The sequence below is a fragment of the Bidens hawaiensis genome, unplaced genomic scaffold (assembly GCF_021521415.1).
Source record: "Bidens hawaiensis isolate Kalapana, Puna unplaced genomic scaffold, B.hawaiensis_p1.1 tig00005467_1, whole genome shotgun sequence".
NCBI classification, from domain to species: domain Eukaryota; kingdom Viridiplantae; phylum Streptophyta; class Magnoliopsida; order Asterales; family Asteraceae; genus Bidens; species Bidens hawaiensis.
In genome coordinates, this window is record NW_027491349.1 from 654,828 (window position 1) to 726,916 (window position 72,089).

The following is a 72,089-nucleotide window of genomic DNA, read 5'->3' on the forward strand; positions in this document are numbered from 1 at the left end:
ATAAATAAGCAAATGCAATTTAAATAACATGGATATGATTTAGTATGAGATTGCTTGTTCGGCGTATTTTAGTTTTGTCGAGATTGGCGGGTGGTCGATTGTTAGCATACAGCAGCACTCCTTGGTGATTCTAGTAGTCGAACAACAATCACGAGAAGTAGGTGAACGGTGTTGATTACGATAATTTCCTAGGGAAGACATTTTACGTGAACCAAAAATAGAGATTTATAAGATAAAGGATGAGTTGAGGAAATTATTAGGATAATAAAATGTCTAAGTATGTAGGTAAGTTATAATAACATTGCCTTGAGAAATAAAGGGAATTGCGTCATGAGAATCAAAAGTAAAAGTTTATAAGATGAGTGGGGTACATTGCGTAAATATTTATTAAATGATGTAGTCAATAAGATTAATGTGTGATGACTACCTAAGGAGTTAAGTCAGTTTAAAATTAGATTTGATTAAGTCTACAATAAACTAACGAAATATAAATTGTGGATGTTGGCCTCCCATGAGCTTTTCATGGCAATTTGAATGGCCCAACGAACTAACGAAAAACAGTTGAGTTGGACAGCCCATGAGCGTTACATGGCAATTTGATTGTCCCAACTAATTAACGAATTAACAACGCAATGAAATTTGTCGGCCCAATGAGCGTTACCGGCTCCTCGTTGTCGTGCCGTTTGGCGGGCATGGGGTCGGGTTTTATCCGGTGAATCCCTCAACAGGTGGACCGCTAGGAAACCTTTATTTATTAATTAGTATAGATTTCTTTATAATAAATAAAATTAAACTCCAAAAAAGTATATAAATATTAAAAACGAATAATGTAAAACAGCCCCTGTAACTCATCAAACCATTATTATATTATTAACTTTCATAAATATTATTTATAATTAAAAAAACAGTTTTGTAGTAAAAAAAATAAACGGGTCTTAGGTCTTATCAAAACCATATAGCTTTTAAAACGGGTTATAACATTTCATTTATTTGTGAAACAATTTATTATCAAACCATAAGTTTATTATTAACTTTTATACAATAAAAAAATATAAATTCAAAAAATAAATAAATATTAGATCAAATAGTATAAAACAACCCTGTAATATGGGGATAAAAACTAGTATATATATATATATATATTAATCCACCATTTTTTCCCACCTACTTCTTCACCCACCATTTTTTCTTCACCGCCGCAGCTGACACAAATCGGAAAAGCGACCTCGCCACCACCATTAAGTTCTTTTCACCCTCGCATCACCAAATCTCCACCCATCATTTTTCAATCACGACCATTATGTGCAATTTTCCGAACGTACCAACACCACTTCCATGAAAAACAAGACCTCCTTCCCCACTCATCTCCGGCTACCGAATACCGTCGCAACAAACTTCATTTTCTCTCAATTTTATAGTTGCAAAATTGATTAAATGCAGTGCTCTATAGAAAGCCCTAAATTGATCGGGTTCGGTTATAGGAAAAAAAATTAAAAAAGGGTGGTGCTCGTTTTCAGATCTGGCAGTTCCGATAGCTGGGTTCGGCTATAGGTTAAAAAATTAAAAAAGGGTGGTGCTCGTTTTCAGATCTGGAGATGGTAGTAAGAGATAAAACTGGTTTTCCTTCATCCACGATTTCAGATCTACCATGGTGAACGATGAGGTAGCGGTGGTGGTCGGAAATGCAGAGGCAGCGGTTGATGGTGTTGGGTGGCGATGGGGATGGCGTACGAGAGAAAGATCTGGTTTAAGTTTATGGTAGAAATTTGATGTTTGTTGTGTTAAATATGATAATATAAGCATAGCACCACCAATATTAAAAAGATAGCAGGGACTGAAACAATTGTTGAAATGAATTAGAGTTAAGACAATTAAGTTCAAGAAGATGGGTGTTAGTAGTGGGTCCCACTATCTTATTTAACATATACATTTTCTAATAAATTTATTTTTAGTCTTACAGTTTTAATTATTTGCATAAATGGCCCTTCAATGATTAAAAGACTAAAATGCCCTCATGTGCATAGCACATGAGGTGATTTAACTGGAAAACCTAACATTCGTTAGTGTAAATGACTAAAAACGAACCAAAAATCTATATAAAGGACAAAGAGTGAAACCCATTCCATAATTTAGCTAATTCAAAATGACAAAATTTGTAATTTTTTCATATATATATGTTTGTTATTTGTGTGAATAATAACTATCTTTCGCAATTATATTCAATTCGTTAAATACATCTGTGTCAACCAAACATCTATGGTTCTGAATTCAATTCTCTTTGCCCGCTTCAATGCCATATAATTCCCTCATTTCGGATAGTGTAGTGATCCTACAGTTTATGACTTTAACTTATTCAAAGCAAATATATTTCGAAACAACTCATTCAAAGGGAGACCTCCTGCCCATCTATCAATCCAAAAAAGTGTCTTGTTCCCACGACCACACGAGATTCCCGCCCATCTATACTTCCAAACCTTCTAAATACCCCCATACTTTAACCGGGATAAATGATTACATATTAATTCGAAATTAAAATAAGCATAAGTTCACATAAAACTAATAAGAATAATAGTAAACAGTTACATATTAATTCGAAAACATACGAGAGCTGTAAAACAAATAAATTAAAATATTAATACACGAACTTAACCGGCCACACGTAAACGAGCGTAACCAGACGAATGTACATGAACACATTACCGAAAGGTTCACAAACACTATTGAACGAACCCTGCCTATGTTTGTATTCGCCCGTTAATCTTACCGAACGAAATTTCTTTGTTGATGTTTGTTCATTTATTAAATAAGCGAAGATAAATGAATTATTTCCCATCTAAAGGTTCGTCGGACGTTCGATTCTTTTACAACCATATGGTATTCTGTCAAACAAGTCTCCACACACAACCCAATTGACCATATTGATTTCGCTAATATGGCATTATATGATAAAAGTATGTAAAAAAATATTAAAAAAATCCTCTCAAAGTTGTATTAACTAACGATTGGTGAATAACATTAACGGGTTGATCTAAAATTGATAGTTAATTAAATGAAAGTATAGTACCATAAAGGATTAATATAAACTACATAAACCACATGGACCAAAACTAAAGCTTTTGTTTTCTTTTTCCTTTTTTTTAACAATAAATTTTTCCACCTAAAATTCTTTTAATTTTGCAAAGATTTGAACCATCACCTCATTTTTGAATGAGAAAACATCATATCACTAAACCACTAAGGCGCGTTCGTTTCATGAAATGGAATGGAATTGGAATTGGAATTTGCATAGGAATTAAAATTTAAAGGAATTGGAATTAGAATTTAAACATTTCCATAGGAATGGAATTTGCTGGAATTGGAATCCCAATTCCATTTAACGTGTTTGATGGCCAATGAGTCGGAGGCAATCACTTTGACCCACTCTACCGAGGACCCGCAACGTTTTTGGATGATCCGAACCGCTTCCACCCGACCCGACCCGGCCCGCTTTCGTTTTTTTTATTCGTTATTTTTTTCTAGTTTCATTTCGGTTCGTTTTTTTGCTTCAGCTGGTTAGTTTATTAGGTTTTGTTCTGGCTCGGTTTCGATTTTTTTGGTTCGTTTAGGTTGGTTTTTCGTTTTCTGTTTCTTCGAGTTCGTTTTTTTCTTTTTTTTTTTTCAGTTTTTTGGGTTTCGGCCCGTTTCGGTTTTTTTGGTTCGTTTAAGCCGTTTTTTCTATTTATGTTTGGTTCAAGTTCTTTTTTTTGCTTATTTTGTTCAGTTTTTTCGTTTTGTGTTTGGTTCAATTCGTTTTTTTTTGCTTATCCTGTTCAGTTCTTGGGTTTTGGCTCGTTTCGGTTTTTTTGGTTCGTTTATGTTGTTTTTTTGGTTCGTTGATATACATCTATTTATACATCTTGAATCCCTTGTAAAGTTGTGTTTATTTAATGTTTCAAGTTCGGTTTAGTTCGTGTTTAGTTAGTCTTTTATTATTTAAGGTTTTGAGTCAAGTTATTTATAGTTATTATGTTTTATATCGTTTGGTGTGTTGAACGTTAAATCTAATTCTTTCTATCATCTCATAAGAAGTTTAAGTTCGTTTTACTCGTTAATGATTACATGATTATTCCACTTAGTGTTTTGATTTGTTTGCATGTAGCTGGTGGTTTGAAAGTCAAGGAAAAGAAGATCTAGAAGGTTCTAAGCGTTACTTGGAGTTCAAGGAAGAAGATTTATCAAGATTTTACAAGATATTTAATAAAATAAAATAAAAAGAAAAATCTACTCCTGGAGGGCGCCGCACCGCACGACGGGGAAGGCTAGGCCGGTCGCCGGGCGCCTAGGCATCCTGGTCAGCCATATTTTGCAATTTAAGGCCCAACTCGTTTATATATAAAGAGGGTTATAAACCTAAATGAAAATACAACCATTGACAGCCGATTTTGAGAGAGAAACAAAGGTTTTGAAGGAGTTTTGAAGCGAGGAATCAAGGAGGATCGAGAGTTCTTTCATACGGGTGTTCAACGATCAATTGTAAAGGGTTTTATCGCTCTAAATTTCGTTCCTTGTTCATTATTTGTCATGTCTTTCCTCTTTGTTTTTAATACTTGTTTAGGATTGTTTTTAATAATGATTCTAGGCTAGACTTCATGTCTACCTAGGTTTGATGAACATGTATTGACTTGATTCTTGCTTTGGACAATTGATTTGATTATGGTTTTGTTATTTTAATAGTAAAAGACTTGATTTTGCTTTCATGATGCATATGAGTATTTATTATCTTGATTGATTGTTAACTATTGCTTCACATAGATCTTTTATCTTTTGATTGTGTTCTTTAGATTTAGGGTTTATGTTTAATCATTACTTGGTGTTTTGATTATTATGGTTGAAAGATCATAGAAGCTAGTTGATAGTTGGTTAGGGTTTTAAATGTACTGCTAAATTCCAATAGCTATAAGGTGAGGAGTTGTTCATGTGTCTTGGTCAATCGCATGCTATGATAGATTAGTGACAATATTCTTGCTTATTGTGTTGATCCTTGTTCATGATGTCGTGTTTAGCTTATCAAGTTATCTAGGGTTTAGTGTTTCGTGAGATTACTTGCTTTAGATACTATTAATTAACCCTATTTGATAACCGTGAGGAAATCAATATTACTGATTGCTTAATAATCTAATAATTATTCTTTGGGATGTCGTTTGATTCGGTCAAGGGTCCTTTAGGGTTTGTTAGATGAATATATTTAGAAATCTGTTTCCATATCATGTTATTGGTCCATTGCTTGATGATTGTTGATGCATGGGATTCTTACTTAGGTAGATTCCTTCTCTGATTGGTTTCGATCTTGTGATTAGTTGTTTGTTTTCTAGTTTACTTGTTTATTTGCTTTCTTAGTTTAAAAACCCCCTTTAAACATTAATAATAAATAGTCGTGTCGTAAGTCGAGTCTAATTAGTTAATTAACGTAATTTATAGAGTCCTGTGGGTTCGATATTTCGGACTTAATTAGCTTTAGTACAATTGATCGGTTCACTTGCCGGTGTTTTGTGTAGTTGAGTCTTAAGTCTAGTTTTTATTTATTGTTTAGTTTAGTTAATATTTAATTGACTGTTTCTAGCACATCATTCGTTTATGTCGTTTTTTTTGTTTCGTTTCCGTTCGGGTTTAATTTTTTGTTTCGTTTTGTTCGTTTACCTTTTTTTGTTTCATTTTTGTCGGTTTACTCGGTTTAGTTTAACTTTTATTTTGGTTAGTTTTTTTTGGTTCGGTTAATGCTTTTTATCTGTTTCGTTTCATTTCGGTTTCTATTATTTGTTTCGTTTTGGTCCATGAAATGGCCAGGGCGTCGGCGGACCGGGTCGGGTTGAGCCGAGCTGACCCTGGCATCAAACCGAACACAAACTGACGCGGGACGCCGAACCGAATGCGAGCTGACCCGGGGCGTTGACCCAAACGTGACCCGAGCCGGAGCACTGAGCTGAAAGCGCTAAGACTCGGAGCGTTGACCTGAATGTGAACACACCCCAAATGTCGACTCGAACGCGACCATGTTAGTCGCCCAATTGAAGATTCCATCAAATTTACTTGAATTCCTTCACGTGATGGAAGGATTCAGAATCCCTTTGTTTAAAGGAATTTGAAGGAATTGAATTCCAATTCCAATTCCAATTCCAATTCCAATTCCAATTCCTTGTCAACCGAACACACCAAAATGAAATTAAGATTCCAATTCCAACGAAACGAACATGCCATGTCATGGGATTTTAATTCCAATTCCTTTGAATTCCCACGAATTCTGTGAAACGAACGCGCCCTAAGTGATAAGTAATTAGTGAATAAATTACACAAACTTTGTGTTATGGGATAACGTCGCAACGTTTCAAGTACCACCACCGATCATGATTGAAAATGTGTTTGTTCTTCACAAATTTGTTCGTCACGAATTCTATAATATAGTACATTCTTATCAATTGTTGTTAATCAGGCCGCGGTACTTTGTGCGACCAAGTTCCAATTATAAGGGCGTATAGGATTCTAAATTTAAAATGTTAAAGCATATAAACAAATCATATAAGAACATAGTGAAAGCCATGATGAACCTTTGGCAGTTTGGCTTTATATGAAAAAGACACAAGATATGTAACTTCAACTACTGATGGCCCTTTGGCTTTATAAGAGCTTCCTCCTGCAATCTGCATGTTTCCTTCTATCCCTTGATGTGGGGTCAACGATTCACAATATCAGAAGTACATTACCCTTTCCCCTTATAATTACTTCTTGCTTAACTTTTAGTTCATTGTATTGGGTCAGCAAAGAAAACGAATTAATCTGTATAAAAAATCAAAGTAATTAATCATTTATGCTTTTATAGTTATACTAAGTTCTTTACACTTACTGTAATTTTAAGGTAATTAAGTTGTTATTAACTTTTTGAGACGAGCTCAACTGGTGTAACCGATTAAACCATAGCCGATGGTGGGGTTTGATTCATTGTCATATCTTGGACTTTTTAATTTAGTCATCATTTTCCACTATAAAATATTAAAAATTGGGGAAAATAAGCACAAAACAATAGAAAAAGGTAACTAGTTGTGATTTATATATGATACATGTTATGACGTACAATATTTGATTTTATGCATGCATTAAGTCTAATGTTTGACTTTGTATTCCATTTTTTTATGAGTTTTTTTTTCTTTTTAAGTGTTAGTGGAAAAAATATTTATTAAATTAGGGTTATTTGAAAACTATTAAAATAATGTTTTTGATAATATTTTTGTTTTCTCACTCGTCCTATTTGATAAAATCAAGCGGATCATGTATGTCTTCTTATCTTTTTGTATTATAAAGCAATAATGTTAATATGAATTTGAAATAAATAAGATGTTTATATAAATTATCCACTTGTTTTTTAAACTTGATACAGTCTTTTTAAATAAAACCTAAATAGTACCACAGCGTATTATGGAATACCAAATTCTTTATTAGTTATATGTTGGCAATATATTATTTTGTAAAGCTTTTTTTAAATGTTTTTAAATTTTCTTATAATCTTCAACTTTAAAAGTACAAGTACACTATTTGATATATTATTTTTCTTTGAAGAGCGTTATTTTTTTATATTTAAAATAGCTTTAAAGATTTTTCTGTGTCAATAAATTTTTTTTTCTATTTAAACTAGAAAAACATTTTGTACTTCAAGAAAAATATTAAAAAATAGTTTTTTATAATATAGAAAAAAAAATTAATGGAAATTGTATATTTTATGATATATGTTTTTAAATTAAAATAGTTTTGTATCTGTCGCGTGACGGTACATTAACGTGTATTCGGTTGATATGTTTGTACGGTAACTCCGGTTGCTAAAGTACCATAACCAAAATAAAATATTACATATGTACTTAAAGCAAAAATGTTGTAGCCCAGTTGTTGCGGAGGAGATGGGTCAACGCGAATTTCTTCGGTGTTGGTTATGTTTGTTACGGTACTCCGATGCTAAACGCGAGCATTTTGACGGTGAGTGACACAAAGTCGTTTGATGTTGGTTACGTTCGTTATAATACCAAACTAAAACTAAAAAAAATAAATAAAAGACATTAAAATATTAAAAAAAATATGTTTGCAACGCCGTGCTCCAGTATTTCCCTTATGTTTTATAACTTTTAAAAATGTATTTTAAAGAATTTATTTTTAACAAAGAAAAAACTTTATTATTTGATAATATTCAAAAAAAAATTATTAATTACAGAATATAAATGCATTTAAAAATATTATAAAGAATGTTCACAAAAAGCTCTCAATTTTTTTTTGTTTTAACCTTTTCTAAAGAATATTTTTAAAAATAAAATTTATTTTTTTATTCAATAAGAGTATGAGTGAAAAACCAAAAAAAAACTTGTCAAAAACATGTACTAGTTTGTTAATATTTTTCAAGCAACATTAATTTAGTAAATATTTTTTCCACTGCCCTTTTAAGAAAAACTCAAAAAATGATACCAAGTCTTAAAAAGACGCATTTAATTCTATTTACATAACTAGTTTTAAATGTATAATTTCATTGACTATAAACACCGGTATTTTTATATCAAATTTTTATTAATTAATTCTTGTTGTTATACGACTTGAACCCATGTGTTTAAAAGTTGTCTTTAAACAATGAACACTACAAATACCTTTTAATCGACTAACTAGATATAAGTATTAAAACGTTCAAAAAAAAAAGATATAAGTATTAAAGACACTTTTATTCCACGCGGAAATTAAAAGAACAAAACAAACTAGATAGATAAGTCATAAGTGCATGCAACTTATTACAATCAACACATATACAAACTTAACCGCCCCGGTGAACTTGCACGGTGATCATTCCCAAATAGCAACCTCCATGAACCCATCTTCAGTAGCACACCCTCTAAACATACCAACACAATTAAACCCACAAGCCACTTCACCCGTTTTCGACACCGCGATTAGCCCCGCTTTCCCATCATCCAGCCTCTCTTTTATCACAAAATCCACCGCTTCCTGTAAACCAAACCCTTTGTACTCCATCACCGCGGCCACTTCTCGCGCAAGTGTTCCGCGGATAATGGCTTCACCTTCACCCGTACACGACACGCCACAAACGTCACAAGCGTATGTTCCGGCTCCAATTAATGGAGAGTCACCAATTCTCCCGGTTTTCTTGTTCATTAGCCCTCCGGTGGATGTTGCCGCTGCGCAACGCCCTTGGGTGTCGACCGCCACACACCCCACGGTCTCGGGTGAGTAGAAATTGATTGGAAGACCGTTCATGCGTAATGGGCTCTCCGCACCGAGGCCGCATGATTCGTAGCCGATGGTTGGGATTCTATAATCAAACTGTTGTTGCAAATATAAAAGAACCTTGTTTAGATAATACTTATTGATCAAATATAAGTACATAACATGTTTAGTCATATAGTTATTCTCGTACCACAATGGAGTTGGCTTCTTGGGCTATTTTGAGCATTCCTAGGTTGTCTTCGGTGATGAAATAGTCGTTTTCTTCTCTTTCCACACCCTTCAAACACAAACCCAAGTCATTAGTAGTATCAACAAACTAGTGGAATAAAAGTAAATGAAAGGGTTATGATACATCACTCATTTTAATGTGACACAGATGTTTTGTAAAATTCAAATCATGATTTTCATTCAAGTGTAACGTTTTGTTCTTGAGTTTTTAATTAATGAAAGAAAAGAAAATGAGAGGGAAGGATAAGAAAGTGAAAGGAATGGATGGAAATTTTTTTTAATTAGGTATGTTCTTGAATTGGAATGAAATTAGAGGAAAGGAAAGGATAACTATGTTCTTAAGTTGGATCGAAAAAAAAGAAAAATAACACTTTTATAAAATGGGTGTTCTTGACCTAATGAAGTAATGAAGAAGATGAAAAGATTAGTAGATAATATTGTAATTTGGTTTTTTATCCTTAGTAATCAACCCATTTTTTAGAGGATAATTTATTAAGAAAAAACATCAATTTATCCTTCGTAACTCCCCGTACTCCTTTCCTTTTCATCATAAAAAAACTCAAGAACACTCATTTTTTAACTATCCTTAGTTTTCCTTTCCTTTATCTCTTTTAAAAAAACTCAAAAACAGGACGTAAAAGTGATTACAAACTATCATTTATAGGCAAACATATACGGCTAAACACTAGACAAGCGTATATGTTACATAAACGCTAATTATATCACCACATATAATTATTGTTCAGAACCAACGTTTCCAGTTTTGGAAAAGACGCTCTAAACATAGAAGGACAAACTTTGAAAAAAACTTTTTTGTCAAAATTTTCATCCGGTCTAAATGGTTGATTGAAATAGTGTGAGATTAGATGTTAGACGATGTGTTTATAACTAACATTAAATGAAATGCGGGTACCATTTGTTTAGCGAAATCTTCGGCACCGGAAAACGCCAGATACGAGTGTGGCGATTTGTCCATGACAAGGCGAGCAAGCGAAACCGGGTTCTTAACGGTGGTCAATCCCGACACCGCCCCGCATCTCCGCCCTAGACCGTCCATGATACTCGCTTCCATCTCAACTTTTCCCTTCTCCGTCAGTGCAGATCCACGCCCCGAATTAAATATCGGGTCCGTTTCCAATTCACGAACCTGCACCGTAATTTGTTAATATATATATTAACCACAAATCTGAATACAAATCCAAATTTGTGTTATAAACATGGAGTATTAAAAGATGAAGATTCATACGACTAGTTCCACAACATCTATGGCTGAAAGGTTGGATCGAAGAGCCGAAATACCGAGTTTGAGACAACGAGTGAGGAGTTGTTTAGCCTGGTCTTGACGTTGGGTTGGGAGGTTAGGGTCAACACCGGCACCACCATGCACAGCTATAGCCCACCCAACCATATTGGCGATTAACACAAACAAACACTGACTCGATCGGTGAGATTAATTTGTGTTGTGATGAATGAAGGTGGCAAAACGGTGGTATTTATAATAGGATGGATATTGAACTGTTACTGCTTACCTGTAAATGTGTATATGTTTTTATTTTTTTAATTAATGGGTGGTTTGTTACATGTGTATGTTAGCTCGGGCACACGAGGTGTTTTCCATTTTGAGGTTGTGTTCCTTTGTCTGAGGACTGAGGTCCCAACACCAGACTGACTCTTGAGTGTAAGTCTGTAGTTTGCAAATGCTAATTTGAACACGTAATGTATGTTACATAACTTGTATATACTTGTATTTTGTGAATTGATGAGTATTATTAATGGTACTAAGGCCATGTGTAGTGAAGGGGCTACAATGGGGGGCGAATTGTGACACGTGGCGCTCAGTCAGTATAGAGTGTCATGGTGTAGGGGCTACAAGTTGGGCCCACAGTGTCTTTTTTTATTATTTTCTTTTTATAATTAAACTAATTAAATAAAAACCAATTTATTTAAAAATAAAAATGTATTAAAGTTAAAAAATAAATACAAAAAATACATAAAACTAAAAAAAACACACGAATAATAAAAATAAATTATAATAAAAAAACAAACCACAACAAAATACATATACAAATACAAATAAAAAAACTAATCTATTCGTCTTCATCTTCGTCTTCGTCCCCGTCCTCGTCTTCGTCTTCCTCCTCCTCTCCGTCCTCATCTTCGTCCTCAACGGGACGATTATCCCACAAGTATTAGAACCAAATCCGCCTTCAGTTGGTTATGTATATCACTTGATGTGAGCTGGTGAATGTTATACGTTCGTTGGTCTTGGGTTGGTTCAGGGAACTGTTCTGGAACGCTTCCTGATATATAGTGTTGACATATTGCTTTTCCCTCGTCTTCTAAAATCATATTATGCAATATGATACACGTATACATGGCATCGTTCATTTATGCTAACGTCCATACACGACAAGGGTTTTTCACATAATGTCAACGTTTATTTAGAACCCCGAAACACCTCTCGATATCCTTTCTCATGGACTCTTGCTTCTTCTTAAAATAATCTCTTTTTTCTTCGATATGGTCTTGAAACGTCTTGACGATGATCGAGTACTCTGGATATATCCCATCTCCCAAATAGTATCCGTGACGATACAAGGTATCGTTGGCATAAAACGGTAAGATCGGTATGCTACGGCTGATGTAATACTCTAACACGGTTGACGCGTTGAGAACGTTTATGTCGTTGTTGGACCCGACTGAGCCGAAGTAGGATGACCAAATCTAGAGGTCGTGTGAATAAATGGCTTGAAGACTAACCGTTGGCACTCCATGGTCACCACGAGTGTATTGACCTCGCCATGCGGTTGGACAGTTGGTCCACTCCCAATGCATGCAATCTATACTCCCGATCATGCATGGAAAAGAATGTTTGCTTTCGTGTACATCATATATGCGAGTCAGGTCGTTTGAAGTAGGAATCCTCAGATAACGACAAGAGTATAATTGTATTATCCCTATACAAATAAATTATTAAACAATATTTATATTAAAAACAATAGTTAATACAAACAATTTAAATATTACCGATGCAAAAAATTCTCCAACGCGTCTCTTGTTGTTTTCTCAGCCATCTTTAAATACTCGTCATTAATATCGGTCGTGTTGCCGTATGCGGGGATGCGTAGAGCCGAAGTACACTTTTGGATGGCGGAGAATCCTAAATATCCTCTTGCGTCGGGTTTCTGTTGAAAATACTCATACTCCCGCTCCATATCTCCAACGATGCGCAAAAATAAACGCTTGGACATCCGAAAACGACGTCGAAACATAGTGTCGTTAAATTAGGTGTGTCGTTGAAGTAGTCCTTCATTAAACGAGCGTTCGCTTGCGTACAATCTCGAAGGATATATGACCGTCTACGTGGTGCCGTAGATGGAGCAGAGCCGGACACCATGTTATTGGCGACGGCCCGAACCGCGTTCGTGACCTCTAAATGCTCTTCCGCCACTTGTCGATGAATCTGATGAATTCTTCGACTTTCGTTGATTAATTGATCCCAAATCTCGACAGAGTTCGTGGAATCCGGGGAACTCATTGAGTTTGAAGAAGTATGAAAATAATAAAAATGATTGGTATTTTTATGTTTGGGTTTGTGTATGATAGGGTGAAAATGGTTTAATTGGTTTGATATTTATATTAAGTTTTTAAATTAATTTTTTTTATATATAGCCGTTACCAAGTTCAACGGTAACATTATTATTATCATGGTTGTAAAAATCGCGCCTAGGCGCCGAGTACTCAACGAGTAATCCCCGCCTAGGCCGAGTTCTCGGTGAGCCATCCCCGAGTACTCTCCGACTAAGGCCGAGTACTCACCGACTAAGGCCAAGTACTCCCAACTCCCCAGTCGACCGCCTAGGGTCCGCCTAGTGACTTTTGCAACCTTGATTATTATTATATTATTATTAATCAATCTCGCCGGCGACAAACTAATCCCGCCCCCACTCCAAATCGCTCAAATATCGCCCAGGGGGCGGTGTTTGCGCCCTTAGTCGCCCAAAATCGCCCCTAACCGACGCCCACTACACATAGCCTAATAGCATGAAAAAATATTAATGAATATATGTATATATGTTGTAAAGGAGCCAGACCATCACAACTTTAGTTAAGGAAGAAGAACATTTACAACAACAAACCTCTACAAACCGTCACATCAGTAAAACATCAGATTTCAAACTTTTCTTAAAAAGTTCACTTTATTCTACAACAATAAAGCTCCAAAAATCAATCACATAATATTAAAATTATATATATATATATATATATATATGATCAGGATCATGAGAGAACTTTTTTGAAATTGAGAACTATAAAAACCATTTTGGACTACAAAAAACACAAAAATAAAAAAAAACATAAAATTAAAAAAGCACAAAAATTAAAAAAGTAAAAAAAACCAAAATTCTTATTTTATCATCCCGGTTTCATAAAAAAAACTCAGTTTAGCTAAATTATATACACATATGTATAATATATACATATATGTATATTTACATGTTTTTTTGTACACGTGTGTATAATTTAAGATAAATGATACTGTACATATGTGTATATTACGTAACTAAAGATTATATAAAATTATACATATGTGTATAATACGACGTTTTTTTTTGTTTTTTTTAATGAAAACGGAATGAAATATAAGAATTTTGGTTTTTTTACTTTTTTAAAATTTTTATTATTTTTTGTTTTATGATTTTTTTAAATGTGCATTTAGTGGTCCAAAATAATTCTCAGAATTCTCAATTTGTAAAGGGTTCTCTTAGGATCCTTACCCTATATATATATATACATGGTTGTAAAAATCACGCCTAGGTGCCGAGTACTCAACGAGTAATCCCCGAGTAATCCCCACCTAGGCCGAGTTCTCGGTGAGCCATCGCCGAGTACTCTCCGACTAAGGCCGAGTACTCACCGACTAAGGCCGAGTACTTCCAACTCCCCAGTCGGCCGCCTAGGGTCCGCCTAGCGAATTTTGCAACCTTGCATATATATATATATATAAATGTTGGATTAGGTTCATTTCAGAAGTGTTTCTTAGTGCGAGAAGTGATTCTAACCAATCAAATGATTTCTTTTTTATTTTATAATTATTTAAATAAAAGGGTATATTAGTAAAAAAAATAAAGTCTTTTGTTTAGTAACCAATAGTCATTAATAGTTGAATTAATGATAAGTTATTAACTAATTTAAGTTACAAGCTATTTTTTTTTATTATTTCATCTAAAATTTGAACAACTAAAATCCATTTGATCAAACTTCATTTTATTTTAAACATGGGTAATTATTATTTTATTATTTCATCTCAAATGTAAAAATATAAAGTGTGTTAAAATTTATTTTCAATAAAGTAATATATTGTTGGCTTATCTTATGTAATGTAGATATAGCTACGTAATGTTGTGTAGGTACACTTTCAGATGTTACGTACTCGTAACTAATGTAGTGTAGGAAAAACTAGTGTAATGTAGACACATTTTTAAATGTTGCAGTCATAATTAATGTAGTGTAGAAAAAACTAGTGTAGTGTAGGCGCACTGTTAAATGTTACGTAGGCACACTTTTAAATGTTGCGTAATCATAACTAATGTAGTGTAGGAAAACCTAACATAGTGTAGGAAAACCTAACGTAGTGTAGGCACACTTTTAAAATTTACGTTGTCATTACTAATGTAGTGTAGGCAAAACTAGTGTAGTGTAGACACACTTTTAGATGTTATGTAGACATAACTAATGTGATGTAGGCAAAACTAATATAGTATAGATACACTTTTAAATGTTTAAATGTTGCTGTCATTAACTAATAATGTAATGTAAACCAAATGTATATACTATGATGGCATATAATCCAAGAAATACTAAAAAAATTTCTCAAATTATTATTTAAAGAACGTTGACAAAGAACAAATATAATATCCATTTCAAAAAAGAACAAATGCTAAATGTAGCTAATATAAATCGTTTTATGTTTTTGATAATTATAAATGTTTTTAGCTTAATTATAAGAGTAAAAGGTGGGAATTTCATTATTGAGTGTTATATATATATATATATGTGTGTGTGGTTGAGAGAGTGGTCCCCCACTTTTTGCCATCTTTTTTGTAGTCACAAACTTTGTGAAGCAAACTTGTAGCCCACAACAAGAAAAGTTGGTATCTCTCTTGTTTGTGATGTCCCGTAGGGTGTCAGACCTAGCAAGAGGTCGATGCCCCCCTTGAGACTACGTGGTAAGGTTTCACCTTTTGAACCATCCGTTTCTAAGGTGACAAAAACAGAAATACTCTGTTATATGTGTTTGCTTTATGCTTCTTATTTTGAACTAATGTTTATTTATATTTATATTCCGTCTTTGGTGTTTAGGTCAATTCCAGTTATACTAAAATGATCATGTTGACAACAAAATTAAATATTATAATACTATAATGGAAAACTAATTTTCAGTGGTAAAGGAATACCTCTTCAAACATAAAAATGTTAGAAATTTGATTAATGTTGTGAAACAATGCCTACTAAGAGCATTTTCAACTCGTTCCTTAAAATAATGTGAGAGAGATTTGTAAATTATATGGTATGGTTATGAGTGGTTGTGAGTAGTGAATAGAGAAAATGTTATATGGAAAAGTTAAAGTTGGAGATTCACTGTACATATGGTATAATTTTTTAATATGTTTTAAAAGTCGTAGTGAGTATACGAAAGAGAAAATATAATGATAAAGGTACAAAATATATTATTTAATTAAACAGAAAAGAGAAAGTGCAATGAATTTTAGTTTAATTATATATATATATATATATATAGTTTGAAATGGACTGGGAATGCTCTAACAATAACTAATATACAAAGTATATAAGATTAAATGTTAAGAATACAGATTTTATGATTATAGAGAGGAAGAGAATATTAATTTTTTTTTATTAATTTCATTTGCTGTATTAATTTGTTGATATAACAAAACTTATAGGATTTTTAACAGTGAATACAATAAATACAAGTTATGAAGAAATAAAAAACAATCGAGAGTCTAAATAACCACAATAAATAATAAATATTTAATAGTGGGACTGTGTGTTCATAATTAGGAAACAACAAAAAGTTGGGAACCGAAAAACATCAGTTGTACATGTAACAAAAATTCATTAATTAAAAAAGAAAATAATAATCAGTTTTATTATATAATTTTTATAAAAAAAACTTATAAAAGTTATTTGATTTTTTATAAATCGATGGAATTAGATATTAATGACAAAAACAAAGGTCAACAAAAGAGGAAAATCACTCTATTACCTCCTTTTCAACGATAACTAACAAACTTCCACTCAACGACATGGATTAGTGCAAACTTTCTTACTATCGTCACTACACACTTTCGTACATCGACATGTGAGTTGTAAGATAATTTTTATATTGATGGGTTGTTAATTATGTTAGGTATAACACTTTTATCAGATTAGCTAGAGTTTACACGTTATTAGAACATGAAATTGTAATTGTTATATACTATTTATAGGTCACCAGTCTTTTCTCTCTTGTAAAGTTTGTTTAACACACATGTCACTTTAGGCATATGTAGGTAGGTAACTATGCTTATTGCCTACCATATAAGGTTATGGAGTGTAGATCATTTCCCCTCATACCATACTCTATGGGCGGCATAGTGGGTGGCACAGGGCGGCATAAGGGGGCGTAAGGGTGGGGGTGGTGAAGACGTGCGGTGAAGGGGGAAAGTGGTGAGGCCATGTGTTTCTCTCTCTCTCTCTCTCTCTCTCTCATACACACGCACACATGCATACATGCGTTTGTGTGTGTATGTAAGACCCTAACCCATTCATAACAATTTTAGGCGTAAACATACGCTCGTTAGGACTTAAAAACCAGGTCTAATTAAAACTTTTGCGGATGCCGTGATAACATGACACGACATACATAACTGGTAATTAAAAATTTACAAGCTTTACATTTATATGATACAAAGACTATATTAGACTTTGTCTTCTAAAATGAATCATTATAGCGGAAGCTTGTTCGGTTCGGTTGTGTTCAGTTCTTCAACAGCTTGACCATCAATCCAAGTCCTTCAATTAAGTTATAACATGTCATGGAAAATTCGCCATAACAATTAGTCATACATACTTTGCATCTACTTGTAATAAACACAAGTATACTTAACCCATTCATTAATACTTTCACTATCATTGTCTTTATACAAATTTTCTTTTAAAACATTAAGAGGGTCTAAGTGTTCTCACTTAGTATAATCCCCCTTTTGTCCTTCTTTTATATTTGCAATCAAGAATTAGGATTTGCACGTTCATGCACAAAACCTTAGCCTCTACGACCCCATAAGTCGTTTATACAACAATTTACTTATTCGGATTAATTGTACGAGTTAAACGATTTTAAAATTACAGATTAAACCAACGAGTACGAACCCATTTCCCGTTTCCCTGTTAACCTGTTACCCTTTTTACACTACAACCATATTGTAGCCGGTAACTTCATGGTTTGTAAATCTAATCTTCACGACCCCGTTATTCATTTAGGTCAATGTCTACACTAACCTTATCGTTTGACTCTTTATGTTTTGGACGAACCGTTAATATCAAATGCACCCATATACCATTGCCTCGAGGGTGTTTTGGTCTTTTTTTTAACATTAACCGACATCATGATTTAATTCACGTACCTGGCGGGGTCAAGGTTGTGATCCGTTACCAATACCTTGTAACTTCTTTTAGAGAACTCGACAATGCATTCTATTACCATCATGCTTACCTGTAGGATAATACTCAACAGGACAAGCATTGTATATCAACTTCAAATGGTGATAGTTTCACCATTTGACATATATGACCCGTTCACGCATATACCCATTCCGGTCACTCCTTTTTATGTCTTATTCTAACAACGGGTTATTACCAAAATAGTGATTTAACACCAATTTACCCATAATACCCCTTTATGACTTGGTCTATAAACCACACCCGATAACCTTTAAAATCCTTGTCCCATATACTAGGATTATTAGTTTTTAATTCTCATTTGACCCTTTTGGGGCAATTTGAACCAAGTCTCTAACATTAAAGATTATAACCCAATCCCGGGTTGTACCTTAATACCCCCAAATTACCCTTCTTGAGTTTTCTTAACATTTCATTCTTTTGTTAGTCATTTAAGCAATATCACAATTTGACAAGGAACTTTAGATTATAATTTGAAATGAACAAAATCACTTACCTTTCTTTGCTGACTAGAACTCCCATGCACTCCATTAGCTTGTTTGACCCGTTTCATCCAAGCCTCCACCTAGCTTGACAAGATCAAACTTTGTCCAATTTCCACAAGATTGTCGGGTTAGTCATTATATAACATGACCACATAATCCTATGGACTCATACATACCAATTTATTAAAACACTAGTTTTTGGGTCAGTTTCACTTTTAAAAGTCAAACTGCTCATGGGTATGTATATTTTCCTATCATTATATGCAATGGTGTAAATACTCATACTAACCATTTGCAAGTCCTTTAGACACTTTAAGTATGTCACATGAAGTTTTATTAGTTCTATACAATTAATACATCATGCCTAATGCAAGTATATATAATCTTAGGTGTTTACACAATTACTAATATCTTTATTAAAGTGCAACGATTTCATATATCTCTGTTGTAATCAGCCATTTTGACCCATGAAACATCTGAACTGGTTCAACATGTTCAAAGATGGATCGTAGGGGACTCAAATATCTTTTCAAGAATATAAAGAACACCCTTTAACTATTTTTCTATGATTTTATATGATTTTTACAAATTCAGGACAGAAGCATAAATATTCCCAGTCAGCATGTAATATATCCTGACCAGTCACTTTGGTCTACTGTTTTGGACAACTTCCGATCCTATTTAGACTTTCATGATCAAATATGAATTTAAATATACATATAGACCTTTCCAACGATATAAGGTCCGTCCTCTAACTCTTAACGACGAGTGAGATACGCGCTCTGCAAATTAACTATTTAAATATGTCAAAAGTGACGGATTTCATACTATATTGCACAATTCATGTTTCATGTGTGCATTTCATCAAACACTTGGTGTGCGGTCAATAACATAGCCTTAAACATAAGTGTTCTAAACATATATTACCATGTTCCTCATCCAAATTCTATTATTCAATATTAATAAGTTCAAACCAAACAATTTCATTTAGTCTAGCAATAATCTTAACATTTAAAACTAGACTAATCATAAGTCTTACAAGTTATATATGGTGATTCTAACACATATACATGCTTAATTTCAGATTATTCAACATAACTAGTTTTCTCTCAATCTTGAAATTATTCATAATTGAAGATATTTGAACATACCTTATGTTCACCAAGTTGAGTTGAGCACAACCTTGCTCACATTCACGGTTTTATTATTCAATTTGTCTTCCAATTTGAAGAATTTGAAGAACTAGGGCTCTCCCTCCCCACACACACACACCAAGTGTGTGTGTTTTAATTTATTTTCCCTTTTAATGTTTATTCTTTCCCACTTGACAACTTCAACCCCTCATGATTAATAATTTATCTAGTGTAAGAATTTTTGAAATATATAAATATTTCACCATTATTAACTTAAGTACTAACTATGTTGATATTATCCTAGTTTCGTGTTTCAAACTTTTCATGTTTCATACTCGACACGATTAATATAATATTTTGGGGTGTTACAATGTAATGAGACGAGAAAAGGGGCTTTAAATCACAACGCAGTGTTATTGAGAGGGCCGGGCTTCAAAGCTCATTTCCTACGTAACGATGATGTGAAGAGGCTTTAAAGCCCCCCTCCATAATAAACAGTCTCACGAAATAATCCTGCGTGGCCACGCCATCATGCATGATCTCATTGAAACACAACCACCCTCTCCTTCACTTCATGCAAGACGTGAGGGGAACGACCACCCTCACGCACATCACGATGCCTTCCTTTTCCTTCCCAACCAAATTTCCAACAGTAACTTTTAAAAAATTTGTTTTATTTATATATATTATATCATTTCCAATTTTCAAATCCATTTCCATTTTTCAAATCCATTTTCAATTTAACATCATATTCATTTTCATTATTTACCATATTCATCTTCATCATTCTCTATCCATAAATGGATCCCAACTTTAACCTGAACCGATATCGATGTCGAAAATAATGAAGAAAAAAAATTGTCCAAAAATACGGCACAACGGATTAGGTTTTTTTAGTTTATGATTTGTATTATTTTAAAATTAAATGTGATTGTTTCCAATCGTATTAGTTCATTTCTGGTTGTATTAAATATTATATTGACAAAATATTAAATATAAATCAAATTAAAAAAAGTAGAAATAGAGAATGACCCGTACCCCATAGAAAAATAGGTTGAGTGATGTGGCGTTAATATTATGAATATAATAAGAGTACTGAGTAGTAGACTATAACGTATAGCCTAATATTCATTAAAAAGTAAAACTTCATCGTATAATGGTCAAGTTTTCGTATATGTTTTATGGTTTTATCAAAGTCATTAAAAAAGTTTTAGTCCCTTTAAAGTTACTAAATTCTTATCAGTTCTACTTCTACATGAGTTTTCCATAATAATATTTTTTCTAAAGTAAAGTGAAACGAATAGAAAACATATACATAAATTTTGAATGCTAATAATGTTAACTGTTTTCCAATTAACTAGTAGCAAAGAATAGAAGATGACAGTAATTAGTGAATAAAGAAAACTTATTAAATATTAAACAACCAAGTTTTATAACTTTTAAGTTTAAGGAATTAAATTAGAAAAGAAAATCATTAAACAGTAACCAATTCACATATGTTTCATTTTCCTTAACTAAAAAATTTAAACACTTAATATAAGTTGGCTGGCTTTAGAGGGGGAAAACGTGATAATCTACAGGTATGTTTGGTTAGAAGACAGAAGTAATAGAATGAAAAGGGAATGAATGGAATGAATAAGGGCTTGTTTGGTTAACCTATGGAAATAGAATGAATAATTATGTTGTTTGGTATCCAATAAAATATTGTAGGAATGATATAGAAATAATAAAAGTATTCTTATCCCAATAATAAAAGTACTTTCTTCACTACGAACGTTACTGATTCTCACGTCGGAGGGTGGTTACAGGAAGACCCCCCACCTTGTCCTTCCTGTAACGAGACTCACGGTATCTGTTTTGCAGGTTCCGGTCATTGGACTTTGGGAAGTTGTGCTCATACTGTGTTAGTAGTTATCGTATTTTACCCCGTGGACTCATTGGATCCAGGACCCATAACTGGGGAATGGATCCGTATTTCTTCATTGACGTCATCCGTTTTGGTGTTAGAACTGCACAATTTTTTCTTCATTGGTTTTTTCGGTTCGTGTAAAGTATGAGTAAACTTCCTGAAGAGCCGACGGGAACTCCTGTACAAACACCACGTGTCGATAATACTGAAGCATCCGAAGGATTTGCTTCCAATATTTTTGCATGTGGTTTGGCTTCGGCTTCACGTGCCACCGGTGTAACGGCGGAAGGTCGTACCCTTGAGCGTGTTGTTGCACCAGCCGGACCAACTCCCACCGATTTGGGACGTATTGCGGCTCCGGAGAGTTCCAACTTGGCAGGTCAAAGACGAATTACGAGAGAGACTTGCCGTACTAGATCAGTTCTGGATCTAGAAGACGATTCCGGAGATTCTGAACTAGCGAGATCTCATCGTCAGGAGTCCAGATCTCCAGGACTGTTGTCTACGGACGAATGGCTCCGCGTGCAACAGGAAAGTTTGGCGGCTGAATATGAACGTAGGGTACGTAACGAACGTTATCATGCCCGTACTTTGACTTACGAAGAGTCTCCTCAGAGGTCTCTTTCTCCTCCTCCAACGGTGAGAGGAAGCCAAATTCGTTATAGCCAACAAACTGATCAAGAATTCATTGAGCCACGAAGGTTACGCCCTCGTCCTCGTATAGACATGCGGATCCCTTCCTATTTGGACGAATATGACAGTTATGACTCAACCTATCACCTTGAAGATAACTTCTATACGGGTAATAGCAGGATGAGTTCAGGGCAAGAAGCAGTCGTCCGCGTGATGTTGTCCGCCATACCGAATATCACAGCGATTCTGAGGAAGATTTCACCAAGCCATACCGTCCGACAACCTTTGCCGAAAAGTTGAAATTTATAGCTAGCACTGCGACAACACCCTTTCCTGTCAATGCTAAGATACCTACAACGGTGGGTAGATACAATGGCATGACTGATCCTAGCGATCATCTGCAGAACTTCGTGGCGGTAGGTGGTGTGAGCGGATGGACGCTCCCCTATTGTTGTCATATGTTCGCATTGACACTAACAGGGGCAACAAGGGAATGGTTCGAAAAACTCCCTGATGGTCAAATTTCTAGTTGGGATGATCTGGTGAAGAAATTCTCACAACAGTTCAGCCAACAGAAGAAGCACACGCGTGACCAATCAGAAATTCTGGATGTTGTCCGCCGAGATAATGAATCCATCGAAGATTTTATTACCAGGTTTAATGACGAAAGTCTAAACATTGGTGGGATAAGCAAGGACATGCTTCGCGGTGCCTTCCGCAAGAATGTCAAGTGTGACGAATTGATCCGCACACTCACTGGTCGTGATGGGATGCCAAAGGAGTGGGATGATCTTATGACCGCAGCAAAGCTATTTGCCAATACTGAAAAAACATTGGGAAACAACAGTTCAAGACAAAAATTCAAAGTCGAGTTTCAAACTCCACGACCCAATAAACAGGCAAAGGGACCAATCTGGTCAAGACTTCAGCCAAATATAGAGGCATCAAAACCATTTGATGCAAGATCCCTCATCGGTAATAAGAACAAAGCAGGACCAGTAAGTCGAGGTCCTAACAAATGGACTCCTCTCTCAAGAACTCCCGCCGAGATTCTCACCACTGAGAATGTAAATTTTCGAAAACCACAACCGCTCACAAGGAGATCGTTCCTTGATAATAAAAAGCATTGTTCGTTTCATAATAACATCAATACGAATGAATGCAATGCTCTAAAAAGCGAAATTGAAGCGGCTATGAAGTCCGGTAAGCTAGGACACCTGGTGAAAGATGGAAAGTCGGGGACTGGTAAAGCTCCTATGTGGGACAACCAGGGCCCATCCAAAAAACAAGTCAAGGACTTGAACGTCCATATGATCCAAGGCGGACGAAAGACGGGAGGAAAGAGAGGAGAATGTGATGAGGAAGAATGGAAAAATGAACCAGCGATTTTTCCGCGAGTCAAAGGCGGTCCCAGTAACAAAAATCCCTTAATTATCACTGCTGTTTTTGGTCATTATCGTTCCCAATATGTTTTATTTGACACTGGAAGTACATAGGACATCATGTACGAACAGTGCTTTGAGTAATTGGATGACGAAGATAAAGAAAGGTTGAAACCTATTCATGCTCCAGTATCAGGATTCAGAGGAGAAATAATGCATCCGCGAGGGGTGATTTCTTTCCCGGTTACCTTGAGTGATGGGGTTCGCTCAAGGACTGAAGAAGTTGAATTTTTAGTTCTGCCAGCAACATCGAAACATGATAACATCCTTGGGCGAGAAGCCATTGGTGACTTCAATGCTCATCCGTCAACTGCTCACGGCGCGGTGGGAGTTCCAACACCCACCTGTGTGGCAATAATTCATGTCAATCGACATTGCTTTGCAACTGAGAGTTCAAAACCCAGCAAGATTCCAAAACAGGCTCAACGAACTGAGCCTGAAAAGTAGGTTTTGAACAAGAAGTTTCCTGATCAAACTGTAACAATCAGACCTGCTATCTCCGAGATAGTAAGAACTTTTCTGAAGCAGCTGTTGTCAAAAAATATTGATGTCTTCGCATGGCAGCCCGCGGACATGTCTGGTGTCCCGCGGAGCATTGCGGAACACAAACTGAGGGTAAACCCTATGTTTATATTGATTGTTCAAAAACAGCGTAAGATGGGTCCGGAACAAACAAAAGCAATGAATGAGCAAGTTCAGGACCTCTTGCAGGATGGAATCATCCGACCAATTCAGTATCAAACCTGTGTCGCCAATCCGGTTATAGTTCCCAAAAGCAATGGGACGTGGCGGATGTGCATAGATTTCAAGGATCTTAACAAGGAGTGTCCCAAGGATTGTTATCCTTTGCCCGAAATAGATCTCAAATTCGACGCTGTGGCACCATTCGAGTTCAAATGTTTCCTGGATGCCTACAAAGTCTATCATCAGATCCGCATGGCTACGGGCGATGAAGACAAAACAGCGTTTCGCACCGATCAAGGCACTTTTCGCTACAAAATGATGCCCTTCCGATTGAAGAATGCAGGCGCCACATACCAACGGATGATGGATGTAGCGTTTAAATGACAAATTGGCCGAAGGCCATGAGTTCACATATGCCATAAAGTTAGGCCTCAGGCTAATCAATCCCGAAGGCCATGAGTTCACATATGCCATAAAGTTAGACTTCAAGAGTACTAACAACGAGGCAGAATATGAAGCTTTTTTGGCAGGCTTACGGATAGCCAAAAAGCTTGGGGTTAAACATTTGGAAGCTCGTGTGGATTCCATGTTAATTTCGGGACAGATTAACGGCACATACGAAGCAAAGAATGACATAATGGCTTCATATGTTTCACAAGCGAAAGATTTGATAATTCAGTTCTCCACGTGCAAGGTCATTCACATAAAAAGAAGCGAGAACAAATCAGCAGATGCTCTTAGCAAATTGGCTTCAATAAACTTCGAACATTTTGCCAAGGATATCCGCATTGAAATATTGGACCGCCCGTCTATCCTGCAAAATCAAGTTTTAGTGATCCAAACAGGAGTAGAGTCCTGGATGACACCCATTATAGCATACTTGTCATCCGGAGCTCTCCCAGAAGGAAAATTCGCGGCCCGGAAGATAAAACACAAAGCCTTTAACTATTAGTTGCACGATGGTGTTCTATACCGACGTTCTTTCCTCGGACCACTACTTCGTTGTGTGGACGCCAGGGACGTAAATTATCTAATTAAAGAAGTTCATGAAGGCATATGTGGTCTTCACGCTGGCCCGCGCATGGTCGTAGAAAAGATAATGAACGCTGGATATTATTGGCCAGGAATGCATGTGGATGCGGTGCAAGAAATCAGAAAGTGTGATTCATGCCAGCGTCATACTCCTAACACGCTACGACCAAAGAACGAGTTAGTTCCAGTCACTTAGGCTTGGCCGTTCCAAAAATGGGCAATTGATATAATGGGACCTTTCCCCGAAGCCCCCGGACGTGTCAAATTCTTGATAGTAGCCATTGACTACTTCACAAAATGGGTGGAAGCTAAACCGGTTGCTTCCATAACAGCAGCAAGTGTTAAAATATTCCTGTGGGAATTCATAATATGCCGGTTTGGTCTTCCTCTGGAACTCGTTAGCGATAACGGAACTCAGTTCGCGGATAGTGGGTTACAAGAATGGTTAAAAGAGTTACACATTTCTCAAATCTTCACCTCTGTAGCCCACCCGCAAGCGAATGGTCAGGTTGAGAGAACCAACCGGACGATCAAGGAAGGAATCAAAGTAAGGTTAGGGACTAAACGGACGGGCTCGGTTGAAGAATTGCCCCATGTACTATGGGCCTTTCGCACCCAAAAGAATTCCAGCAATTCTGAAACCCCCTTCAGTATAACTTACGGCACAGAGGCCATGATTCCAGCCGAGATTGGAATCCCATCCGCTCGAGTTTTACTGATTGAGGACAATGATCATGAACTCCAGATGAACCTTGAACTCCTCGAAGAGAGGAGAGAACTAGCATCAATCCGCGAGCACAATTACAAACAACAGTTGCAAAAGTATTATAACTCGCGGGTCCAAAGATGTGAGTTTGATGCGGGAGACTATGTCTTCCGCAATAATGAAGCCTCCGGGCAAGTTGGCCCCAACTTGGGAAGGACCCTATAAAATTCAGAAAGTTTTATCTAAAGGAGCATACAAGTTAGAAAATTTGGATGGGACTGAGATCCCTATAACTTGGAATGGTGCCCAACTGAAGAAATGCTACATATAGTTTGTTTTTCTTTTGGCCCGCGTGCCTAATTAGATACTCACAATCTGTGTAATTTCACTTCTTGTAATTCGGCTTATGCCTCATTTATAGAAAGTTTCATTTCAGTCGTTTAAGACTTGTATTGTTATGTAATCCTCTATTGGCCTATAAAGAAGATCCTCCAAACACTTATATTATAAAACATAAACAAAGTGTACCGGATATAAAAATTCGCATTCTTTATTCATACAAAGGGATTACAAAAGATATGGAAAGTTTAATTACAGAGAAAAAGAAAAATCTATCTATGGTGCGACATCATTATGCCCCGCACCTTCGCCTTTCGCAGCATCTTATTCATCTTCTTCATCTTCTTCATCAAGTTCAAGAAGAGATTTTAGCTGCTTGATGCTGTCCTCCTTATACGCAAGTTCGGATATCTGCTCCGTCAAAGAAAATTTCAAAGAATCAAAATTCTTTGACTTTTGTTTAAGGATGGCAGTAGTATCCTGGCCAGCCAAAATATATTCCTCAGGAATCCTGGAAGTTGAACCAAACTGGTAACCCTCCTCGAAACCCAGTTTGCGGCCAGCTTGCTTGGATGCTTTCAGGAGAACATCAACACAGTTCCAACCTCATCACTTGCCCGAACATCGGCAATGACCTGTTGGAACAATCATGTATAAGTAACTCTAAACACTTGGATTATTTATAATAAAAACAAGGTACATACCTTGGGGATAGCTTCCGCTAGTAGCCATTTTTGATCCGCCTTGGCCGGACGAGATCCATCTTGTGGCCGGCACACTCTAAGGCCTGTTCTCGGTTCTTGGCATTAAGGTCAGCCAAACGCCTGTCCTTGGCCGCCGATTCAACTCGCAGAGCCTCCACCAAATTGGCTTGCTCATCCATTGTTTTGGCTTGCTCATCCAACTGTTTCTGGAGAGCAATCCTGGCAGCCTCGGCAGAAGATCGAGCAATCTTCTCATCCTCCAGAGCCTAGCGGGCCTCTCGGGCCTCATTCATAGCTATAAGACCTTCTTCTTTGGTCTCAGATGCAGAGGCCGCCAGCTCGTCCTATTGCTCATTCATCGCCAACCAGTACCTGGTTATTTCCTGGTTAGTAGAAATAGTATTCGCCAGATAATAAGAATTGGAGTTTAATAATTCTTGGCGAATACTACGGCGACGTTGCTCCCTCTCATTGGGAGGAAGACTCTCCCGCAAATATTCGAAACATAGGTCCACGTCACAGAACGTTGAATCCCGACGTAATGACCAACGCGGTTGGTGCGGGGTAGGATCTTCCTCATGAGGAGCCGGAGAAGTCTGAGGAGCATGATGAAACATGCTCACACCTCCCTGGTCCCTGAAGTGATGAACATTATAGGAAGGCGACATACTGACATGATCAGTATTGTCAACCTCCTTATCCTTCAAAGGAGAATCATCCGCCACCTCAATCGGATCCTTAGCACTATTATGTGGTGGTGGCGGAAGAGGAGTAGAACTTTTCAGACCTGAAACACCTTCAGCAAGGTCATCCAGATTCCCTGAACACCATTTAAAGTTGGTTAGAAACATTCTAGTCCATAACAGTTAACGAAATTTTTTTTATTAACTTACCCAATGAAGGGTCTTCCGCGTTGAGCTGGTCCAAGCGCGCCTCCAAGGCAGCAGGCTTGGCTTTCTTAGATTTCTTCTTAGGGGCGGCTTTGGCGGGGTTAACCTTGCGCTTGCCAGCCACCTTCGAAACATCCACATCAGTAACCGGATGTTCACCTTCAGTAGTGATATCGTCGGGTTGGGGATGGTCTTTCCCCGCAGCAGTATCAACATCGTCTTGACCCGCTGCCTGGCTAGTAGCGGCTCTCTGGCGGGTAAGACCTGCAGTGGAGTCCACAACTCTGTTAGCATCAGCTGAAAAACTTCCTTCACAGAGTGACGACTCTTCGCTGGAGGAAAAGAGTACAACCACTCCGCTGGAAGTAATAGCAGTCACAGGTCGAGGTTTTAGAATGCCCTCACCTTTTTGGATGCAATTTTTAACGTATGCCTCACCTTTGGCGTACATCGCCTCGGAAACTACGGGTTCCGGGCGAAACGCGGTGGGATATACAAAATTGGAACAGGTGCGCTCAAGAAAAGGCACATCTCGTTCATCGATGAGGCGGCGTACCATCATCCCTCCCTCTTGGTCTAACAAAGTGCTGAAGGCGGAACCCTCACCTGCACAAATAATGATAACAGTAAGAAATCTGAGGAATATTAAAACATGAGAAGTAATACTCCCAAAACTTACTCTTGTCAGTCTGCTCGTAGTAGGGTTCCAATAAGGGAAAGGGCCATAGACGGCTCATCTTCGCACTCACCATTGCCCCTTCATGGATTGGGCGCATGGGAGTTGGAGTAGTAGTCAAGGCTGTAAACCAGGTAAGCCCCTCATGGGCAGAAGCCGGAACCACCGGCATGGCTTCCTCCACCTTCCGACGGGTCATCGGGAACGGGATAACCTCCTTCCGGATCCAGAAAAATTTAGGCTTCCAGCCATGAAGGTTGCGAATCCATTCCATGCCTATAACGTTCTTCCCGGTGGAAGCAAAACTGTAGCATCCGTCATGTCATTTTGTAGAATATGGCAAACATGCCGACAGACGGTTCGAAATTTCAAACTTGACAACAAAATTCGAAGTGCCGAATTCGTAACATCTCGAAAGGATGGACCTGGGAGATATGAATCCCATAAGTTGTCAAGACCGACTAGACATAGTTCTTCACTGGAATTCGGAAGTTTTCGGTCGTGAAATGATCCACATACAAAGCTATCTTCTTCGGTGGTGGACTGGTGGCAACAGAACCCTCTGCCGGATGTTCTTGTTCCCATTCTGAGGTCAGACCGTACACATTAACGACATCGTTAAAGTCTTTATCCTTAAGATTTACGACAACGTCATGAATAGTGGGGGTACCTTTCTTTTCTCCAGCCATTTGATAAGAAGAAGGAGGAAATCTCAAGAAAGCTCTTATGCTTCGAATATTTGAAAGAAGAAGAGTTTTGAGAGTAATAAGAGTGGAATGAAATCACAACTGCTATATTTATACTCATCGCAATTAATACGACTGATGGTGTGCCAGAGGAAAGAGAAATCGAGGACCACCAGATGATTGAAACGTCAGGCGGGAGACTCAAGAAACTGTAGACAGACTGTCAAAGACGTTATACACGTCTTATCAGTTGTCCCCAGAAATTTCTCTCTCTGCCACGTCATACAAGTTATCCGACTTTCAAAATTCAAAAATATCTTCTAAAGATATTTTTTTAAAATAGTTGGATATTTACAAAAAGCTCTTTCTCATTAAATATTCAAAAGAAATATTACAATACATGGAAAGAAAAATTACAAGTCACACCTAAACCTATCCTAAGGATTGGAAGTCGTTTCGCCTTCCGGAGCTTTCGGCAATGTATCTTCCGAGGAATCATCTTTAGAGTCATCGCCTAAGTAACTCCTCAGCTGCTGCACGCCCTCTTCGGCGGACGCAAACTCCGGAAGCATATTTTGCAAAGGAAAGATCAAGGCATCGTGCTCTTGTACACGTATAACACGTTCTTGCTTGACGTCAAGGCCATGGAGCGGATGATCTTTAAAGGTACGGTTACTTTAAGCATAATTCATCCCTTCACGAAAGCCTATCACACGTCCAAGAGAAGAAGAGGCAACCATTACATTGGAAAAGCTGTCAGTAAGCTCCTTACTTCCCTTGATATGGCGGACGATCTGCCAGGGTAAAAATATAAATTTTCATTATTGAAAATGAGAAGTAAGCAATGAGCATAAAAAAAAATAAAAAAAACTTACAGCATCAGCTCCTCGAGCGAGGAACCACTGACGGTCCTACTCTGCGCGTTCAGCTCGCGCCTGAAGCACTTAAGACCTTGCGACCGCTTCCTCATAAGCTTGCAGGAGGGAGTCATAAGTAACTTGAACTTCAATAGCACTTTTGTTTTTAAGCTCAGTTTGCTCCCTCTGCAGATTTAGCTCCGCCTCAAGCTCTTGGATTCGAGTGCCTTGAAGGGTCACTTGATTTTCCAAGGCCGAGTTTGCTTCCTGAACCCGGGCCAAGTCATCCCTTTCCTTTTGAGCCTTTTCCCGAGCAGCCTCAAGAATGGAATTTTGCTTTTCACAAGCTTCCTTCCATCGGCGAGCAGATTCAGCATTGCGATCTTGCTCACTTTTGAGGGCGTTCTCCACGTCGGCCTGCTTCAATCTAGCAGTATGGGCCGCAACGCAATGCTCCTCAGCCTCCTTCTTTGCAACCTCAGCGGCTCGACGAGCTTCTCCCACATTCCCGCCTAGAGTGCGCCACTCACATAAAATCTCCTGGCTACCGGCTAAGGCATTAGCCAGGTGATAAGCTACATTCGTAGGAAGATCGTGGCGGGAGAGGTCACGTTGATACGCCATCTCAGCAGGCGGCGCACAATGCTTCATAAAACTCATACAGACCCCAGGGTCAACAAACCGGGATCCGTTAGTAATGTCCCATGGAGGGACAAACATATCATGTTTATCACCCAGGTTCGCATCCCCATAATAGCGGGAACCTGATGGCTCGAGACGAACCGAGAAAGAAGACGACAGTTGTGGAGGAGGAGTCTCATAGCCCCTAAAACCTCCCGCATCCACAGGCGGGTCATCACTCTGAAAACCTGTACCACCCCCAGCCTGGAAAAGGTAGTCAAAACGATTATCAGTCCCAGACTGGTTGTTCGGGTCTTCCGCCGAAGTATCAACTGGGGGAGTCGGCACCCTTGTTGGTACATGTGTCAGTAGTTCATAGTCTAGCAATTTGTAATCGAGTCTGTAATGTAATTATGTTTTGTTTATGTTTAGTTATGTAAAACGCGAAGTTGTCAACAAGTTCGCTATGGCGAACTTGTTGAATCAGCGAAGTTATTGACAACTTCGCCTGTGGCGAAGTTGTCGTGTTTATATACTGTTCAGCGAACAGTTTACAAGTAGAAAGTTTTAGGGTTTGTTTCAGTTGTTCAGTGAACGTGTTCGTGTCATAGTCTGTAACAGTGACCTCGGGTCACGTGGTTGTTATTAATATAACGTGGTTGGTTTATTGCTTTCGTGTTCGATCTCTACATACTCTACACTCGTATCTACCCACGCAGGGATTCCGCACCTGCGTTGTTAGCGACATCCCGTGTACGATCCGTCCAGGAACCTACAATTGTCAAGAATGGGCTTGTGATGAGCGTTCCCTTAAAAAGTTTTAACTTTGAAGACAAATGTATAGCATGCAAGAAGGGAAAGCAACACAAGAAATCCCATCTCACCAAGAAGATTAACTCAATTGCCGGTACTCTAGAACTACTTCATATGGATCTCTTCGGTCCCGTGAATGTACAAAGTCTAGGAGGTACCTCTTACTGCTTGGTGATCACTGATGACTACTCGCGATACTCGTGGGTATATTTTCTGAAAACGAAAGACGAGACGGCTCAAATGAAAGACGAAAGAGCTGTGACGAAGATAATACTTGATGAGGAAGAGAATATATTGCAACATCAGATTTTTGAGAAATCTCAACCTTCCACATCAAACACGATCGATACCCCTGCGGCCTCAACTGAAGATGAATTTATTAATCCTTTTCACTCTCAGCCAGAAACAACCATAGATGAGATCTCTTCGAACTTGGAAGACAATTTACATGTCGGTGCTGTTCCGACCACGAGAATTCACAAAGATCACCCATTGGAGAACGTTATAGGTGATGTGTCCTCGAGTGTACAAACCAGAAGTAGCTTGAATGAGCACACCTGTGTGTATACAAGCATAAAAGAAACGGGTATAATGAATGAATGTTTGTACTCCTGCTTTATAAGCCAAATTGAACCAAAGAATTATCAAATGACTTTAAAGGACAGCTCGTGGGTCGAAGCCATGCAAGAAGAGTTGGCTCAGTTCGAGAAAATGGAAGTTTGGACCTTGGTTGAAAAACCAAGAAATGTGCATGCTATAGGCACAAAATGGGTGTTCAAATGTAAGAGAGATGATAAGGGAATTATCGTGAGAAATAAGGCGAGGCTGGTTGTTAAAGGTTTTAATCAGCAAGAGGGTATTGATTACAATGAGGTGTTCGCTCCTGTTGCCCGGTTAGAAGCGATTCGATTGTTTTTGGCGTATGCCGCATTTAAAAAGATGAAGGTATTTCAGTTGGATGTGAAGAGCGCGTTTCTAAACGGGAAAGTTGATGAGGTTGTGTATGTTGAGCAACCTCCGGGTTTTCCTGACCCAGACTTTCCTGATCATGTATACAGGTTGAGCAAGGCGTTATATGGGTTACATCAGGCACCTCGTGCCTGGTATTCAACGTTATCGGACTACTTGCTGGAAAATGGTTTTGAAAGGGGATTGATTGACAGTACGTTGTTTGTGAAGAGAGAAGGATGTGACTTCCTACTGGTTCAAGTCTACGTGGATGATATCATTTTTGCTGCATCAAGAGTATCCATGTGTCAGGATTTTGAAGCTGTCATGAAGAAACGATTCGAGATGAGTGCTATGGGTGAACTAACTTTCTTTCTAGGATTGCAGGTTGATCAGAAGAAGGACGGGATGTTCATTCATCAAACGAAGTACGTTCATGATGTGCTGAAAAGATTCAAGATAGAGGACAGCTCTCCATATGATACTCCCATCTGCGTCAATCACAAATTGGGTGCTGAATCAGATGGTGACGCAGATGTGGACCCAACTCTGTATCGGGCGATAATAGGTTCATTAATGTATTTAACTGCTTCTAGGCCTGATATAATGTTTGCTGTTTGTCTTTGTGCACGTTTTCAGGCAAATCCGAAAGAATCTCATTTGAAAGGTGCAAAGAGGATACTACGGTATCTCAAGGGCAAGCCGAAGCTAGGGTTGTGGTACCCAAAGGGAGGAGACGTTGAACTGGTGGCTTATACAGATTCTGATTATGGGGGTTGCAATCAGAGTCGGAAGTCAACAACAGGAGGCTGTCAGTTTCTTGGAGGAAGATTAGTTTCCTGGCAGTGCAAGAAACAGACATCAGTTGCAATTTCAACATGCGAAGCTGAATACATGGCAGCATCCAACTGCTGCTCTCAGGTTTTGTGGATTCAGCAACAATTGCGCGACTATGGTCTGAATTTCTTACTCACTCCTATTTTAATTGATAACACTGCCGCCATCTCAGTAATTAACAATCCCGTGAAGCACAGTAAAACTAAGCATATTGACATTCGTCATCACTTCATACGGGATTGTGCTGAGAAGAAACTGATCAAGATCGAAAAAGTTGATACACTTGAAAATTTTGCTGACTTGTTTACAAAAGCGTTTGATAAATCCAGATTTCAAAACCTAATTGAGCTAAACGGGATGATCAATCCCGAGTAACCATGCCTTTGTGTTTATTTAAAAAAAAAAAATAAAAGAAAAAAAAATAAAATAAAATAAAAAAATTTGTCATTATTGCTTAAAATTAGTCGGTTATCTCAGTTTGATGGACATATCCTCGGATATGTTTTGGTCCTCGTTTCGACTTAGAGAATGAGGATAGCCATTAACCGGAAGACTGAAAGTGATCGGGGCAGTTATGACGTGTGTTTTCTTTCTGTTGCTGAAAATTAGTCGGTCATACATAGTAAGAAGGACACATACTTGTATGTGGTCGGTCCAGTTGATCCATTGGATCTTCAGGATAGCCGTTTACCTGACGACTTTGACGTGATCGGGGCGATTGAAATCAAATTTTTTTTTTTTAAATGGGAAATGAAATTACGTTTCAAGTCTACTACTTCGTAAGAAGTTCTTTGCTGTGTTTAACAGAAAATTGATCCAACCTTGGAAAATGATATATATACTGATTGTGTGTGCTTAACTAGTGAAGTTATTAGGCTTAAAAGGCTTTAGAACAGTCATTGTATGTCATGGTAAATTTTTATGGTGCGTAAAAGTGTATGTGATACTAACTTAAACTACTCGAATTTACGTGGAAACTCCTTAAGAGTTTTGAATGTCTTCACACATATCTTTCCGAATGATAGGCAGAAAAGCGACTACCCAGTCATACACGAGCCCGTGAGTGTTCTGATTCCCGTGAGGAAAGCATGTCAAGACACTGCAGTGATCCAGATTCGGGACTTGCAGTAGTTTAGTACTCCGAAGTCAATAAGAATGTTTGGTTACAAAAAAAAAAAAAAAAAAAAAAAATGTATATTTTTAGTACTTATGAGACATAATAACAATCAAGACTTCTCATGTCTGGAGTAAGAAGAGAACGGGAAGCTGACAACGAGTATATACAAGTTAATCAGACACTATGGGTCGAAGTCAACTCGGGATGACTTGGGTATAGCCAAATACGCTTTGAGAATAGATAGAAGACATCATTATCTCTGAGTTGTTGCCAACTTAAAATTTTGAGCTTAACTGAACCTTAATCCGTATCACAGAAACGATGAAAACCATTTAAGTTATTTACATGCTTGCAACCTGTTTCTCTATGTCATAACACAGCTAAACACGGATCCAAGTGACAGTCACATAGTTAGTATGATTCCTGTTGGGATCTTTTCTAAAACGTAGTGGTTCCTAACTAGACTGAAATTTGATCCCTTATTTCGTTAAAATTTTTATAAGTTTTTCTATTTTTATAGTTGTGTTATTATAAAACTGGTTACTTGGACATGATCATTTTTGTTTAACTCTTTTTGGAAACTTCTAATGTTAACTGCAAGATTATTCAAACTTAAAGGGCTGATTTTGAACTTACGGGCGAAGTTGTTGAATTCGGCGAAGTTGTGCTTAACTTCGCCTAGGCGAAGTTAAGCGTAACGTCGCCTGAACCAACTCTGCCTTTGGCGTAACTGCTGCTGTGCCAGCTACTGTATCTCATGCTGTGTCTACTGCTGAAGACGTTGATCTTAATGCTGCCTTTGGCGTACATGGTGTGTTTGATATGGATGTCTCGGGTCCTCAATTTATGGATGTTACCAGAGCAGCTACTTCGGTAGCTGACTCTGATCTAGACGAGACGTTTGCTGAGGCAAGAAGACTTATGGTGTCTCGGGAACGGACTACGGGAAAGAGACCGAGAACGGAAAACGAGGATGAGGAAGAAGTTGATGAAGAGGAGGCAGTGCAGATTGTGCTTAGACGTTCAAGAAGAGAACAGAGAGGTATAGGTTCGGGAGCTGGAGAATCTTCAAGGCTAGTACGTTTTGCTCCACCTGCCTTGTCTGGTACGTCTCTTATTACTACTACAGCACAGGTTACAGCGGTCGAGACGTCGGAGCCAGCAATTGTGTCCCTACCACCCCAACCGCTTAATCCACCGGTGGTAGTTGCACGATTTGTGGAGTCGACAATCACTTCTACTGCAGGGTTACCAAGTGTACCACCTGCGGTCACTTCTGCTGATGTCCCGCCAACTCCAACGCCTACTTCAGATTCCAAGAGGATTATTTCACTAGAGCGGATTGTTGCTGATCAGACAAAGACCATTCAGAGCCTAGTGGAATCCAATCGACTACAAGCAGCCCTCCTGGTAGAACACGGTAAAATTATAGATGCCTTCAAGGCATTCTTGGCATCTCAGGGGGAGAAGACGTGTAGGGGTGATGAGTTGAGGACTAAGCGAAGAGAAGATCATGACGATGATCCCAATGCACCAGAAGGTGCAGGTGGTGAGCTGCCAAGAACCTCTCAGGCTCTTGGGGCTTCCACAACTGAGGGGGAGTCTACAAATGCAGCTGGTGACGATGTTGTAGCAGTTGATAATGATGATGATGTTGAAGACATGATAGATGCATTGAAAGAGTTGGATGAGGAGGATGATGAGTTTATGATGGAAGATGATGTGCTGCCAGTGGATGAGATTGAGAGGATTGGAGAACAGATTACAGTTGAAAACGTATTAGAAGAAAGTGAGATTGTTGATAACTCCGTGGAACATGAGATTCCGGAGGTTGACGGAAAAGGTTTGGGTGATGAGAATGCTGAGGAAGATGCTGAGTGGGAGGAACAACCGAACTGGAAGGAAGGTTGTGCCCACTGGTTCGTAAAGACGAAGAAGCCGGCGGTCCCTAAGATGTTCAGAAAAAGTTACAATATTAAGGGATACGCGGAAGCCAAGAAAGGTATTATCTGCTGGTTATACGACGAGCAGCTACGGCTCTTTGTGATCAAGAGGTACGATGGCGTTCAGTACTTCCAGAGAAAGTTGAGATCTCTAAACACACTGTCAGAATGTGAAGTAAAAGATCTAGCCAGATTGGGATTGGTAAACAGAAGCGAAGATAACATGGCTAGAATCATTGCGAAGATCGTGTGGAAAGAGTGCGTTAAAGAGAAAAAGTTTGAGCTACTGAAACCACAAAAAGGAAAACTTGTCGAAGACAAGGATAGAGATCTGAGAGTTGATGGAAAACCTTGGATGGTTATGAAATACAAACCGATCCGGTGCCTTAAAGAAGTACCGATGAAGTTCATGCCCAAGGACGTGCTCAAAGATCTAAAATGGTGGTACGTAGATTGCGAGACAGCTGAGGCGATAATGGAAGATGAGGATGAACAAGAAGTACTTCGGGTTTACGACCCGATGCATCTTGTTAATCTATCGAAGGCTGATCTGAAGGCGCTCAACGAGAAGAAGATCTTCTACATTCCTGCTTGGAAGGATCAAGCTAGGAAATATCAACGGGTGGTGTCGGTATGTGTTAGAGAAGGGGCGCACGCGTAGAGATGAAAGGTTACAAGACTCAAGATTTGAAGATCAAGATATGAAGCTACTGCCAAGGGGGAGTCTGTTGGTACATGTGTCAGTAGTTCATAGTCTAGCAATTTGTAATCGAGTCTGTAATGTAATTATGTTTTGTTTATGTTTAGTTATGTAAAACGCGAAGTTGTCAACAAGTTCGCTATGGCGAACTTGTTGAATCAGCGAAGTTATTGACAACTTCGCCTGTGGCGAAGTTGTCGTGTTTATATACTGTTCAGCGAACAGTTTACAAGTAGAAAGTTTTAGGGTTTGTTTCAGTTGTTCAGTGAACGTGTTCGTGTCATAGTCTGTAACAGTGACCTCGGGTCACGTGGTTGTTATTAATATAACGTGGTTGGTTTATTGCTTTCGTGTTCGATCTCTACATACTCTACACTCGTATCTACCCACGCAGGGATTCCGCACCTGCGTTGTTAGCGACATCCCGTGTACGATCAGTCCAGGAACCTACAACCCTCTCGTCTATTATGGTCTCAGTCGGAGGAGAGGTCGGTTGGCCTTCCACGTTAATATTATCTGGAGGAGTAGAAGGCCGGTTTTCTACCTCCCTTTTTGGAAGAGGAGAATGTTGTCTTTCCATTTGAGGAGTTGGAATAGGCAACCTCTCAGATGCGTCTTCTGGTAGAATCAGTGGATCTGCACAAAAGCTACACTTAGCTAACAGCCCAAAAATAGTAAAAAACCCCAAGGGTAATTCATACCTTCTACCGTGTCAATGCGATCAGCAAGACTGTACTGTGGCTTCTTGGGATGATAGGGCTTTCGTTTCTTCTTTGAAGGTCCCGCCTTAGCACCAGAAGTCTTGGTATCCGCTTGACTTGATTGAAAAGCCAAAAAAGCTCTCTTCTTCTCTAATTCTGCCAATAAATGGGAGACAGAAGAAGATTCAGGTGCATCGTCATTAGACCCCCTCTCCTCTTGATAGGTAGAAAAATCAAAGGCATCGCCATCATCATCACTCGATAATAAAGTGGCAATCGTCCCGTCAGAAGTAATAGCATTAAGCGGATGAGGGTTTAGAACATACGCACCTGTCTCAAAGGTGGCGTTCGATACAATAGGCTCAGCTCGCACCTTCTTTGGAAAAAGCAAACGAGACTTGGTTTTCTCAAGAATAGGTAGGTCCCCGGCATCCTGAATGCTATGTCGGACACAACCTCTATCCTCAAAAATGGCGTTGACCATAAAACCTCGACCTGAAAAAATAAGGATTTAATCATAAAAAACTTCAAAGAAGAAGAGAGAACAGTAGGGGTAACTTACGTTCATATAAGTCAACAAAGATGGGCTCCATAAACTCAGAAGCCCATAAACGGCTCATACCTGCCCACACCAGGGCTTCCTCAGGTAGTGCCCGCATCGGTGTTGGTTTCGCCATTAGAGTGAGAAACCAATCACGCCCCTCATGGGCAGCCGTAACAACGTCCGGAAGATGAGAATTAACCGGACGGCGGACCATGGAGATAGGTACCACGTCCTCAGAAATCAAAAAAAATTTACTGCGCCAATCGGTTGACACCTTCTCAACCTCTTATCCAATACTTCGGTCGGGAAATCCTTGACAAGTACACCAACCATCACGGAAGGCAAGACGGTAGAAAACCGGAAAACGATCAACATGCGGTACCAGGTCACGTGCTATACATAAAAATTCGTAATGGCGAATTCGCATTAAAGTACGTGGGTGTAACTGGGATAAATGAATCCCGTAGGCAGTTAATACCTTCACAAAGAATTTCGTCAAAGGAAGACGAAAATTTCCACAGGTGAAATAATCAGCATAAATAGCCATTTTACCAGGAGGAGATAAACTGGCTATAGAGCCCGGAGAAGGAAACTCCGGCTCCCACTCTGATGGAATGCCGTACGTCTCTAACAGTCTCTCATATTCCGAGTAGTCCCATGAAATTTCTACCTCGTCAACTTCGGTCTAAACGTTCGACATTGCAGAAGAATTCGGTAGAAGGATATAGGAAAAATATCAATGCTTTATCAGAGAGAAAGCAAAGAAGAAAATTAGAAAATAAAGGCGATAAAAATTCGATTAGAAGATTTCTCTTCCTTTTATACCCATCGCAATTAACGCGAAGGGATATGAACAGTGGAGAGAGAAACTCATCGCCTAATCACCAATCGCCACGTCACGCGGGAAATTCGAAAAAGAGAAAAGCAGCGCAGTCGGGTACATTGACAGCCGGCATAAACGTCCCATCATCTGTTCACACGCCTGCGAGTGGTCAATTTGTCCTTTTTCATGATTATCTATACCAACAGAAGATATTTTCTACCTAACTTCAAAATCCAAAAACCCCCGAAATACACCAAGTCCAGAATTTCACCCGCATAAAGACTTCACACGGAAGAAACACTGGACTGGGGGGACTTATAGAGGTAGGGTACCAAAAAGACTCAAATACCCATAAGTACTACCCGCGGGTCATAAATGAGCCTCTCACATATCACCAGCGGGACATGTAGATCACCCGCATATCACGGAAGAGGAAGAACGTCCTCATACCACGCGTGGAAACATCTGGGCATCCTCAGAAGTCATCCGCAGGACAAGACATTGGTCCGCCAATATGACCGGAGGGCAATGCCAGTTATACAGCTGTCAATAACTAAATACACTCTAGAAGAACGTCCACGATTGTTACTTGAGGAGTACGTGACCTGCCCACCAATGAAAGAAGGACACCTGGCCAGTTTGTTATAACCATGCACATGACCAGGGTGCGATTCGTCCTATCATTAGGTGACGTGTGTCCAGGTTGTTACACCCATGCACATGGGACGTATAGCTCAACCTATCATAAGAGGGACGCGTTGTAACACCACGTTCCTAACCCTCTTAATTTAAGATTAAATATACTAACTTTGAAAGTACAGGGACCAAAAATGACAATTATAAAAATCTTCTCCCGTCGCGGTAGGGATAACAATTAAACCCATCGCGTAGCGCGATGGGGTTGTTGAGTCAGTGGACACGTGTCCAACAACGTGTCAACACGTGGCACGTTGTGACAGGCCACGTGTCACCACCGCATAAGGCGGCGTCTTTTTGCGGCGCCGCTGTACGCGATAGGGCACAAGGAAACCATCGCGTACCGCGATGGGGACGAAAATTGGCTATAAGGTGGGGCGACGGGCATGAGCTCAGATCATCCCAAAAACACCTTCCTTTACACACACATATCATTGGAAAGCGTGCTCTATCGCCGTAGCAAGCCGACGTGCAGTTTTCTCGTAATACGTGCAAGAAACGAAGTTGGAATTAAGCTAGCAATCACATAAGCGAGTAGATCAAGTCCTGCCTTATCGTGTTATCATTCTAAGCATCCAATCTAAGGTAGGAGTTATGTTTAAGTTATTTGAATTATAGCTTAGACTATCAATCGAGGCTATGGCCTTTAACCTTGATCGTATTTTACAAACATTCATTCACAATCAAATTTTCATAAACGTTACTTCATGACGAAGTAATGTTCCGAGTAGTCCCATGAAATTCTACCTCGTCAACTTCGGTCTGAACGTTCGACATTGCAGAAGAATTCAGTAGAAGGATATAGGAAAAAGTTCAATGCTTTATCAGAGAGAAAGCAAAGAAGGAAATTAGAAAATAAAGGCGATAAAAATTCGATTAGAATATTTCTCTTCCTTTTATACCCATCGCAATTAATGCGAAGGGATATGAACAGTGGAGAGAGAAACTCATCGCCTTATCACCAATCGCCACGTCACGCGGGAAATTCGAAAAAGAGAAAAGCGGCGCAGTCGGGTACATTGACAGCTGGCATAAACGTCCCATCATCTATTCACACGCCTGTGAGTGGTCAACTTGTCCTTTTTCATGATTATCTATACCAACAGAAGATATTTTCTACCAAACTTCAAAATCCAAAAACCCCCGAAATACACTAAGTCCAGAATTTCACCCGCATAAAGACTTCACACGGAAGAAACACTGGACTTGGGAGACTTATAGAGGTAGGGTACCAAAAAGACCCAAATACCCTTAAGTACTACCCGCGGGTCATAAAGAAACCAACAATGATGACGGTTGGTGCAAGTCCGCTGCCAAGAAAGGAAACGCTCGTGTCTTTATTTTAGACACTCAGACAGCAACTGATATACCGGACGTGATCACCGGTACGTTTACTATAAATAATGTTTATGCTAGAGTTTTTTTTGACTCGGGTGCAAACCAAAGCTTTATAGATTATAAATTTTGTAGTCTATTAAATGAGCCCTTAGTTAAATTAGATAAACATTATGAAGTCGAGACTGCTAATGGTAATGTAAGTAGAATAACCGAGGCTTTAGATAATGCCACAATTCTTTAGCCAATCACGTCATACCTGTACGATTGTTACCCATGAAATTGGCAGGTTTTGATGTAGTTTTAGGTATGGACTGGTTATCGTTTAATCAAGCCCGTATCCTATGTAACGATAGAGCCATCGACATTCGAACACCCAATAACAAAGCCATTCGTATAACCGGAGACTAAGAAGGAGGAAAGGTAGGAATCATTTCCAAAATCAAAGCAAGTCATTACATAGGTAAAGGATGCCTCCCATTCATAGCCTATGTAACCAAAGAACCCGAACCAAAGAAGATGGAGGAAGTGCCAATCGTGTCCGAATTTCAAGATGTATTTCTTGATGAGCTACCAGGAGCCCCGCCTGATAGAGAAGTAGAATTTAAGATCGACCTCGTGCCAGAAACATCACCAATTGCCAAATCACCTTATCGTCTAGCACCAACAGAAATGAAGGAGCTGAAGAAACAATTAGATGAATTGTAGAGAAAGGATTTATACGACCGAGTTCTTCACCGTGGGGAGCCCCAATTTTGTTCGTAAAGAAGAAGGACGGATCGATGAGGATGTTCATAGATTACCGAGAACTGAACAAGGTCACGATCAAGAACAAATATCCATTACCAAGAATTGACGACTTGTTCGATCAGCTTCAAGGAGCAAGTTGTTTTTCCGAGATTGACCTAAGATCGGGTTATCATCAATTGAAGGAACAAGAAGAAGATATACCAAAGACAGCATATAGAACCCGATACGGACATTATGAGTTCACCGTGATGCCTTTTGGACTCACTAATGCTCCGGTAGCTTTTATGGACATGATGAATCGGATTTGCAAGCCATATTTGGACAAGTTTGTTATTGTTTTCATCGATGACATCCTTGTTTATTCAAAATCCAAAGACGATTATCAAGTTCATCTTAAGATCATACTTGAAACCCTAAGGAACGAGAAATTATACGCCAAATTCTCGAAATGTGAATTTTGGTTGTCCGAAGTACAATTTCTTGGTCATGTTATAAATGAGAAGGGTATTCAAGTAGACCCAGCAAAGATTGAGGCTATAACCAAATGGGAGAAACCAAAGACACCGACTCAAGTCCGAAGTTTTCTAGGCTTAGCCGGATACTATAGAAGATTCATTCAATATTTCTCTCGAATAGCTATCCCATTAACTTCATTTACAAGAAAAGCAATTAAGTTTAAATGGGGACAGAAGCAAGAGGAAGCATTCGAAACACTAAAACAAGAGTTAACTAATGCACCGATTCTGGCTTTGCCAGAAGGGCTAGAAAACTTTATCATTTACTGTGATGCTTCGCACACGGGAATGGGAAGTGTTTTGATGCAAGAAAAGAAAGTGATTGCATATGCTTCTAGACAATTGAAAACTCATGAAAAGAATTACACCACACACGACCTTGAATTGGGTGCTATAATCTTCGCGTTGAAATTATGGCGACATTACTTGTATGGTGTAAGATTCACGGTATATACTGATCACAAAAGTCTGAAGCATATATTCGATCAAAAGGAATTGAATATGAGGCAAAGGCGTTGAATGGAAACACTTAATGACTATGACTGTGAGATCATATATCATGAAGGAAAGGCAAATGTTGTTGCTGACGCCTTAAGTAGAAAAGAACATGAGAAACCAAAGAGAGTTCTAGCTCTTAGATTGGAACTTAAAGTCGATCTAGCAAGCCAAATTAAAGAAGTTCAGAAGTTGGCACTAGAAGAGGGAAATATTAAAGCTGAAAAAGAGAATGGTACAATCGATCAACTAGTTAAAGGAAGTGATGAAATACTTAGACTCGGTACAAGGATTTGGTACCGATGATCGGAAGTCTAAGAGATAAAATTTTAGAAGAAGCTCACAAGTCAAAGTACATGATGCATCTGGGAAGCGACAAGATGTATCATAATCTAAAAGATGATTATTGGTGGATCGGGATGAAGAAAGACATTGCTTTGTATGTAGCTAAATGCCTGACGTGTTCAAAAGTGAAAGCTAAACATCAAAAGCCGTTAGGATTACTACAACAAACGGAAATCCAGATATGGAAATGGGATATGATAACTATGGATTTCATCATGAAGTTACCGAAAACTTCACGCCAAAATGATGCAATCTGGGTTATTGTAGATAGACTTACCAAGTCTGCCCATTTTATTCCAATTCAAGAAACGTATAGTATGGATAAGTTAGCACACTTATACGTCGAAAGCATAGTATCCTTACATGGTGTGCCGCTATCCATCATATCCGATACAGATAGTCGTTTCACTTTAAATTTTTGGTCAAGTTTTCAAAAGGCTATGGGGACTCGATTAAACCTAAGTACTGTTTATCATCCCCAAACTGATGTCCAAAGTGAACGAACAATTCAAACCTTGGAAGATATGCTTCGTGCCTGTGTTATCTACTTAGGAGGAAATTGGGACACTCATCTTGCGCTAATGGAATTCTCGTACAACAACAGCTATCATACGAGTATCCAAGCAGCACCATTTGAAGCATTGTATGGGCGTAAGTGTAGAACACCTGTATGTTGGTCAGAAACAGGTGATAGTCAGTTGTCAGGACCTGAAATTGTTCAAAGAACCACTGATCAAGTTATACAAATCCGAGAACGATTAAAGACGGCAAGAAATAGACAAAAGAGCTATGCGGACGTTCGTCGCAAACCATTAGAGTTTAAAGAAGGCGATAGAGTTTTATTGAAAGTGTCGCCTTGGAAAGGTGTGGTAAGATTCGGGAAGAAAGGAAAACTGAGTCCAAGATTCGTTGGACCATTCAAGATACTTGAAAGAATTGGACCAGTTGCTTATCGGCTAGAGTTACCCAATGAGATGAAAGGAATTCATGACATATTTCACAAATCTAATCTGCGCAAGTGTTTAGCCGACGAAACCCTTGCTATGCCATTGAAAGATGTTAAGATCAATGAGAAGTTTAAGTTTGTGGAACAACCTATTCACATAGAAGATAGCATGATCAAGTTTCTCAAACACAAACGACTCAAGCTCGTGAAAGTCAAATGGGATTCAAGACGAGGACCCGAGTATACGTGGGAACTCGAGTCAGAAATGAAGAAAAAGTATCCCAATCTATTCCAATAAATCTCGAGGACGACATTATTCAAAAGGTGGGGAGGATGTAACACCACGTTCCTAACCCTCTTAATTTAAGCTTAAATATACTAACTTTGAAAGTACAGGGACCAAAAATGAAAATTATAAAAATCTTCTCCCGTCGCGGTACGCGACGGGATAACAATTAAACCCATCGTGTAGCGCGATGGGGTTGCTGAGTCGGTGGACACGTGTCCAACAACATGTCAACACGTGGCACGTTGTGACAGGCCACGTGTCACCACCGCATAAGGCTGCGTCTTTTTGCGGCACCGCGGTACGCGATAGGGCACAAGGAACCCATCGCGTACCGCGATGGGGACAAAAATTGGCTTTAAAAGTGGGGTGACGGACATGAGCTCAGATCATCCCAAAAACACCTTCCTTTACACAAACTTATCATTGGAAAGCGTGCTCTTTCGCCGTAGCAAGCCGACGTGCAGTTTTCTCGTAATACGTGCAAGAAACGAAGTTGGAATTAAGCTAGCAATCACATAAGCGAGTAGATCAAGTCCTGCCTTATCGTGTTATCATTCTAAGCATCCAATCTAAGGTAGGAGTTATGTTTAAGTTATTTGAATTATAGCTTAGACTATCAATCGAGGCTATGGCCTTTAACCTTGATCGTATTTTACAAACATTCATTCACAATCAAGTTTTCATAAACGTTACTTCATGACGAAGTAATGTTCCGAGTAGTCCCATGAAATTTCTACCTCGTCAACTTCGGTCTGAACGTTCGACATTGCAGAAGAATTCGGTAGAAGGATATAGGAAAAAGTTCAATGCTTTATCAGAGAGAAAGCAAAGAAGGAAATTAGAAAATAAAGGCGATAAAAATTCGATTAGAATATTTCTCTTCCTTTTATACCCATCGCAATTAATGCGAAGGGATATGAACAGTGGAGAGAGAAACTCATAGCCTAATCACCAATCGCCACGTCACGCGGGAAATTCGAAAACGAGAAAAGCGGCGCAGTCGGGTACATTGACAGCCGGCATAAACGTCCCATCATCTGTTCACACGCCTTCGAGTGGTCAACTTGTCCTTTTTCTTGATTATCTATACCAACAGAAGATATTTTCTACCTAACTTCAAAATCCAAAAACCCCCGAAATACACCAAGTCCAGAATTTCACCCGCATAAAGACTTCACACGGAAGAAACACTGGACTGGGGGGACTTATAGAGGTAGGGTACCAAAAAGACCCAAATACCCTTAAGTACTACCCGCGGGTCATAAAGGAGCCTCTCACATATCACCCGCGAGACATATGGATCACCCGCATATCACGGAAGAGGAAGAACGTCTTCATACCACGCACGGAAACATCTAGGCATCCTCAGAAGTCATCCGCAGGACAAGACATTGGTCCGCCAATATGACCGGAGGGCAATGCCAATTAGATAGCTGTCAATAACTAACTACACTCTAGAAGAACGTCCACGATTGTTACTTGAGGAGTAAGTGACCTGCCCACCCATGAAAGAAGGACACCTGGCCAGTTTGTTATAACCATGCACATGACCAGGGTGCGATTCGTCCTATCATTATGTGACGCGTGTCCAGGTTGTTACACCCATGCACATGGGACGTATAGCTCAACCTATCATAAGAGGGCACGCGTTGTAACACCACGTTCCTAACCCTCTTAATTTAAGCTTAAATATACTAACTTTGAAAGTACAGGGACCAAAAATGACAATTATAAAAATTTTCTCCCGTCGCAGTAGGGATAACAATTAAACCCATCGCGTAGCGCGATGGGGTTGTTGAGTCAGTGGACACGTGTCCAACAACGTGTCAACACGTGGCACGTTGTGACAGGCCACGTGTCACCACCGCATAAGGCGGCGTCTTTTTGCGGCACCGCGGTACCGCGATGGGGACGAAAATTGGCTATAAAAGTGGGGTGACGGGCATGAGCTTAGATCATCCGAAAAACACCTTCCTTTATACACACATATCATTGGAAAGCGTGCTCTATCGCCGTAGCAAGCCGACGTTCAGTTTTCTCGTAATACGTGCAAGAAACGATGTTGGAATTAAGCTAGCAATCACATAAGCGAGTAGATCAAGTCCTGCCTTATCGTGTTATCATTCTAAGCATCCAATCTAAGGTAGGAGTTATGTTTAAGTTATTTGAATTATAGCTTAGACTATCAATCGAGGCTATGGCATTTAACCTTGATCGTATTTTACAAACATTCATTCACAATCAAGTTTTCATAAACGTTACTTCATGACGAAGTAATGTTAAACGAAATATATATTTGACGGGCATGTAGTAACTGGAAGGGGAATATCACTAGTAGTAAGTTTCTTGCCTACGGAAAAGTAATTCAAATAAATCCCAATCAACCGAGGGACCCGTTTACTTACCTGGAGAAACTTACCAACGTAATAGAACCTATTAGGCCAAAGCATGTTATATCAAACGTCACATAAAACAAGTGTTTTCATTCACAATCAAAGATAAACGATTTCAAGGTTAAACTTACAATCATAGCTTAACATCATTCAAAACATTCATACGAACCTATTTATGTATAGGTTAAATATCATTCACAGTCAATCAATCAATCAATCGAGGTTTACAACACCGACAGTACAGGTGAATACGTTAACCTTTTTAATCAGTCAAAACATATTATACTCAATGAGACGAACGGGTGTTTGTCTTAGCGAGTCAATCAATGTCTACATGAGATCATGCAATCTCTAAAACTTTATGATACAAAGTAGAAAATAAAGTCAACTCAGACAGAATACACATGTGTCTGGATCCAAACATAACCAGTCAGCCTAATCATTCTAAGGCTACGTGGCCGCGGGTTAATGGTCATAACCAGTCTCCCGGAAAGGGCTACGTGGCTCGGGAACAATTGTGTGTGTAGGGCAGTGGTACATAGACCAGAAGTAGAAATGATTATGCTGAGCTTGTAGAGAAAACTATATTTGTATTATATTGTCATTCAAATGTTTTATTGAGTCATACGTGTTCACCAGCATATAGCTGACGTATTTTTCCAACCCATTACAGGTAATTAAGCATAAGTAGCGTAACAAGGATTGGAGTCTTATTGAAGATAGAAGCGCGTACAAGATGGCTCCGTTTTTTATATAAAATCCTTGTAATATGAAAACATCTTTTGTAAACTAATACTCGGGTATTTAATTCCCGAGTAAATTTTCAATGTAAATTAATATTATATTCAACCTAAAGTCTTCCGCTAAAATTAACCCATAAACTCTGATATATTTACAAAATAGGTACCAACTTGTGGTCACACGCCTAGGCCCTAAAGTCGGGGTGTGACACGCGTCCAGGCGGTTATTAAGATCTTCTAGAAGAGGACAGCTGGCTCAATCACCTTCCTACCTTTTTCGGCTATAAATACCTTGTCAACTGGCATGAGGTATTCATTCACACTCACTTACTGGTATTCTGACCATACTTAGTCTACTTTACTTCAGCACTTTCTTCACTACGAACGTTACTGATTCTCACGCCGGATGGTGGTTACAGGAAGACCCCCCACCTTGTCCTTTCTGTAAAGAGACTCACGGTATCTGTTTTGCAGGTTCCGGTCATTGGACTTTGGGAAGTTGTGCTCATACTGTTTTAATAGTTATCGTATTTTACCATGTGGACTCATTGGATCCAGGACCCATAACTGGGGAACGGATCCGTGTTTCTCAAAAACTTAATGCATGATCGAGTTTTTCAAATACACAGGTTCGGTTATGGAACCGAGTTCAGGCATGACCGGGTATTGGAAAATCGGGTATTGGTAATACCCGTGCGGGTTCGGGTCCGAGCATTGTCTCTAAAAACCATACTCTATGCATCGGGTTCAGATTGGTATAGAACCAGGTATTCAAAAACCGGGTATTTGAATACTCTGTTAATCGGGTATTGAAAACCCTATTTTTGGGTTTTTTCGAGTATAGATTGAAATTTTTAAAAGTTTGCACTTTTAACTTTTAAGGGTATTTTTCAAGTATTTTTAAAGTATTTTTCGGGCATACATTGGGTATTTGAAAAATCCGGTTCTTGGTATTGAAAAAACCTGGTTCTGGGTATGGAACAGGTTCGGGTTTTCGGGTATTACCTGGTACAAATCGGGTCCGATTCGGGTTTGAGTTTTAGTACCGAAATGCATACCTTATCCATACTCTACGGGTAGGGTCGGGGTTTGGGTTCTGATATTAAAAATCCATGTATTAGAAAACCGATTCCAGGTCTTTATTTCGGGTCCGGTTCCGGGTTCGGGTTTTTTTTCACCTCTAAATGCGTGTATTAATAAAACTATTGATTGCATTTTATGAACGGCGACAACGCGACATAATAAACGAGAAAGCCCAAATTTTACTAAATACATTTTATTGAGGGCTTCTAAGCCCACAGAGAGTGTATAGTCTTCAAAAATGTCCAATTTAATTTTGTAAAATTTTAATAAAACTCGGGCCCAGAATTTTCGTTGGACACTTTTAAGTAAAACCTTGTGTTTATCACAAAGATTATTCAAAAAAAAGATTTAACTTAAAACATTAAAGTTGCCAAACATATCTATCTATCTATCTCTACCTATACTAACAAACAAAAATAATGAAAATGATGGATTCAAACCACATTTAATCCTAACTTTAATTTCTCTTATATTTTCTAATCTCTCATCTCCTTAATCCATACTATACATTGGTCATGAGTTTAATTGGTATGACCCAGAGGTGCACAAATCGGGTTTTTCAAATACCCAGGTTCGTATATGGAACCCAGTTCGGGTATGATCGGTTATTAGAAAATTGGGTATTATCAATACCCGGGTCAGGTTCGGGTATGGGTATCGTCTCTAAAAACCATACCTATGTATTTGGTTCGGGTATAGAACATGTAATTTTAAAACCGGGTATTTGAATACTTTATTTTCGGGTATTGAAAAAACCCAATTTTCGGGGTTTTCAGGTATTTTTCGGATATATATTGGATTTTTTAAGGGGTTGCACCTTTTAGGACTATTTTTCTAGGTATTTTTTCGGGTAGTATCGGATATTTGAAAAACCCGGTTCCGGGTATTTGTAAAACCCGGTTCGGGTATGGAATCGGTTAGGGTTTTCGGGTATAACCGGGTACAAACCGGGACCGGGTCCGAGTACGGGTTTTGGTAATGAAATGCATATCCTATCTGTACCCCACGGGTAGGGTCAGGTACGAGTTAGGGTACTAACAACCCCGGTATACAAAATCCCGGTTTCGGGTGTTTTTTTCAGTTCTGGTTCCGGGGTCGGGTCTTTTGTGCACCTCTAGTATGACCCATTAGTTGTAACATATATAAAAAATGGTATTTAATGTAATTTAAATCACGTTAACTTTTATAAATCCATTACATCTAATTTTACTATTAGATATAAAAGGTTTTGACCATGATTTTTTTAAAAATTATAAACTATTTAATATCTATAATAAGTTTAATATCAAGCAATGAATTATTAAATTAGTTAAATAATGATTTACGAAACAATAATTGTATAATAATTATTGACCTATGCTTTTAATAGATATTTAATTATGTATATAGTTCAAATTTTGTTGGATAAATACAATATTTATAAATTTACAATATGTATAACACTATTTAACTTACATTCGTATTGATTATATAAAACATCTTTAATATGTTTAGGTAATCAGCAACATTTGATTTTACGTCATCTTAAAATATTATTTCAATCTCAAGAAAATGTAAAATTTAAATGTGTGACATTTGAAGTGTGTGTGATAATATATAAATTCAAAAGAAAATAGAAAATTCCTAAATTACATATGATTAAATACCTAAATTTCGATCATTTGATAAATATTGTGTAATACACGGGTTAAAAGCTAGTAAAAATATATAGAAAACTTATCCATTAGAAGTAATTCCGAAGTTATGTACCAAATAAAACTATAACAATTTATTAAGTAATCAAAAAACTCGTGTTTAAAGTCCTTTCCAATTTGGTGTAGTGGTAGAATGCCTGAGTTTTTTTCAATGTTTTCATAACCGGACCGGACACCGAACCGGACAGCCTACCGGTTCACCAGTTCAACCGGTCGGACCGGCCGAACAAATTTGGTCAAAAAATGACGGGTCAAGCTTAAAAAATGATTTTTCAAAAAAAATATTTTTTTTCATACAAACCGGTTCAACCGGTCCGGTTTTCCGGACCGACCGGCCGAACCGGTTCGAACCGGCCGATTCTCTGACTGCCGAGCGAACTGGGTGAACCGGACCGGTCGGTGGACCGAATCCAGGTTGAACCGGTTTGACCGGCCGGTCCGGTCTCAACAACATTGGTTTGGTACTTTTTTTTAATGGAGACTATGGTTCGATTTCCACTTACAACACTTTGGGGAGAACATGGGTGGCTCAACGAAGGAAGACCAGAATTTTTGTGATCTCCAATTCAATTCTGAGGGCGTTCGGGTTTTGTCACAAATGGGCCTTCAGGCGGGTGAGTTTTCTCCATAAATAGAGATAACTTAGAGGCGTTTAAGGATCTGTACGGCTGGGTTAAGCAAGCTGGCAATAATATTTTGCCATTGAAACACCTTGCACGAAGTACGTAGTTAATTGTCTGTTTTAAAAACAAATGCCTCGTGTTTAATATAGAAAATGTTTTGAATTATCCTACAACATTACATGAAGATTAATCGTTAATAAATTAATAAATTATCTCTTATCTTATTTGTTTTCAACCAAATATCAAATAGAACTCAAATTACATTAAATAATAAAACCCATTTATATTTCTAAACCCTTTTTATTAAATCGTTATTGTATATAAAACATTTTCCATCTATAAGATTTATATGAAAATTTTAGAATTTATGTACTAGTAATCTTTTAACATGTATTGTATATGCACGGGTTCTAAACTAATGCTAAATAAAAAGCATCATCAACATAAAGAGAGACTACTCTTGTCAAGATCCTCGGCTTCAAAAAACTTTTTTTAAGTACGAAATACTCAACTCATAGAATACACATCTACTGGTACTTGTTTGAAATTTCTTAGTGGTGTAGTTTGATCTAGTTGGTGATTGTATTCAAGTATCTTATTTACACTTACATACTTTATAAAAAGAATATATAATAATCTGTTGTTTTAATATCTTATAACAAAAAATGGAATAACAAAGTTATAGACTTCATACTTTACTAACTCTATGTTCATATGTAAATTTGGATCTAGTCCGAATACAAAATCTTCAAAACTCAAGAAAGCTTTTAAGGTATTCTAGTGTCCACCTGCTTATTTATTTATTTATTTCTTATTTTTATGAGAAAATCCTATGTGTTGATATGCAATGATCCTTTTGGCACATGTATTTTAATAAAATCAAACACCTACTGTTAAAAAAACGAATATAAAAATTGTTGACTTTTTTTAATGTTGTTTTCTTTTGTTTGTAAATAAGTCATCAATAAACTTTTCATGTATAAACAAGGAGCTATTGACTATTAAATATTCTATTTCTACAAATAACCAAGAAAAACAGGATTTGCTTTTAAGAATCCAAATCAGCTAACAACTTACCATACAACCTTGTTAGTTTAGATTCTAGGTAAGTTCCAACATTCGATTATAGTCACTTTGTCTTCTCCCCATGTTGAGGAACATTAAAGAAAAAGTGGTAAATTACATGCAGCCAAGAAATCAAACAAAACACCAAATATCAGATTTGGTTTCCTCTATATAAAATTGTATCATCATATAACACCAAGTAAATTGTTCCAAACAGAAAATCCAACCCTAAATGTTATATATTTTTACCCTTATTTGCCCCCTATTACTATTTAGTCAATAGCTCCTTGTTTTAGTACCTTTTATACCATTGTGGGAGTTTTACCATTTTTGATACCAAATATTTGTTATTTACTATTTAGTCTTGTCACTTTCAACTCATCTGCACACACCCAAAGGCCAAAGGGTCTCTTTGTGCTTTACCAGTTGTACCTTGGTACAATTTGTGTAAATAATGTGGTTCACTGTAAAGCTGTGATTGTGAACAATACAAAGATACCCTTCTTCACAGGACCACAAGTTTCCCCCCAACAAATAATTGACCAATTACATTATTGTTTATACTTAAAATCACTAATTGAAAAAAAGTGGCAACCATATGGTTTACTAATGGCAATGATTTATGTAAGCATATATTTGTTTGTTTTTGTTTAGGGATAAAAGTTGCATAACGGAAAAGTCCAACACCATATATATTACAACAAAGGCAATCTACTTTAAAACCATGGAATTATATCCACTATAGTTTGTCTACTTAGTTATTTAAAGACAGATGTTGAGAAACACGTAAAGTGAATATAAATTTTACTTGATTTTAATGGTTTCTTTCATCTTCTTTTGTTTTAACTAATTAGTTATATATAAGACTAATGTTTCTTAATTGCCATATATTCAGACAAACCTCTAATTTATGGTCTAAACTAAACTAGTATCGATCTTATTTAAAAATGTTGTAGGTTAAATGTTAACCTCGAATGAACATCAACACAATATATAATATGTGTGTGTATGAAAACCATTTCAGAATTCCCAAATAAGTTTGTAGGACTATTACATAGACAATTACAGACTAACGGCAGATAAACGGGCAACAAGCTGCGCCGCTACCCCCCTTCTGAATAGCAAACCCTACCCTACTAATGATGGGGTCAAGGGTGAAAATGTAACAGAGAATGACATGTGACAAAAAAAATGTACTTTTTTTACAACATACTTAGTTTAGACTTTAGAATTAGATTAGAAAACCGTGTCATGACAATTTCAAGCAACGATAATATTCTAAGTACATTTTACTATACTCGTCGATAAATACATCACTTGTAGGCACTGATGATACACTATCTATAATTGACGAGTACATCATAGTTCATATTATACTTATAACGTGTTCATGGTTATATACATTATAGTTTTCACTTCACTGATAATTAGATTAAACTGAATCTCATGACAACTAAGTGGTTCTCCTTTGTAATAATAGCTTCTTGAATTTGTAATATTTATTTTTGTTTTTTAATTTAAACCCGTCCAATTTAGATGACATGTATATAAGAAGAGCAGGGACTCCTATTTCAGTATATCACATGATCTAGGATGTTACGTAAATGTATCAAGCTATCAATCATTCATTCATTTATAGTGGTTTCGTTTTACTTTAAATATTATTATTTTTCAAAGATAAATAATAATAAAAAAAGATTGGTTTATTAGACAAGACAATCGTAGTCAAATCTTAGCGAATCCAAAGAAACAGATTGGACCATGAGTAGGGTCGAGCCATGCAAATGTTTTTCAGTTATGTGTGGTCATCTCGCAGGCTACCAGCAGACACCAAGAGAAATTAATTCTGCCTCCTTAGTTCAGTTTATTTAATCATCTTCATTATTAACACCAATTGCCGAAAATCCCACAATGTATAGAGACTATACATGTAAATCAAAAGTTAAATGGGTCGAGACATGTTAGCACCGCCACATTACAGGGCCGACTCAATGATTTTTTAGGTCTAAATCGAAATGGTATATGCATATATGGTAAATAACTGAATGTAAATGCTCTTAGAGTGAGCACATCTAAATTAAACACTGTGAGTGGGCCCGATTCCGATGCACCTTTAGTGCAAAATTAACATCCAGCCCCTTCTAGGTTTCTCGTATGACCGGTCCAAATTTTCAAATTATAATTATAATAATTGTAAAAATTCTAATTAAGTAAATATAAATGCCATTGCATTAAATACGGAGATGGGCTCGTGATCGTTACTCCGGCCCAGGGTACATCCAAATTAGGGCTGTTCACGAGCCGAGCCGAACCAAGCGAAGACTTGCTCGTTGCTTGGCCCGTTTCCAACCGAACCGAACCGAACGGCTGAAATTCGAACCGAGCGAAAACCGAAACGAGCCAAAATCGAATTGAGCATTTTTCGATCGAACATCGAGCGATTTCGAGCATTATTTATTTATTTTTCACTTTAAAATTTTCAATAATAAACATATTTGAAGGTTGTAAATAATATATTTTATAAATAAATTAGTATTTTTTAGACAAACGTGTAATATATTGTAAATTTTTATTAAAAATAAGTTTGAAATGAGATATAATGATAATGTAAGTATTCTAAAAACTTGAATCGAACAAATAAAACAATAAAGTTGACGGAATATGAAAAATTTAAATGGGTAAAAATAATTGTAAGCTTATATTTATGTTTTTTGTCTATATATTTATATATTTTTTTTCATATATGATTATATATAAAATAAATTAAAAATATTCGATCCGAACCGAACCGAGCAGGCCTTTGCTCGTTTCTTGGCTCGTTTGCAAATCGAACCGAGCAGAGCGGCTCGTTTTCAATCGAGCGGAAAAACGAGTGAGCATTTTCCGAGAAATTTTCGAACGAGCGGCGTGTCACACCCCGACTTAGGGCCTAAGCGTGTGACCACAAGTTGGTACCTGTTTTGTAAATATATCAGAGTTTATGGGTTAATTTTAGCGGAAGACTTTAAGTTGAATATAATAATAATTTACATTGAAAATTTACTCGGGAATTAAATACCCGAGTATTAGTTTACAAAAGGTATGTTTTCGTATTACAAGGATTTTATATAAAAAATGGAGCCATCTTGTACGCGCTTCTATCTTCATTAAGACTCCAATCCTTGTTAATGCTACTTATGCTTATTTACCTGCAATGGGTTGGAAAAATACGTCAGCTATATGCTGGTGAACACGTATGACTCAATAAAACATTTTGAATGACAATATAATACAAATGTAGTTTTCTTGACAATCTCAGCGGAAGCATTTCTACTTCCGGTATATGTACCACTGCCCTACACACACAACGGTATTCCCCGAGCCAAACGGCCCTAAACTGAGAACTGGTCATGACCGTTTAAGCTCGTGGCTTCATTGCCTTTGATTAATTGATTGAGCTTTAACAGTTATGTTTGGATCCAGATACATGCGTATTCGGTCTGAGTTGATATTATTCTCTACTTTGTATTATAATGTTTTAGAGATTTCATTATCTCATGTAAACATTGATTGACTCGTTAAGACAAACTCTCGTTCGTCTCATTGAGTATAAATATGTTTTGACTGATTAAAAAGGTTGACGTATTCACCTGTACCGACGGTGTTGTAAACCTTGACTGATTGATTGATCGACTGTGAATGATATTAACCTTAGTTCGGATGCTTAGATTGATAACACGATAAGACAGGGCTTGATCTGCTCGCTTATGTGATTGCTAGCTTAATTCCAACTTCGTTTCTTGCACGTATTACGAGAAAATGGCACGTCGGCTCGTCACGGCTATTGGGCACGCCTCCCTAGGTTAACTATGTGAAAATGAAGTTGAGTTTGGGATGAATGGGGTTCATACCCATCCTCCCATATTATAGCCGTTTTTGGACCCTATCGCGATACGAGATAGGTCCCTTGTGGCCCGTCGCGTATCGCGACGCCGCCATTTCACACCGCCTTATGCGGTGATGACACGTGGCCTGTCATATTGTGCCACGTGTCGACACGGTTTCAACATGTGTCCGGTGACTCACCAAGCTCATCGCATTACGCGGTGGGTTGATTGTTACCCCGTCGCGTATCGCGATGGGAACAGATTTTCAGAATTTGCACTTTGGTCCCTGTACTTCTTAAGTTAGTATTTTTAATCTTAAATTAAGAGGGTTAGGGACGTGGTGTTACACGGCGAGCGAGTTCGAGCGACGAGCGGTTTGGACGGCCCTAATCCAAATATGACAAAACAAATGGAGATGGTTATCGCAAGTTATCAAGTTCATTGTGGGCCCAAATATTGCCACAAAGCTATTTAAATTGAAAATCTATCTATTCTAATAAAAACCTACCATTTTTTGACAATTGTCAATAGCATAGCCTTACTCACCTTTTTTTTCAACTAATTTTTATATATGATCATTATCTTTTAAGTTATTTCAATATATGACATTAAAATTATTGGTTTATTCCAACTAAATCCATTACTACATATAATAAGTATTCTTCATATGGATTGACAACAGACGATTAGTGAATTTTTGAAGTGTTAATTATGGTTTATGTTCAAAATAATAAACAATAAACATTCGATGCATAATATGTGGAATAAGAACAATCGACTTAAACTAAATTCTGATAACGTCAGCGGCTAAGGCTTAGCCTTTAATACCTAAAAATACATATGATTTTAAAACTAAAAGTTTTCGGGTTGACCCAAAACCTAGAATTCGGACCCAATAACCAAACCGAATTACTTCGGTTCAGGTTCGGGTTAGTATTTTCTTGGATTTGAGTTTATCAGGTCAGGTTAGTTTGGGTTCAGGTACGGGTTTTCTTGGGTTGTGTTTCATGTTACGGGTAAAAGTGGCAGCCCTACTTTCAACGATTATAAATAAGAATCACTACATTCATTTTATGCAACTTAACTCTTCTAATATTCTTTTAACTCAGAATAATCACTACTATTTGAACATGGTTTAAATTTTAGTATTTATTTTTCATTTTCCTGGAAATTACTTTCATATGAAATAAATAAATCATTTTGTTATATTTAAATTTTTGGTTTTTATGTTGCTTGATTATACAATTTTTAATTGTAAATATAAAGTCAATTAATAATTTGTCATACACAGAATATTAATGACAACAAATTTATCATGATCAATCAATTTCAAATTGTAAAGATTCTAAGGATAATTATATCATTAAAGTTAAGATATATGGTTTTTGGATAATCATGTTTTTTTTAATAAACATGAGGAGATGTTCTCAAATGACATCATATTAATTGATTAAAAGCTATGATATATTATGTGTATGAATATTTTTTTTGTTACTATCATGGATATATATTATCATTTATCTATAGTAGGTATTTACTTGGAGAACATTTTTTGTCACACAGACAACTATATATACTATATCAAGAGTTACAAGCATGCATATATGTTACTTTATTAAGAGTTGCAAGTAGACATGAACTAAAAATTTTGATTTTTGATAAACAATGTATACCTGCTAATACAATCACGAATGTAGTGTAAAAGAAAGTTTTAACCTATTTGTAATATATTTGTGTAATCTTAGTTATGTAATTTATGTAATTTTAATTTAATTGTAATTGTATTAACAATATATGATTAATTTGTTGACTGTATTTCACTTAATGGTCAAAGTTTAAAATTTTCAACAATTACCCGTGTAATACACGGACCTCAAACTAGTTAAAAATAAATGTTTAAATTTACCATTTTGAGCAAATTTATGAATTGAAAATTTTTCCATGGATGTTCTGTGAAACTTTATAAACTTTATCCATAGCCGTAAATGCATGAAACTTAAAAAAAAAGTAGTAAGAAAATAAAACTTATGGACCATTGAGTGAATATAAAGTGTAATTACTTTTTTTAAAATGATATTGAGTGTTGTAAAAATCGGTTTAGCGGGCGAGTACGTGAAGAGTATATGGTACTCGGTAAGGTAACGAGGCTAGTCAGTCCAACTCAGACAACTTGGTAAAGTCGAATCCTTGTTGGTTTTTCTTCAATTCTTATCGGATTTTCGTTGTTTTTCACGTAAATAGTTTAGAAAACAAAAATTAAAATGATTTACTATGTCTGAAATATTAAAGAATGAATATCTATTTTTGAAATACTTTTATTTGAACATGTATCATTTTTATTCATATTAATATTCACGTGTTTTGTCATACATATAAGTAAATTTATGATATTTGACATACATATAATATTACAAAAAATGTTTTCTTTATAATTGACCATGTCAGGGTACTCCCTGCTTATGTCAAGTACTCGCAACTCCATAATCGACCAACCAAACAGCACCTAGCAACTTCTACTGCAACGTCATATATATAGGACTGCTTGGATACACCTAGATACCTAATCGAATGTGAAGTTATCGCCAAACACTATTTGTTATGCCAAATTATACCAATAAGTTTGATTTCATGAAATGATTTCATAAATTACACTATCTTGGAAGTGATTAAAAGTTTACCATTATGCCCCTACAAAGGTCCCAAATGTTATAAATGGATATGCAACAGAGAAGAGTCCATGAAAGATATGTCAATTGTTGGGAGTTGGGAGGCTCAGTTTTGGATAACATATTAAAGATTGCTATTATTTGGAAATTGGAATCACACAATTATACCAATCACGCAAGGAATGTGTTTTCATTGCGTGCCTCTCTGCAAATTTGCCTTCATGTCTAGTTTCAATTTAATGGACCCAACCTTCATCAATTCCTGCCTGCTTCAACTTCCCTTAACACGCTTAGTCGATAACGTCGGGCCTATGCATGAGCTGGATACGTATGGCCATATCGTTATAGAATGCGTATTACGTTACGTGTGCTAAAAACATTTTATTATTGTAAAACATTCATGATTTATAGATTTATCATTTTTATTAGTGTTTTTGGACAAAATGTTTTGGGATAGAAAGAATTTTATTTTATATTTTGATCCAGGTTGGATTCTACATGTGCCAACCGGGCATAAATAAGTTTATATTTATAGAGTTAATGGCCATTTTCGTCCCTGTGGTTTGCCACTTTCGCCACTTCAGTCCAAAATTTTTAATTTTGTCAATTTAGTCCTCATAGTTTTAAATATTAGTAATTACGTCCCATCCGTCTAACGGCATCCAGCTATGCCGTTAGTTTAAGGGTATTTTTGTCTTTCTCCTTTTAATTTTGAGTTAATGGTCATTTTAGTCCCTGTGGTTTGATATATTTGCCAATTCAGTCCAAAGTTTGAAAATTTGTCAATTTAATGTTCAGTTTAATTCAGTTTTTTTTATTTTTTATGTTTTTTGTTTATAACCCTAAAGAGCATAATTCAAGCCCAAAACCATCGAGCAACCTCAAATACTGGTATGCATTTACTCTGTTGACAACAGTAATCATACCCCCCCCCCTTATATTTAGTTTCTAGATATTTCCTAAAATCTTCTCCATGGTGGAATTCAATGGTAAAGTGGTCAAGGTAATTCCCTGAAACCGAATTATACAGAAAAAACTAAAAAAATGTTTTGTTGATTAATGTATAATAGTTGATTACGACCCAGATTTTCGTTATGATATGTTAATCTCTAAACCCTAAATATTATGCATTCATCAAATAAACGATTTTTAGTTTTTTTCCGTACAATTCGGTTTCACGGAATTGCTTTGACCACTTTACCATTGAATTCCACCATGGTGGAGAGTTTAGGAACCGTCTAGAAACTAAATACGAGAGGAGGGGGTATGATTACTGTTGTCGACAGAGTAAATGCAGACTTGTTTTGGGCTTGGATAATGCTCTCTAGGGTTATAGAAAAAAGTGACTTAAATTGACAAAATTTCAAACTTTGGACTGAATTGGCAAAAGTATCAAACCACAGGGACGAAAATGACCAATAACTCAAAATAAAAAAGAGAAAGATAAAAATACCCTTAAACTAACGGCATAGCTGGATGCCGTTAGACGGATAGGACGTAATTGGCTAATATTTAAAACTATAAGGACTAAATTGACAAAAGTACAAATTTTGGACTGAAGTGGTGAAAGTAGCAAACCACAGGAACAAAAATGACCATTAACTCGTATTTATATCACAGATCATTGAAACAAAGTTATGTCACCAAATAATACTACCACTCAAAGTAAAATTGATTGCACTCTTGTTTCCAATTAAAATAATATTTTTTGGGTTGTAACATCGTAAGTTGACTAAATATTAGTTTAAGATTTCTTACTATTAATGTATATAAATATTTGAGAAACTATTGTTTCTTAGGATTTTAGAGATTTATATCTACAGAAATTGCAAAGAATTTTATCTCGGTATACAATTTCTGAGAAGTTATACCGAATGTAACAATATAGATCAAGTTAGTGTTGAAGAGAAATCACTATATAAACCTACATATTGTTGTGACACGGGTAGATGTTAACTAATTCACTTTACGCCTACTCCTGGGTTCATCAATCAGAATACTATTCATCAGTGTATTTCCTTCAAAACGGCATTTATCACCGTATAAAACTATTCTATCTAATGTGGTGAAAATCATTTATGTTCTCCATAGTTGATATTTGGTATAGATGACTAGCTAGATACTTTTCATTGATTTAGGTATTGATACCTTTACAAATTCTTCCTAATCCTAGTACGGATGGCCTCTCACTAATTATTAAGTGTTGAAAGGAATGTTACAATATGTGCACTGAACACGTATTCCTCTTTCTCATCTAAGTACTCTTTTATGAAAAACGTGTTTAAAGATCTAGATATCACTTATAAAAAGCTCTAAGATAGAGTTTTTACAGGTCAAGAAGACGATCCATATGTTAGCTAGAATGTTATTCAAATAAATTAAGTGTTATAAACATCAATTGTTGATTAAATTATATACAATCACCATCATAGTGAGAGATGTAATGGAGATCACTTTCTAATTAGTCAAGTTGAAGGTGTGAATACTTACTTAATTAGTGAAAGATGTAATTGTGATCACTATCTTAGTTAGTTGGATGTTTAAGGGGCGGTCACTATCATACTAGTGAGAGGTTGTGTCGGTAAATACTACCCGAAGAATTATATGTCTTAAGATGTGATCACTTACTACCGGATGAAATGTTCTATCGATGACCTCTACCATTTTAGTGAGAAGATTTCTTAGTGAAAAGAAAACTCCAATTTGAAGATCGAATAGTATACACACATTAGACTTTAATATTCAACGAAACCACTAAGTTTAAAAAAAATCATTGTTTTCAAATCATAAGTTAGAGATGTTTGAAGTAACAATCTCTTGAGGTAACTCAATGAATTAGAACAAAGTTGGGAGTTTTATATAACACGTTTTATATTATTTCATATTGTACACTGTATATACTACAATAGAATAGAATACGGTGCCTAATAGAAGGTGTATAGTGGCTCTATAAGACGCTTTTCTACTAAACTTTAAATGGTTTTCAAATGTTTTAAGTGTTTGTTTTTATAATATAAATCTTTAATTCTTTATGTATCCATTTAGCATTTCTACTGTGTAAATGGTGTATACTTCAGTTAGAAAAGTCAGAAGGTTAAAAAAGAATAATGCAAAGATCGGTTATTGTATTTTATTTATATCATGTTACTGTTAACGTTGGACCACACGTCTAGTAATTATCTTCACCCAAGTTTTACATTGCTTGTAGTATTTTAGTAACAACTCACTCATATAGTATTGTAAGTTGTAAACCTTTCACACGACTTTTCACTAAGTTGAGGTTAGAGTAACAAAACCTTTATATAGTTTAATGTTTTCGAGTCGCATTTAACAAGGAGTGGGGAAGGAAATGGAAAAAAAATAATGTTTCGGAGATTTTTTGAGAGAAAAGACTGAAAAATTTAAGTATGTATATCTTTTTAAATTGAAAAGATTAGGAAAGAAAATGTTTATATATGACATTAATGCTATCAATTCCTATATTTTCTTTTACCTTCCATTTTCATTAAATTCATGAACTTAAAATCAAGCGGCACATTTTATTTCATCTCTTTCTTTTCTCTTTTAATTTCTCCGTCTTTTCTTTTCTTAAATAAAACTCGAAAACACACATATTTGGTTACTATCTTAGTGGTTAATGAAGAACACTCGTAATGGCACCACCGTCAAACCTTTTATCTTAATTTTAACGCTTATGGAGTTTATTTGTTTCATTCATTTCTATAATTGCAATTATAACTAAGCCCATTTATAAGCTAAGTTAGCCTTTAGTTTTAGTATGTGTTATTGTGTTATAGCTCAAATACTATTATTTCTTGGTGCTTCTATTTCAAAAACAATATAATCAAATCAATGTATCAATCAATTGGAAAAGCATTCTATACTCTTTATTATCTCATTAGCATTTTATTTTAATCAACTAAAACAGAAAGGCACTAAAAAAATATAAAATGATGTCAAATTATTTTTATTCTGGTGTATATGAAATATTTTTATTTAACTTAAGTGTTAAAAAGTTCAAGTCATATTTGAAACAAATGTAGAGATTATTATTTAGAAAATACCTCAAAAATGTTGTCATGAATCATGATATTAGATATATCATATAAAATAGTATATAAGATGTAAAAAAAGAAAGGATTCACTCCATCGTGGCTATCTAAAATAAGAGAAGATACAAAAATAATGATTGAAAATGCCATAAATTCTAGCTACAAACTTAGATCTCCGGCAATCACGCCACCCAAATAAAAACAAAAGGACTGAATAGTATATATCCATAAGTTTAGGTATTCAAGAAGTATCATTGTTTATGACCATAAACTCATAAAGTCATATAAAAAAAAAGTATGAGGGTAAGCATCATCAACCAAATTACCAAAGCCATGATTGACTTTTTTTAGTGGTATTTTAAAGTTATAGCAATGGAGATTAAAGAACATGGCTACCTCTCTTCCTCTTTGTCCCTTTTGGTGCCATCAAGTCTATGGCAAGTTTCTAAGGGTGTGAATAGTTTGAATTTTTTAAAATGATGGGGCTTCAATCAATCAATCAATCAATCATACCCAGTAAAATCCCACCGACAGCAGAGCTATAGGTAGGGTCTGGGGAGGGTGGGATGTAGGCACACCGTACCTCTATCTAAAGGAATAAAGAGGTGGCTTCCAGAGAGACCCTCGGCTCTAAGAACATGTGTATGAAGCAAAAAAAAGGAAATCAAAGTTTAACAGTTATATAAAAAACTACTACTAATTATAATAATATTAATAATAAGGTCACAGTTTAACCGCAATATAAAAGCTAATAATAATAATAATAATAATAATAATAATAATAATAAAATATGTAAGGGAAATACCATTATGGTATGTGACCTAAATAAGTTAAGTCTAAGCCCTAAGGTATTCAATTCTCTCTAAAAATCCTTAACTTTAATTCTACTTCTCCACGAATTCCTATCCTCAACCATGTCCTCGGAGAGGTTTAGATCTATCAAATCATGCCTAATCCTCTCATCCCAAGTCAATTTCGGTCGTCCTCTACCCCTCCTCCCCTCTATAGTAATGTTTTCTACGGATCTAAATGATGGGGCTTCAATGAAAATTAATAAACAAGTGAGATCTCTATACATTCACCATCCCTAGTTCTTGGGAAACAAACACTCATTTGGCCATGTCCCTTAACTTAAATTGGTTAACAAAATCATAGTGTGTTGGTCAAGAAAGGAACCTGGTTTTTATGAAATTGGTTGGCATCACTAAATTGGGAAGATTTCAATGTTCAACTAGTTCACAAGAGATTCTTACATTTGCTTTACCCAATATTTTTTAATCTAGAGATAATGCACCTTACTTTGTTCCAAATTTCCAATTCTTTTATTTATTTAGGTATATACAAATCAGATTAAATAAAATGCTGTTTTTGGAATATCATACAAAGGAGTACAAATAGTATTAAATTATCTAAGAATGTCGATTTTATCACTAACATGAGCACACTAGTTGTCCATGTAACATTTGGGTTTTTCCATTCATGCTATTTGTATTGTATAACTGACCCGGGTTTGTTACTCAGATAACTCAGCTAACGAACCTTAAACTCCTTTATTTTGGCCTAATATCACATTTAATTAAGATCCAGGGGCTAAATTGCAAAAAAAAAATATCAAATTTTGGCTTTCCCCTCTTAGTCTCGTGGAGGGTTGCTTCGTCGCGTAGCGAGGTGGAGTACTTGCACTTGTTTTGGCCGACACATGCCCGTCGCGCTACATGGGAGACAGGTGCTTGTCCGCCATGTGACAGGCTTAGTTGTTGCCTGCAACATTTGCATCGACGTGTTTGTTCCTTTTTCACCAAAAATCACCAATAATTCTTCATAATCTCGCAAATCACAAAACTAGACGTCTTTTGCATCATATAAAACTAACTTAGGCCTGAAGATTCGGTTTAATTTCAGTAATTAGTGATTCTGTTCCTAACTAGTCATTTTACAGTTAATTGATAATCAAACGATTTCGTGTTCCCTAAGGCCAATTAAGGCTATATAAACCCTCCCTACTTGATGAAAAATGTTTACCCCAATTATATTTTACATTCAATCCATGTTTTGTGTTTGCAATTGCATGTTCTTGATAGTTAACTTTAAAAGTCAACTGTTTTTGTTGTTCATCATCATCCATCAAGTTTCCGGGTAAGTATTGAATATGGAAGTTGTTCATTTTCATGATTTCATCATCTAAATGAAATACCTCAATCAATTTCAATGATTGAATTAGGGGGTTTCGTTGGTCAATTTTATAAAGATCCGTTTAGGGTTTATGTTAAAAGAACTATTTGGGGATTTTCGATTTCTTAATAAATTGACCTGAACTAGCTTATGACCTTTTTATGTTCCGTTCTTAATATCTCATTTAGGCTATGTTGGACCCTATTTCGCTCCCATACCGACAATTGGATCTGACACAAACCGACACTCGCATGTCTCTTGCTTTCTTTATATCTTGAGTTAGACATTATAATTCTCTGTAAGTTTGCTTCGTTTCTTCTTAGTTTTTATTCGAGTTTAATATTATGAATTTTAAGGTTTTTTCATATAAATTAGTTTGGCTCGCTTATTTTCTCGTTAATATCTCGTCTAGCTCGCCTAATCTCAAATGTGAGTAATCATATCCCCCTTTTACATATCTTAGTTTTGGGGGATTTATGCGTAAAAATCCATACTTATAGTATAAATACCTCAACTATAATTCTAGTTATCGTGTATTGTGTATTTACTCGATTAATTGCTATATGCTAGATGACAAGGTGTTTATTGTAATGGCCCTAATGGGTATTGATATATCATCCTCATTCTAAGACTATCCATTATCACAACCCAAACAAACCCAACCATTTATTAAAAAACTAATTTCTCTCTCTTCCATCTATACAACCCAACCCAATCAAGTATTTCACTCACTATCACAACCCAACCTAAACCAATATTTTATTAAAAAAATATGCTTCATTTTTTTTATCAAATTTATATCAAAATGTTCAATATTTTTTTATAAATAAAACCATGTTGTTACATTTTTTTTAAAGGTTAAGAGATGTAATTTCATGAAAATACAAAGTTAGATATAAAAGTTTGGTTTCAAACTTGGGTTGCTAGAACAACCTAGGTTGCAACCGGTTGTGGACAAAAAAGAATTTTCAATTATTTAATTAAAATATTTTTTTGTCATTTTGTGCCACCTTGCAACCGGTTGTGATAAATGGTCACCATAGTGGATAGTCAATATTATAATCATACGCCGTTCGAGTAACTTGGTCTAGCGCCAGGAGAAAATACATAATTTGTTCAGATTAATTGATGTAAATCCCATTCGCATTGGAATTGTTTATTTTTGTATTATTAGTATATTATATAAAAAATTGTGGTTGCTCACTTAACAAGTGTTGTTAACAAATAAATACTTTTTACGCATATTGTTGATTGCTATTTGGGATGATACAAAGTTCGAAGAATTTAGTTTTCGACTTTAAGTTACCTAAATTCTTTTGGTTGATGTATTAGTACTTGTTTTCTTTCTTGTATCGGATCCTTTGTGTACTTTGGTTTGAAATAACATAATTAATTACTGTCACTATATTTATCTATTTTCTTTGAGCTTATGAGCAATCATAGTCGTGCACTGGCTGATTCCGTTGTAGGTTGTGGTGTGACAGTCTAAATTCATCTTCACCAACGCATAAAATGTCTTTAAGAAGATAGTAAGTCCATAAAGTAAAACAAATGTAACAATAGTACACTTGTTTAGTAAGTCAAGTACTCAATACCAAAGTAAGTGAATAACAATTCATTTGTTGAAGTAGGGAAACTATATTTTATTTCTCGTTATTAGGTGAAATTCATCAGAGAGCAGTTACCTATAAAGGAACGATTACCCTAGATCATTTCTCTAACTATATGCACGTATGATACCATGGTTGGCCATATTTGAATTCCGTTCCCTGAGGTTGATGTAAAATATATGTCTAAATTTGTAATTCCCTAATTAGAACTAGTGGTAGAACGGGGTCAACGTCCCTCCTCAAGTAGGACTACTCATGTATGTCTTGTCTAACATTATAAGCTTAAGGTTATTGCTAATTCCCCAAAGTAGTAACTTTTTTGTACTTTTAAAACAATTTTAGGATTATTACTTTCTATTAGGAGGGATGGTGACTATAGGAGTATTAGAGCATTCCCATCCCTTTCTCGTATCTTCAAATTAAAAAATACACTAAAAAACACTAAATTTTCTCTATAATTTTTCATTAAATAATATTTTTTGATACTTTTATCAGTGCATTTTTATCTCTCATTCGATCACAATCACTTTCAATATATATTAAAGAAATTATATTGGATGAACAATAACATTTTAAATTTACAGAAAAATCATTACATTTATCTTTCCTCCACTCATAACACTAAACTACTCTATATATTATAAAAACACCACGCACTGAATATAATGGACAAGATGTGAATACTCTTACCCAAAGTGATTTAGTAAACATTTATGTTAAATAATCAAGTGTTAATGCATCAATAATCAAAAGTGATTTAGACAAACGGTCTAATACTACAACAACTCATTAAGATACGGGATCCTGAGATAGTTATAAACCTTTCAAACATGCTTCCCGGATTCTTTTATGTATTCCTAAAATTGGGGTTCTTTATAACATAGTAATATTGGATCCAAAGTTTATTTGTTCTAGTGACCTGAGTGTTTTCTATAGTCTATCTCATGCATCATAACAAATTAAGGATTTGATAATCTTTAAAAACATTTCATACTATATAAAACGTAATTACTCTTAAAAAAAATAAACGTATTAACCTTGCAATTTTCTTTGAATTGACGGTCCTTTCTGAGTTCATGTTCTTTGACCTATAGTTATATTATAGTTCCGTATCAAATCCTTATATCAGTATAGGATCTAGCTTTTACAGTCTAGTTTTATAGTTTCAAAACCTTAAAATTCAAAATCTTTAACTTTTTTCTATTGACTATCATTACTCTAATTAGTTCTAGATTAGATGGTTATCAAAGGTGTAGAAAATTATCAAAGAGAAAAACTATACTGAGTGAAACTACATAAGTGATGTGGTCATTGGTGGACCCCTTGCAAGCTATAACACAGGAGAAGTGTTATTTAGATTTTAGAGTGGAAAATTTTCTTATGTACACAAGACAAAACTAGTGTTAAAAGGATATCTGCTGTGTATGTATGAAACAAAGTTGAGTCCCATAACATACTTATATACTATACATCGTAGACTCCCACCAAAGCAAATATTGAGTCAAACATAATCATCAATGCTTCTCCTATCTCTCTCTTGTAGTCTTATTATTGGAAATCATCATCCCCATCATTTCATCAAATTTACTCTACATAATTGTTGTATATTATTGTTAATAAATACCATTAATTTTTTTCTTTCCATGTACTTTTTTTTGAATGGCCAACTAAGTAACACTGGGTACTCCGTACGCGGCCCCCAATGGCTAAAGGTAGCCCGAGCCGGTCACTAGTCCGGACGGACGAAGCCCCTAGCAGTCCACCTATTCCCATGTACTTCTTTTCATCATTAACACATTTCATAAAATCTAGTCTAAATACTTCTCATTATTATTTATTATCATCTTTATTTTTACCCTTCCCTATTAGGCATTAGGGTATACCTTAACGCTCAGGGCATTAAGGCTGATTTGACAAAAGTTAACGAGTGAGACACAACTCCCTTTTTAGGTTAGGGCGTTAAAGGCAAAAACGGTCCAAGTGTTAACTGACTTTAAAACGAGTGAGACACAACTCCCTTTTTAAGTTAAGGCTTTAAAGACAAAAATGGTGAAAGTGTTAACTGACTTTAAAATTCTTTACACTCACGCCACATTAATTTAATAGTTGTTTTTAAATAAAATTGAGAGGGGGAAGGGGGGGGGAGGGTGATAAGCGGGGTTAAACTATTATGGGGTATACAATAATGTCTCTTAATCAACCACCTTACACGTTTTACTCCATCTCTTCTAAAATAAATTATTTAACCCCACTTAACCCCCATCGATTTAATTTAAAAATAATTCTTAAATTATTGTGTGTGGGTATGGAGGATTTTAAAGTTTGCTAACATTTTAACACATTTGCCCTTAACGCTCCTTAACCGATGAAGGAAGTGGTGCTCCATTCGTAACCTTTGTCAAATCAGCGTTAACGCCATGAGCGCTATGGTATACCCCAGTGTCTAAGGTGAGGTGTAGTGGAAAGGGGAACGTGAGATATTAGTACAATCTGGCTAATTCAAAATATATATATATAAGAACCAACATGGAGTAAATTATCTTAAACTTGAATCTTTTGATTAAATAATTTTTTTCTTTCTTGAAGTTTTTCAACGCTTCATGATCGCTTAGGTTGAAGTTTCGAGCGTCGGAACGGGACGTGTCTGGATCAACAGAAGACGATGTTTTAGACTTTTTATTACGCGGACCACCTTCGGCTTCGGCATTCAATACCAGGCCCTATTTCGGGTGAAACCTCAAGTAGTCTTTCCAAATGCCAAAGTAATTGAAGGACCCCGAGACCTTATGTTGATACTCTGTCAACGCGTTTTCCATGACATTCGCGTCCGACACACCGCTACTCCTCGTTCGATTCATCCGAGAGAAAACCGTATGGAAACTCATGCATTTGGTGTTTATGTCGCCCCATTTCAACAGTAACGAATCTTTTTCTCGACGCGAGTCCCCGCCAAGTTCGTGCAACAACTCTTTAATTTTGTGCCAAAATACCTCCGTTTTTTGATAGTTCGCTAATAAAAATAAAAACATTACAAGTTCAATGTTTGTTCTAAGAAAATTAAAAAATATATATGTATTTTAAAAACCTACCGCACTTGGCATCTTCCGATATCGCGCACCATGCACGAGCACATAGTACGCACTCGTCATTCTTCCACGGTATCACCGTCTTTTTAACCCAAGGTTCGCCGGCGGGCTTCTTTGCGTGTTTTCTCAGACGTCCGCGTTGGCTCGAACCGCCTACAGTCTCCAGGACGGGTTGTGTCTCCGGCACGAACTCGACGTCGGGTTGGGTCTCCGGGAAGGGTTGGGAACCCGAAACAGCAAAAATGTTTGCCGTAGAGTTTTGGAAACCGGGCACCACATTTGGCATAGAGTTTTGTAACAATGCAACGTACGCGGCCATTTGCGGGTCGAACAGATTCGGGACGGGTACGGTTGGCAACGGGGCGGTAGATAGGTTCGGTTGTAGATTTTGGTTGCCTTGACGGGCAAATTGACCGAAACCGAGTAAATTTTGGTTGTTATTCAGAAACATTTTAGTAGAAATATTTGAGTAAAAAATATAATTGGTATAGAAATGGAAGAAAGGAATGTGTTAAAAAAATGAGTTTGGTTTGTTTTTATAGTATAAATTTAATTAATAATTTTTTTTTTAAATTCCAACGGCTCCATATGCAACGGTCATTCTTTTTTTGAAGTTTGTGCCTTTTCTAGTGTTTTATTTAAAACGCGTTAAAAAAAAACTCAAAACGCGGGGGGGGGGGGGGGATACAAAACGCCGATTATAACTCACCAGTACGCTTGGTCTAAGGAAAAATCAGTCATTTACTCTTTTCTGTAAAAAATATTAAAACTAAAAAACTATTAAAATTCTGTATAAAAACTCTTTCCTTTCGTAACCATCTCTCTAATTCTTGAACATATGATGAATTTATATGAATAAAGCCCCATATTAGTCAAACCCTAGTGAGAGATAACATACACTTTGACTCTTAGATTGGTGCTCTCTAATTTTGCTTCAAACTATACAAGGATTCGTTTTCAAAATTATACAGTTTGTTATTGATTCTTAGTTTTGGGTCTTCTAAAACGTTGATCCAAGCCTTGGACAACTCATTTTTTTGTCATTACATGGTTTTGCCTTCTTCCTGGTGGAAGAAGTATGCGTTCGAGTTAGGTCATGTCGTGTTACACCCCGACTTAGGGCCTAGACGTATAACCAATAGTTAATATTTGTTTAGTAAATATATCAGAGTTGCGGGTTATATAACGGAAGACTTTGGTTGTAATAAAATTAAATTTATTGTAAAAACTTCACGGATAATAAATACTCAAGTATTTGTTTTATAAACCTTGTTTGATCTTGTTTGCAATTTTTTAATAATTAAAATTAAGTCATCTCCATATAGTGAGCATCTAACTTCATGAATGACTCTAATTCATTGCTACCTATGCTAAATATGTTTCCATGAAATGTGAGGGAAAAACTGGTAAGTGATGTGCTGGTAAATCGTTTATTCTAAAATCATTTAATAAATCATTATTTGACGAAATAGTTTCTGTACAAGCTCAGCAGAAACGTCACTTATTTCTGGTATTTTTACAGCTTGCCATACACATACTATTACGGTTCTTCGGGATTCGACGCTCATTGGAGAACTCTGTCATGACTGCTAGTTTGCGACCACGTAGCCTTGATTGATAGACTAGACAAATATGGTTGGATCTTGACACTTATGTATTCGGTTTGAGTTGCTTTTATTTTCTATCTTGTATTAAGGACCACGTAATTCCTTAAATCTTTGTATGTTAGAGATCACATAATCTCATATAAACTATTGACTGCTTTTTTAAGATAAATAACTCGTTTATCTTAATGACTGATTGTTAAATGTTTAACATATTCACATGTGATTGTCTGTTCTGAATGATATGGTGATCTCGTTTGAAAACTTTTGTGAATGAATGATGTTTAACATATAATAAAATATGTTTATATAAATATGCAGATCGTCTTTTGATCCGGATACAGACCTTTAGTTAGGTTTTGATAGCTTTAAACTTTAATTAATCAATTGTTTGAATAAAAAAATTTAGACTATAAGTCTTCTTCATGAATAAACATTTATAATAAGTTTCTTCTTCAAAAAGAAACGTTAATCTAACTATAATTCTTGTATGTAAAATCTTATGTTTTTTTAGCATTTATTTTTTTAAATTATTATAAGTGTATAAAAACAATAAATACAATAAAATAAATGTTTATGAGTAAGATAAAGATAAAGAATGATAGATGAGTTGTAAGAGATTTT

The 72,089-nt window shown here is 36.7% G+C and overlaps 2 protein-coding genes and 1 long non-coding RNA gene across 3 annotated transcripts; 1 reads left to right on the forward strand and 2 right to left on the reverse strand.

The window, feature by feature from the left end:
• Positions 1-8,786: 8,786 nt before the first annotated feature.
• Positions 8,787-10,982, reverse strand: LOC143629823 (putative isoaspartyl peptidase/L-asparaginase 2). The gene is made up of 4 exons (XM_077098992.1): positions 10,721-10,982; positions 10,388-10,621; positions 9,437-9,523; positions 8,787-9,342 (listed from the first exon to the last, which is right to left on the reverse strand). Exons 1-4 carry the CDS (start codon positions 10,880-10,882, stop codon positions 8,845-8,847), a joined length of 981 nt encoding a protein of 326 aa, XP_076955107.1. The 5' UTR covers positions 10,883-10,982; the 3' UTR covers positions 8,787-8,844.
• A 7,082-nt stretch (positions 10,983-18,064) lies between these two features.
• LOC143629824 (uncharacterized) lies at positions 18,065-19,949 on the reverse strand. Its single transcript, XR_013153032.1, has 3 exons — positions 19,853-19,949; positions 18,713-18,800; positions 18,065-18,250 (listed from the first exon to the last, which is right to left on the reverse strand). It is a non-coding gene; the product is annotated as an uncharacterized LOC143629824 (long non-coding RNA).
• Positions 19,950-22,753: 2,804 nt separating this feature from the next.
• Positions 22,754-23,872, forward strand: LOC143629806 (uncharacterized). The gene is made up of 2 exons (XM_077098978.1): positions 22,754-23,247; positions 23,341-23,872. The coding sequence occupies exons 1-2, from the start codon at positions 22,754-22,756 to the stop codon at positions 23,870-23,872; spliced, it is 1,026 nt and encodes a 341-aa protein (XP_076955093.1).
• Positions 23,873-72,089: the final 48,217 nt, after the last annotated feature.

Bases quoted from the DNA above. Each gene is read 5' to 3' on its own strand.
- LOC143629806 (XM_077098978.1), top strand. From the start codon at position 22,754: ATGACTGATCCTAGCGATCATCTGCAGAACTTCGTGGCGGTAGGTGGT. The intron at 23,248-23,340 runs GTTTCAAACTCC...ATTTGATGCAAG, and splicing joins AGACAAAAATTCAAAGTCGA to ATCCCTCATCGGTAATAAGA.
- LOC143629823 (XM_077098992.1), bottom strand. From the start codon at position 10,882: ATGGTTGGGTGGGCTATAGCTGTGCATGGTGGTGCCGGTGTTGACCCT. The intron at 9,524-10,387 runs GTACCCGCATTT...TTGTGTTTGAAG, and splicing joins AAGATTTCGCTAAACAAATG to GGTGTGGAAAGAGAAGAAAA. The intron at 9,343-9,436 runs GTACGAGAATAA...TTGCAACAACAG, and splicing joins AAGAAGCCAACTCCATTGTG to TTTGATTATAGAATCCCAAC.